Here is a 72089-nt window from a genome sequence, read left to right on the forward strand (position 1 = left end):
TGCAAAGCATCGCTTCATTGCCAGAAGACCTGTTTAATACGACGATGAAGTTGTTTGCATCACCTCATTGTGGAGGAAGCCTTTCTCTTCTTTAACCTTTATTTTATTTCCTTAAAGGTATGCTTGAAGCATTTATTGAATATTTGTAGTACGAGTGGAAGAGGCATCGTTACTTACTGAGAACAAGAGAGGTTGTTCCTTGTTTAAGCGATTTGAAATATAACTGGAGTTAACATGTGCATTTTGAAGTTTTCTCCTCTCCCGTTATTACTTCGTATATTCAAGATATCGAAACACCATTAAATACAAGGCTTTGTCGGAATGAAGATCCTAGTAAAAATATGGCTTTGTTAGGTCCCTATGATACTAGTGTATTCCCTTATTATTATTGTCATTGTAACCCTTACCGTTATTGTTGTGCCCATGTTGTCCCCATATTGTTATTATTGTGCCCCATAGAAGCCCACTATTGTTATTGTTGTGTTCAATATGTTTCCAAGCACCAACTTGGTCATTTGTGAGGCTCCAACATCTAGGGTACCAACCTTGTCTTCTCAAGGCACCAACCTTGTGTTTAGGAGCACCAACTCCAAGGACACCAATCTTTCCAATTCTGAGGCACCAACCCCAAGGGCTCCAACCTTCAGGGCACCAACCCTCTGGGCTCCAACCTAGTGCTATATTTTTTCTCGATATGTTTGATAGTAATTCTCTTCTCCCAACATCTTCTTCACTGAATTCTGTCTATCTACACCTTCACTGCTACATCAATGACAGCCTGTCCTCATATGAAGGAGTCTTCACAACTCTTCATATTGCCCTAACAGAGTCTGCAAAGTTACCTCATGATGATTTCAAATAGGCATGATGATCTCCAATAATGTTTCCAAAATTTGTTGAAGCTTTCCAACAAGATATTTGTGCAAAGCCTCAACCTATGCACAAAAGGAATTATGTATTTTCAAGCCGCTGTTCTTTACTGTTGCGGTAACTATTTCAAGCGTGACTGCTTCTCACTATTCTTGCTATCGCGATCTCTTACTTCCTAGAACAAGACTCACAAATGATTTAATGTCGGTGCTGGCTATTGCTCCCTTCAAACGATGTCAGGTGAAGCTTTATTTTTCCCCTTCACAGAATTGTTATTTAGGTTGCGTTATGTACTTGATTTATTAATCACAGGTCTGAGTCTTTCAAAGATTAACCTAATCAATAGAATTGCCTCGTCCTTCGGCTTCCTCCTGTCCTGCTGGACCTTCGGTTTCCTCCTGTCTTGCTGGACCTTTGGCTTCCTTCTGTCTTGCTGGACCTTCGCCTTCCTTCTAACCTACTGGACCTTCGGCTTCCTTCTGTCCTGCTGGACCTACACATTACTTCTGTCCTTCTGCTTACATCTCTCTCACTCGATCTTCGACTTCTTTTGTATCTTCATCGTCTGCGAGACGTTTGGCTTCTTGACGTTTCGACTTCTTCTTTAGTTCGCTTGACCTTCCGGATTCCTCCGTTCCTTCAAGTTCACGAGTTGTGAACTGTTACCTCATCTCTATGATAGATGCCCGAGATACGTTACCCATATGGAGGTCCCACATGCCACGTCATCACCTTTAATTGCGATCGCAACTTCATGAGAAAACAAAGTTATTCCTTTAATTCTGCAAGCGAACACTGGTCCGACGTGAATGCACACGACGAGACCCCAAATAAAATAAACTTGTGTCCATAAACTTCTCGAGTCTACTCAGTCCCAAGTCTTATTGGATTAATTCTCCACTATTGATCTCATCATTAATGTGACGGTTGTTGATCCACCCGATCAACAAACCCAATAGCCGATACTACATCGTTTGATCAAGGCACGCTGGATCCAATGGGTCACAACGATATCGGTCGGGGAACATTCACGATGCTTAACTGCCCTTACGGAGCTGATAAGGATTATAAATCCTTGATCTATAAAAGTTTGAGTCCGTTTTGAGATTAACGTCCGATCACTTTATGACCCGATATCCATTGGGTATATGAGGTCATCAAATCTATGGCCTGCGGGTCTTCAACTAGTACATGGTTTAAAAACAGGTCTAACCCTCGCTGTTGACTGTGATGTAAGAGTTTGAAAATGAGATCGACGAATAGGATTTAGCGTGGGCCTTCAGCCATGATCAAACATCCGTACACTCCTAACCTCCGCTCTTTCAATAGTTGTTGCTCCTGTGATCACTCTTCACTCTTCCGCTCTTTCGATAACTGTTGCTCCTATGGATTATCTCCTGTGACCTCCGATAACTCTGTTTATGCTCCTCCACTGTTTTCTTCATATCGGTTCTTCTCGGGCATATATTACATGTGATACTTTCGATATGGCTCCTCCGATGTTTTCTTATTTTCTCCTCTGATATCGTTGTTGCTCTTCGTTCTTCTGATAACACTTACCCTTGGGCATATGTGATAACTTGCTTCCTTGATGGCTTCTGATGAACTCTTCCTCTTATTCTTTGGCTTCTTGCCCCTCTTACTTTACTGGATCTACTGTGTCATTTGTTGTTTAATTGTTGTTCAATTGCTGTTCAATTGCTGTTCAATTGTTGTTCAATTACTATTCAATTGTTGTTCAACTGACCTTCTGCATCATTTGTTGTTCAATTGTTGTTCAATTGACCTCCTGTTGTTCAATCCACTTGGGTCCTCCATCTCATCATATTATCATATATCAAACTTTCATCACTGTGAGAATTATGACCAATGGGCATCAATGGGCAATCATGTATCAAAGAATTGGAATCACAAACACTACTATATTGACATCAATGACAACCTAGATTAACATGTTCATTTATGTAATGTAAGGGATGTTTCCCCCTCGAAGAGACTACTTTTGAAGTCATTGATCTATCTCTTTCTTCTATTTTTGTGAGCTTGTTGCATAACAATTGGTGTGAGAGCTTTTGATTTTAGGGTTTCGCTGCTTCAAACAGGTCATCGTGGAATTTTTGCTATACATTTTGTTTATAAAAAGGTTCAGAAGCTGAAATTAAAATCCATTTGAGCCAAAATCGTGACAAACCTCATGACCGAATTTCAGATCTTGTCTAGCTATAGTTTCAAAGATATGAACTGAGGAAGTTAGTTTGTTTAGAGGCTCGTAAATTCGATCTCAAACATGTCAACATGGGAAAATTGTCATAACTTTCTCTTTGACCATTAGATTCCAAGTTTGTAAGAAGTGACAGAAAGAGGACAGACTGCAGTTTTTTGGGTATCATTTTTAGAGACGAAGGTAGAAATCATGACATGTGGCACGTCGTACAAGTTCGCTCTATTGAGGTAGTCTATTATTCCTTTTTTCTATATCAAGATACATTTTCCATTAATTTTTCAAATTATTGGCGTGAACCATCCCTTCGTTTTGCCAGTTAATTAATAATTTTCAAGAGGCTTCTGCTTTGTTGGTTGATATTTTTGACATATTCCAGTGCTTCCATGGTAACATGACTCTATGGATATGGAAGCAATATTTATCCTTGATTGCATTATTCAGCCATGATAATGGGAACAAATTCCAGAAATAATAGTGTCTTACTTAGGGATTAAATTTAAATTTAGGTTATGGTGCCAAATTGTGTTCGAAAAAAATCCTTGTAAAAAGGTGCCCTCTATATATTTAGTTTCACAAATAGAGAATTATTTCATAAAATGCTTATTTGGTATGCTTTATTCATTCATGAATTACATAATTATTTGGAACAATCATTTCTAAAGAAACTATGTTAACGAAATCTATGTAAATATTATTCATGTAGATTTGTACAACTGATTCCACCATATTTGAAGCTATGGAATTGTGATGAATGTGAAAGGACTAGACGTTAGCCTTTAGATATCTCCACGTGGTTCATTGTTTTAGACGTTAGCCTTTATATATCTCCATGTGGTTCATTGTTTTGATATTTGTATGCGATTTTGTTTTAAAGTTGTTCTTTTCAGGAGGGGTATATGCGTTGAAGATATTTCCACCAATGTGATGTTTCATTTTGATCCACAGTCTATAAGGTAGTTATCCTTTAATTCTCATTTTATTGGTGAAAAACTGTTTTTTCATAAAATATTTGTTTCTTACAATGGTCCTATGCAAAATTTTCTCATGGTTTCTCCACCATTTTACGATTTTCAATCCAAAACTCATGCAAAGTCCTATTAACTCTTGTACCAAAATCAAATTGCATGCAAACTGGTTTACTTTTTCGGTAAGGCATGTTTTGAGGAGAATTTAAGCCTTAAAGAGGAAAGAAATTTCAGCAGATAGAGGCAAGACGTAGATCATATCCAGGCAAAGGAGAGGAGGAAGTGAGTACGACAAGGAGCCCAAGTTAACTTCAGGCCCCTAGTCACTTAGCTAAGTAATTATTTGGAACAATGGTTTATGAAGAAACTCTGCTAAGGATATCCATTAAGGTAGATTTGTACAACTCATTCCAACATATTTGAAGCTCTCGAATTGTAAAGAATGTGAAAGGACTAGATTTTAGACTATATATATCTCCGCACGATTCATTTTTTTGATATTTGTATCAGATTTTGTTTTAAATTTGTTCTTTTCAGGAGGGGGTATATGGTTTAAAGATATTTCTACCCACTTTGATGTTGCATTTTGATCCACATTCTATAAGGTTGTTATCCTTTGAAGTTGAAATCCCATCATATTTCCACTAAAAAAATGACAATAAAAGCAACACAAATGCACACAATGAGTGTCATTTCCTTCACTTCTTTCTCTAAAATCAAGTTGTGCTTCTCTCTTTTCTCTACATCCAAATTATATGATTCTTTGTGTCTCTTTCTTTCTTCACACCTCGAGGCAATGCCAAGAGCCTATAATTCTACCTAGAATGGAGTTATCTATCTCATATATGGATGGGTGTGTAAAGCTACCATCAATGTGAATAAAATGAGTGCTTCTCAATAACATTTCACTCCACCCTGAAAAAGGTAGGTTAGTTTTGTCATGCAGATTAAGTCTTGGATTGAGGCTCATCACTATGAAACTCATGGAATTCTAGTGGTATAGGCCTTAACAAAATGAAATCTATTTTAATTTAACGAGCAATGTGAAACAAACCATAGTCATTGGGGGCTTTAGAGTGCGTGATTCTATGAAAAATTATCAAGTATGGTTTTAATCATAAACTAGAATCAAGTTATGTGAAATTGAATGTCCTTACTAAGGTTTTCTATTGCCTTTAGGCAATTTGACTTAATATAGGTTGTGCACTCCTTTGTTTTTGGGTATGATAGGTAGTCATAGTCCACCACGATGATGTTTGTCTTTTGATTTGGAAAAAATGCTTAGTGCTAAGGTTCTGGGATGAACTCTAGGTGGTAAACCACAAATTTCATCAAGGCAAGTTACAAGAGGGATTACTTGGCACCAAGTGAGACGAGTTTTCTCCTCAATTTTATTTATTTTTATATATTTTTTTTGAGACTAAGGCAAATGCAAAAAAAAATATGTAAAATATTAGATTACTATCATATGGTATTTTTAAAGGCTTGTGAAATTCTATTCTCTGGCAAGAAAAACAATATGTGAAAGGAATAAGAATTAAAAAAATACACAGAAATATGCAGTTTTATATATGTGGTTTAAGTCATAAAATCTGCAAGGAATAGTTGTATAAGTCCTTGTGTTATATTCTAGCTATTTTTTTTATGGTTCATGGATTAACATGTTATGTTTATTATTTTCATCAATGCTATTAGTTTCTCTTTTGTCTAGATAATTAGGGCCTTCCTATCTGAAGTTTTCCAATGAAAGTTAGAGCTGAAGGAAAATGTGAAAATGAGCCTCCCCAAAGAGTGGAGATGACAATGTTTGATTACTTTGTGAATAGAAAACAAACTCCTTTAGTTTATTCAGGTGATGTTTTGTGCTTAGATGTAAGTAGGAAAAAACAACCCAATTATCTTCCAGTAGAGGTGAGTATGATACTATTCTATGTATTATGCAATGGTCGTTTAAAACAAACACAATTACACTAAAATATTTAGGTGCTGACATATGCCTAGTGAAGGCTTGAAATTGTGAAATTTCTAGGTGCCCATATATACCATTTCCATGGAAAAAGGTAGTTAAATTATATGGTTGACCTTTATAGAAGGAGTGGATTAAAAAACACCAAGTCACTAGCCATTCTACACTGGAATAGGTGCTTTAAAAGGACACAGGAATGAGATTTAATCTAATTTTCTATGCAAGCATTACAAACCAATTTTTATCTAGTCTCTCTAGGTGCTAAAACATGTTGAATAACTACATCAAAGCTAAGCTAGAATTGAACCTTGCCTAACTATGAAGAACTTGTTGCTTCCCACTATAGAATCTGTTAGCTCTTGAAATTTCACCTCAGGCTGAGAAAGGTAAACCTCAAGGCTACATCAAACCATTCAGCCTCGTAGCTAGCCCTACGGGGCAGGAGAAGGCTCTCTCTGGTCAATCTCGGTAGATCTTCAATGAGAATGAGATGACCAACAAGGTAACACTGATATTAGGCTAGTAAACTGATTAAAAAGGTTGATTTGGGGTTTTTTGGTGGCAAATTGAGGAGCTGCAATTTAGGGTGCGGGGATTTGACACAGTTTCTGCAGGGGGGTCTTTGGGGCGAGGTAGGAGCCTGTATTGATGCCTTTAGTTGAAGTGGATGATTAGAGAAGAAAGAGGAGGAGCTAAAGAGAGCAAACAATGACTTTGAATTCTCTTTAGACAGCAGAAAACATAGAAATTAAACAAATTTAAAAGCAGAGCATGGCAGGCATGAATTCATACTTTATCACTTCATTTGTTTAATATGCAGAAGTAAAGAAAGGAGATGCAGCACATAAACACACTTACAAGTACATTAAGATACACATCATCAACACATGAGTCCACAAGAATCCCAAAGATGACTGCAAAACCCTGGTCTTCCTTAGCCAAAAATTGCAGAGATACAAGTGAAATAATACAATGATAGCTTCTCCCTCAAGAGTCCAACCATGAAAAATCAGCAAGAAAGTACATAATATAGATGATCTAACCTCTTTCCCTACCTCCATGGGTCTAGCTCACTATCCTAGGAGTTGTTTGAACCACTTCTAAACTAAGCACTACAAAATAGGCAGTCAAAACAACTTGCCTCTATAAACTTGGAAACCAGTTCATACATTCAATTTTTACCCTTTACATGAAAGAATCTTCTAGAAGAGTTAAACAAGAGTAAAAGTATCCAAAAAGTGTCACAATTACATCCAAGAGGATCACCATCAACCTCAAAAAGTCAAACTGGAGCCAAACTGCGTTTTCTAGGCTGAACTGGTCAAATCTGGCACAATTTCCTCAACGGGTCGCGCACATTTTCTCAACGGGTCGCGCACATTGGAAGCTCTTTTTGGAGGCCTTCCCGGTATCAGAATTGAGTGCAGGATAGCTCGTTGGAAAGGTCTTTGAGTCTACTTTCCAACCCAACTAGAATTTTTGAATTTGGAGTTCATTTTTTCTAGTCAAAACTCAATTCTCCCAAGACTGCTTTCTACAACTCAAAAAAGGGGCAGGAAGTCAAATTTTGCATGTATTTTGACCTTCTGGAGGCCCAAAACCCCATAAAAACTCAAGTCCATCCATGGGCATATGTAACTTTGCATAACAAATCAGGAAATGCTGAGTTTTTGTGAAAAGGAGTTGCCATGACAAAGGGTCTCACCGGGGGTGAGACCCGTTGAGGAGCCAAAACCTGTAAATTTCCAAAAAATGCCAAAACTACCCAAAATTCTCAAAAAATTTTGGGATTTGAGCTGTGGCTAGGCTATTGAGTGCCATGATCTTTGAGTGAAGCCTCAGCCAAGATACGGAGTGGATTGGTCTTCTTCCTCCGCCTAAGAGACTCGGACAACCTCCTTTGGAACATTTTCATCTTGGCTTTGCATACATGCATCCTTGCCCAATAGTGATTCTTCATGTTTCTCAACAGTTTTTCTCTTGGTTGGCCTTAGCCAACAGCCTCTCCAAGTGTGCATTGACCCGGATGAGCATGGACTCTCGGTCAGCAGGAAATAGGTCACCGGGCCTCCTTCTGTTTAGGCAATAAGAAACTGCCATAGGACAAGCTTGTAGACCTACCAAAGAAGTAGGTTCCTCTCTCCTATGATGGCCACCTTTTCCACCCCTATGTGGCCTCCTCTGTACCTCAACCTCAGACACTGATGCTTGGTCATCACTCTGCTCATATGTTTCGGTTTCTGACATGTTTGAGGAGCAGAGTGGACAAAATGTACTGTTGTTTCTGCTTGTAAAAGTGTTGAACTCTATGCTGTTTCAAGGGAACAATGACATGAGGGAAATGTTAGGGGAGGGACCTCTTGCACAAGGAATTGGGAATATATGAATAACAGGGAATTTAAGGAAACATTGCAAACAATTTTTGCATATAGGAATATATTTTTTTATAATCAGGAATATTGGGAAATCATTTGCAAAGATCACTGCATATGGGAATACAAGTATAACAAGGGAAAATATGGGAATATGAATACATCTATTAACAGGGGAAGATAGGGAAATATATTTACAGAACTCTTTACATTTTCACCAACCAATTGCTGTGTTTAGTCATGCATATGGTACATCAATATTAGGGTTTGAGTGTTTTTGATGCTTTGGGAGGGGGTAGGGTTTTTATTTTTGGTGATTAGGGAGAGGGGAGGGTTTGCAATTATTTACAACATAGCATGGGGAAAATAGATATGAATGCGAATATGAGTACAAAGGGAAAGAGGGAAACAGTTTGCCAAGGGAAAGAACCTTGAAACAACACAAACCCTAGCACATTTAACCATTAACATTACAGTCATATGGAGTCTCTTTTCTTGCACAATTTGATCTTCAAAAAAAATTCATGATGTCTTATAAACATGACCAGCAACCATTTCCAAGTTGGGAGACCCTACTTCAAGTGATTTGATGATTTGGAGGGTGATTGAGCAAGTTTAAAATTGATTTGCAGGGAGACAGCTCAACGGGTCACGCACCACTCCCAACGGGTCGCGCCCCTCCCAACGGGTCGCGCACGTTGAAAAAATACACTGCAGGCAGCCTCCTGACGGGTCGCGCCCCTCCCAACGGGTCGCGCACCAGGCTCAACGGGTCGCGTTTTGCAGGAGGCGTTTGGAGGCCTTCCTGGTGTCGGAATTGGGCGTAGGATAGCTGGTTGGAAAGGTATTTGAGTATACTTTCCAACCCAACTGGAATTTTTAAATTTGGAGTTGATTTGACCTATAAAAAATCAAATATCCCAAGACTGGTCAAAAAGTGCCAAATGAGGCTGCCTCAAGGAAGAGTGTTGTTGAAGTCAACTTTTGAATGCCTTCCTCAACCCCAAATTGATCTCATGATAGCTCATTGGAAAGCTCCTTGTTTCTAGTTATCATTTTACCCATCAAGAAAATCATTTGGCCAACCAAGCTAGAATAAAACTTGATTTTCCCAAGGTCACTCCAGAGGTGTCTTTGATTCTCCTGAGGAAACGGTATTATTGACATTTCTCTCAAAAAATGACACCTGTGAAAAATGTGAAGGAGGTTTTTCTTCTTTGGCATGTTCTGGACAAAAGCCTCTCTCAGTTTCCAAAAATTCATCTTTTATTGCTCTGAAACATCATTTGAGTGAAACTTGTCCCGATGTGTGAAACACGGAATTTTGTCGAAATGAAGCGAAATGAAGGGGATAGGGGGATTCTAAATTCTTGGGGAAATTTTTGGGAGTGGGGAGGGATGTTAGGAAGCAAGGGAAAGTGGACTATCAGAGATTGAGTGAGGGGAAGGGGTCCAAAAGGGCAAGACACAGGCCCAACCTAGAAAATTGCCAGGTTGTAGCTAGAAACTAGGGTTTGTGCAAAAATGAGGAATTTGGCGGATCTCAATGATGGAAAGCATTTGGTAAGGTATTTTAAGGATAGGGGAAGGTGTATGAACATCAGGATACAAGTTCTGCTGATGATTTGACCGTCCAAGAGAAATTGGCTTCAAAACCCTAGGAGAGGAAAATGACCTTACCTAAGCACAACTGAAGCATGAATAAGGTGTAAAATGACTCATTCGACACTGACATGATAATGACAACCCTCTAAATGATGATAGGCTCAGCTGAATAGTGACATAGATTGGCATTTGGACAACTTTAGAAGGAGTTAAAGCAAACCCTAGACCTAATGCCTAGTGACCAAATTTTGCTTGAAGACTCACTGAAATGACAAAATTTGACCTTGACAGTCTGATACCACTTTGTAAGAGCATATTTGATCACTGGAGTAAGGCTGGAAAGACTGACACTAACAAAATCCAACCCCTTTAAACATTAAATTGACAAAGATATAATGTAATTTATTAAACTTATACATGAATGTCGTAAGACCATTTAATGTAACCTCAATAAATGAAATCACACATAAAATATAAATATAAATCATAACTTTTTTATTAAAATAGATATTACAACATAAAATAATATTGAACTAGTAATCAATCACAAGGATTTGGGTGCCCTGAACCAAGATCCTTATTATGTTCGAAAAAAGATATACATGAATAATATGATAAAGATAATAAAAATTAATCTTCGAGGGAAAAGAACTACTTAGACATGGAGATGTGCTTTAATACACTTATCTATACACAGGCCACATGACAAGTCCACATGTTGGATAGATACATCAAAAGTAACAATTCATGAAAATTGAACCTTGCATTACAATTTAAACTCCAAGTTAAACTCTTTGCTTCCAGCTATCAATTTCCACTGAAAACAAAGATTAACCCTAGGTAAAATCACACATTAAATATAAATATAAATCGTACAAAAACCAGTGCATGCAAACCGGTTTACTTTTTCGGTAAGGCATGTTTTGAGGAGAATTTAAGCCTTAAAGAGGAAAGAAATTTCAGTAGATAGAGGCAATACGTAGATCATATCCAGGCAAAGGAGAGGAGGAAGTGAGTACGACAAGGAGCCCAAGTTAACTTCAGGCCCCTAGTAACTTAGCTAAGTAATTATTTGGAACAATGGTTTATGAAGAAACTCTGCTAAGGATATCCATTAAGGTAGATTTGTACAACTCATTCCAACATATTTGAAGCTCTCGAATTGTAAAGAATGTGAAAGGACTAGATTTTAGACAATATATATCTCCGCACGATTCATTTTTTTGATATTTGTATCTGATTTTGTTTTAAATTTGTTCTTTTCAGGAGGGGGTATATGGTTTAAAGATATTTCTACCCACTTTGATGTTGCATTTTGATCCACATTCTATAAGGTTGTTATCCTTTGAAGTTGAAATCCCATCATATTTCCACTAAAAAAATGACAATAAAAGCAACACAAATGCACACAATGAGTGTCATTTCCTTCACTTCTTTCTCTAAAATCAAGTTGTGCTTCTGTCTTTTCTCTACATCCAAATTATATGATTCTCTGTGTCTCTTTATTTCTTCACACCTCGAGGCAATGCCAAGAGCCTATAATTCTACCTAGAATGGAGTTATCTATCTCATATATGGATGGGTGTGTAAAGCTACCATCAATGTGAATAAAATGAGTGCTTCTCAATAACATTTCACTCCACCCTGAAAAAGGTTGGTTAGTTTTGTCATGCAGATTAAGTCTTGGATTGAGGCTCATCACTATGAAACTCATGGAATTCTAGTGGTATAGGCCTCAACAAAATGAAATCTATTTTAATTTAACGAGCAATGTGAAACAAACCATAGTCATTGGGGGCTTTAGAGTGTGTGATTCTATGAAAAATTATCAAGTATGGTTTTAATCATAAACTAGAATCAAGTTATGTGAAATTGAATGTCCTTACTAAGGTTTTCTATTGCCTTTAGGCAATTTCACTTAATATAGGTTGTGCACTCCTTTGTTTTTGGGTATGATAGGTAGTCATAGTCCACCACGATGATGTTTGTCTTTTGATTTGGAAACAATTCTTAGTGCTAAGGTTCTGGGATGAACTCTAGGGTGTAAACCACAAATTTCATCAAGGCAAGTTACAAGAGGGATTACTTGGCACCAAGTGAGACGAGTTTTCTCCTCAATTTTATTTATTTTTATATATTTTTTTGAGACTAAGGCAAATGCAACAAAAAATATGTAAAATATTAGATTACTATCATATGGTATTTTTAAAGGCTTATGAAATTCTATTCTCTGGCAAGAAAAACAATATGTGAAAGGAATAAGAATTAAAAAAATACACAGAAATATGCAGTTTTATATCTCTGGTTTAAGTCATAAAATCTGCAAGGAATAGTTGTATAAGTCCTTGTGTTCTATTCTAGCTATTTTTTTTATGGTTTATGGATTAACATGTTATATTTATTATTTTCATCAATGTTATTAGTTTCTCTTTTGTCTAGATAATTTAGGGCCTTCCTATCTGAAGTTTTCCAATGAAAGTTAGAGCTGAAGGAAAATGTGAAAATGAGCCTCCCCAAAGAGTGGAGATGACAATGTTTGATTACTTTGTGAATAGAAAACAAACTCCTTTAGTTTATTCAGGTGATGTTTTGTGCTTAGATGTAAGTAGGAAAAAACAGCCCAATTATCTTCCAGTAGAGGTGAGTATGATACTATTCTATGTATTATGCAATGGTCGTTTAAAACAAACACAATTACACTAAAATATTTAGGTGCTGATATATGCCTAGTGAAGGCTTGAAATTGTGAAATTTCTAGGTGCCCATATATACCATTTCCATGGAAAAAGGTAGTTAAATTATATGGTTGACCTTTATAGAAGGAGTGGATTAAAAAACACCAAGTCACTAGCCATTCTACACTGGAATAGTTGCTTTAAAAGGACACAGGAATGAGATTTAATCCAATTTTCTATGCAAGCATTACAAACCAATTTTTATCTAGTCTCTCTAGGTGCTAAAACATTTTGAATAACTACATCAAAGCTAAGCCAGAATTGAACCTTGCCTAACTATGAAGAACTTGTTGCTTCCCACTATAGAATCCAACCCCTTTAAACATTAAATTGACAAAGATATAATGTAATTTATTAAACTTATACATGAATGTCATAAGACCATTTAATGTAACCTCAATAAATGAAATCACACATAAAATATAAATATAAATCATAACTTTTTTATTAAAATAGATATTACAACATACAATAATATTGAACTAGTAATCAATCACAAGGATTTGGGTGCCCTGAACCAAGATCCTTATTATGTTCGAAAAAAGATATACATGAATAATATGATAGAGATAATAAAAATTAATCTTCGAGGGAAAAGAACTACTTAGACATGGAGATGTGCTTTAATACACTTATCTATACACATGCCACATGACAAGTCCACATGTTGGATAGATACATCAAAAGTAACACTTCATGAAAATTGAACCTTGCATTACAATTTAAACTCCAAGTTAAACTCTTTGCTTCCAGCTATCAATTTCCATTGAAAACAAAGATTAACCCTAGGTAAAATCACACATTAAATATAAATATAAATCGTACAAAAACCAGTGCATGCAAACTAGTTTCCTTTTTCGGTAAGGCATGTTTTGAGGAAAATTTAAGCCTTAAAGAGGAAAGAAATTTCAGTAGATAGAGGCAATACGTAGATCATATCCAGGCAAAGGAGAGGAGGAAGTGAGTACGACAAGGAGCCCAAGTTAACTTCAGGCCCCTAGTCACTTAGCTAAGTAATTATTTGGAACAATGGTTTATGAAGAAACTCTGCTAAGGATATCTATTAAGGTAGATTTGTACAACTCATTCCAACATATTTGAAGCTTTGGAATTGTAAAGAATGTGAAAGGACTAGATGTTAGACTATATATATCTCCACACGATTCATTGTTTTGATATTTGTATGAGATTTTGTTTTAAATTTGTTCTTTTCAGGAGGGGGTATATGCTTTAAAGATATTTCTACCGACTGTGATGTTGCATTTTGATCCACATTCTATAAGGTAGTTATCCTTTGAAGTTGAAATCCCATCATATTTCCACTAAAAAATGACAATTGTGCTTCTCTCTTTTCTCTACATCCAAATTATATGATTCTCTGTGTCTATTTCTTTCTTCACACCTCGAGGCAATGCCAAGAGCCTATAATTCTACCTAGAATGGAGTTATCTATCTCATATATGGATGGGTGTGTAAAGCTACCATCAATGTGAGTAAAATGAGTGCTTCTCAAGTGGTGGCATTCACTTTGGAGACATCCTTGCATGATTCCCAAAAAGATATCCCATAAGAGCTCCTCCCTACCTAATAACATTTCACTCCACCTTGAAAATGGTTGGTTAGTTTTCTCTTGCAGATTAAGTCTTGGATTTAGGCTCATCACTATGACACTCATGGAATTCAGATGGTACATGCCTTAACAAAATGAAATCTATTTTACTTTAACGAGCAATGTGAAACAAACCATATTCATTGGGGGTTTTAGAGTGTGTGATTCTATGAAAAATTATCAAGTATGGTTTTAACCATAAACTAGAATCAAGTTATGTGAAATTGAATGTCCTTACTAAGGTTTTCTATTGCCTTTAGGCAATTTCACTTAATATAGGTTGTGCACTCCTTTGTTTTTGGGTATGATAGGTAGTCATAGTCCACCATGATGATGTTTGTCTTTTGATTTGGAAACAATACTTAGTGCTAAGGTTCTGGGATGAACTCTGGGTGGTAAACCACAACTTTCATCAAGACAAGTTACAAGAGGGATTACTTGGCACCAAGTGAGATAAGTTTTCTCCTCAATTTTATTTATTTTTACATATTTTTTTGAGACTAAGGCAAATGCAACAAAAAATATGTAAAATCTTAGATTACTGTCATATGGTATTTTTAAAGGCTTGTGAAATTATATTCTCTGACAAGAAAAACAATATGTGAAAGGAATAAGAATTAAAAAAATACACAGAAATATGCAGTTTTAGATCTCTGTTTTAAGTGATAAAATTTGCAAGGAATAGTTGTATAATTCCTTGTGCTCTATTCTAGCTCTTTTTTTATTGTTTATGGATTAACATGTTATATTTATTATTTTCCTCAATGCTATTAGTTTCTCTTTTGGCTAGATAATTTAGGGCCTTCCTATCTGAAGTTTTCCAATGAAAGTTAGAGCTGAAGGAAAATGTGAAAATGAGCCTCCCCAAATAGTGGAGATGACAATGTTTGATTACTTTGTGAATAGAAAACAAACTCCTTTAGTTTATTCAGGTGGTGTTTTGTGCTTAGATGTAAGTAGGGAAAAACAACCCAATTATCTTCCACTAGAGGTGAGTATGATACTATTCTATGTATTATGCAATGGTCGTTTAAAAAAAACACAATTACACTAAAATCTTTAGGTGCCAATATATGCCTCTTGAAGGCTTAAAATTGTGAAATTTCTAGGTGCCCATATATACCATTTCCATGGAAAAAGGTAATTAAATTATATGGGTGACCTTTATAGAAGGAGTGGATTAAAAAAACACCAAGTCACTAGCCATTTTACACCGGAATAGTTGCTTTAAAAGGACACAGGAATGAGATTTAATCCAATTATCTATGCAAGCATTACAAACCAATTTTTATCTAGTCTCTCTAGGTGCTAAAACATGTTGAATAACTACATCAAAGCTAAGCTAGAATTGAACCTTGCCTAACTATGAAGGACTTGTTGCTTCGCACTATAGAATCCAACCCCTTCAATATTAAATTGACAAAGATATAATGTAATTTATTAAACTTATACATGAATGTCATAAGACCCTTTAATATAACCTCGATAAATGAAATCACACATAAAATATAAATATAAATCATAACTTTTTTATTAAAATAGATATTACAACATACAATAATATTGAACTAGTAATCAATCACAAGGATTTGGGTGCCCTGATCCAAGATCCTTATTATGTTCGAACAAAGATATACATGAATAATATGATAGAGATAATAAAAATTAATCTTCCAGGGAAAAGAACTACATAGACATGGAGATGTGCTTTAATCCACTTATCTATACACAGGCCACAAGACAAGTCCACATGTTGGATAGATTCATCAAAAGTAACACCTCATGAAAATTGAACCTTGCATTACAATTTAAACTCCAAGTTAAACTCTTTGCTTCTAGCTATGAATTTCCACTGAAAACAAAGATTAACCCTAGGTAAAATCACACATTAAATATAAATATAAATCGTCGCATTTTATTAAAATAAATAATCATCAAATATATTAATAAGAGACAATAATATTGGCTGTATAATCAATCTAAAGGATTTGGTTGCACAAACATCCAAGATCCTTATTTTTGCTGGAACCAACAGAGATATGGAAAAATATGAGAAAAATTAATCCGAGTCCAGCGGCTCTCTTGCACTACTTAATAATAAGTTGCAGTTGATTCTAATAATAATTGCTTCTTCATGCGCACCCTACTCGTGCATTAATCTGACTATCATCGGGCTGCAACAGTAGGAACACACCATTCCTCACTTTCTCCTCACTTTCAAACCATTGTTCGTTGGCATTAATAGAATTCCAATCGGAGTGACGTAAAAGAAGAGCTGCCTCAGCTTCAGAGATAACCAACAAAGTGGAAACGCTTTTGGTAGCATTATGTTGACGCTCACGGATGTCGTTCAGACTTAAAACCATATACTTCATACGTCTTTTATTGTCATCATGACGGCTGCATGCTATTTCCACCATGCTTTCATATCTCAATTCTTCATATTCATCAACCCGTTCATTTTCCCTTTCATTTCTTTTGCTGTCATATATCTCGTTATCAATGTACAACGCCATATTGGTGGAGGTCGAGTAGATCAAAGTCTGAGAATTTTTATTTTCGCAGCCTCGCGGAATCGACAGAAACAAAACGCTCTGTCCGCTTCGCTTTTTTGTACAAAATCTATCTTTTCTTAGCTGATATTTATAGTGATGTCCCTTAGTGTATATACCGAAAAATTTTGAAGAGCTGACTTTGGTCATTATCTGCCTGCTTTTAAATGTAATTTAAAATAATGCTATTCTGTTGTCATTATTACTTTCTCTTAGAAGAATCATTCCATTTTTTACCGATGGTATATGAGTTTCACACAAGACCATTGTTATTGTTGAAATGAGACTTCTGTGATCCAGAATAAGCATACGATAGAGGTTTATTTGTAAATGACATCGTCAATCATTTGTCAACCCCTATCATTTGTCCATAAATGGTTGATGATGTGATTTACGGAAACCCCTATCATATACCATTCTCATTATTTTCATTTCCATAAAAATAAAATAAAAAATTAGCCATTTTTTTTACTTTATGTGGAATTAATATGTAGTTTCTTTTGCTTTAAGTGGAATTAATTTCTTAGGTTTATCTTTATTTATGATTTTTTCAAGCGTTTCTTTATTTCCTTGATAACTTTTTTACCATGAAGTTATTGATTCTTAAATTTGAAAGATGGTTTGTTTTATATTTTAATAAAAATTAAATTTTTTATATTTATATATATTGTGTACAATAATTTACATTTAAAATATAAAGTGTACAACAAAGATATTAAACCTTGATTTTTAAATTTAGAAAATGTTTTTTTTTTTTTATTATTTAAATAAAATATTAATTTTTGTACATTTATTTATATTTCTTATAATAATTTACACTTCAAATAGAAATTGTAGAGCAAAGATATTAAGAATAGTATATAAATAATAGTGTTTTGCATTTTATCACACTCATAATATCATTATTTAGAAAAATATAGGCGACACCATGCCATGAACAACAATGTTATGGCTACCCTCTCACCCAACATAGAAAATAGCTATCGTAGCCATGGTCAGGATAGCAAATGTATTTATCCCAAAGCATAAAGTCAAGATATTAATTTTAAATGAAAAGTATAAAATTAATAGATAAGAAACAATAGAAAGTAATAACTTTCTAGTTGAATTATCAACATAAAGTGACATGTTTCCATACAATCATTATCTTCACTTTTTCAACAAATATAGATTGATGAGATCCATAGCAACTTCTTTTATTTGTAACTTATGTTGGGGGATACAGGCTTGCCTTGCCTTGTGGAGTTTTTGAGGTATTTGTGGAAGGGAGTGGTGCTGTGGCACTACACACTTTCTCTACTCATAAATTTTCAAAAGGGATACGACATTATTCCTACCTTTGCAACTATCAATTTGTACTTCTATCCCATTTAGGAAGTAGCCTCCAACCCTTCTAACTTTAGTCTAGGAAAACCTATTTTCTCCTCCTCAAAAATTAGCTAACCAAGATCATTCAATATGATGGTATGAACAAATAGTAACAAATAGTCACAAAAAATGGGTAGTCACAGATAGTCATGAAATCATATCTACCTTACATCACATGTATCATTCATTGTTAAAAGATCACCAATTACCAATTAGTAGACTCTGCAAGGGAATTCCTATTTTTTATGCCATGTAAGATTTCCCAAGTCAAAGCATATCAACGTGATTAAATGGCATTAGAATATTAGATGCTCCTAGAAGTTTTTCATGTTTTGATTCCCATGCTCGTGCTGCTTCCACTTTCCATCTCCTCAATTTTATAGATTCTCGTTCTCACACTGCTTTTACTTGCCATCTCCTCAATTTCATAGATAACCTGACCATCAAATAAAGAATAAGATTTGAGAAAGGAGCAGAATCAAAGTTAACCAAATCTGAAAACCAAAGGGAAAGCACATAAGGCAAGTATAAATGATCATCGAGGTGGAAGGCAGAGCAATTATGCAAATTTGTAGCAAATGGTTTAGGGAATTCTGGCAACACTCATTAACAATACCAAAAAAATGTCAATACCAAGTGTTTCTATTAGACTAAAAAATTAATGTTAAGCAAGTAATTGTAGAGGATGCTAGCAATTCTTCATTATGAAAGCCATTTCCTCACAAATATGCTTTTTAGTCCTAATTTTTGCGCATCTCGGCCTTAGGAAGAGGCCAAATAATATTTTAAAATTGTTCATTGCTACCAAAAAACATTCTCAAGATTTAACACACTCGAGGAGAAATATATTATAACATTTTCCTTCAAGGTTTAGGTTTGATTTTTAATTCCTGTGTCGCGATTAATACTACGCATTGTATTGATTACTATAGGTCCTACTACCTTATAGAAGGGACAAATAATACCAGTTAAGATTGTTCATTACACTGTAACCATGAATGACTACCCTATAGAAGATGGTGATATATTTATTGAACTATGAATGAGCTTGAATTACAGTACCCTTACAACTATATAGGCTGAACCATAGACTGTATAGGCTAAACGCAAGAGTAGAAAAAAAATTCAAGAAGGAGATAGATGAAATGGTGAATGCAGGAATCATCTTTCTAGCAGACGAAGCAGAATGGATCAGGGCAATATTCATCCAGAACAAAAAGGCCACTATGGAAATAAGGGTCTGTGTATAGTACAACAACCTTAGCAATGCTTATGTCCATGACCCATTCCCCACGCCTTTCAATGATGAGGTCTTGTATAATGTTGCGGAGAATGAAACCTAATCCTTCACAGATGGGTTCTCAGGGTACCATCAGGTTCGAATAACAGAGGACGACAAGTAGAAAACAATGTTCACCAAAGAATGGGGCTCATATGCATACCACATCATGCCTTTTGGCCTAAAGAATGCACCTTTTGTGTTCTCCCGACATAGGTTCTACCATACCTTTACCCTTATACCAACCCTTGCAAAGCAACATCTCAGACACATCAACAATGCAACCCGAATTCGAGACACACAATTGTATTGTGCTCTTTGCTTTCCAATGCAAGTTTGCCAAGTCTTCAATTGACATTGTTGTTGGTTTATTACTTGGATCTACCGCGATCACTGATCTTTATCCACTAGCAAATCCTCCATCTTGAGTTTCCACAACTCAAAACTTTAACCATTAAATTTCTTGGTCTCTATATTTACACTGCTCACCATCTTCTTTCACCATAAGAATCGATCCCACGGATCTCCCACTGAATAGGGTCTACCACATGCATGAGAAGAAAACCCCTCAGTAGGAAAAGGTGTCCCCGATCGAACTGTTTGAAGCCTCATTTCCAATAAATTTTCTCGTTGTTCCAGAGCCAATCATTATCCCTCCCACTCCTCAGTCTCTTGAAACCACACAGCCTGCAACTTCCCCCCAATGCCACTCAAAAAAATCTATTGCTAGCGGCCAACCTTTGCAACCCGAGAACCTTTAGCACTGGTCATTTTCATAGTTGTTTGAATTTTTCCAACATGTAACTCAAAGGGCTGAACAGATCCATAATGACCTGGTCACCGAGCACGAGCACCAGAAGCACCAGCTTGTGACTATCACGACAGCGCGAGATCAGCTTTGACATACCAACCAAAAACTGTAATCATAGGTTGAGCAGGTGAAATTAAAGCTACAAGCACTCTAGCCAACTATGGCTGATTTAGTTATTGAAGCGCTCGAGGAATTTTCGGCCTGCACATTGGTCGGCTGATGCGATTGTATTCACAGAACATGCACGGAACTTATGGCCACCAACAAGGAGCTGAAGAAGAGTTTAGATACGGTAAGAGTAGCGCTGACCAATCCAGCTACAAGCTACATCGCAGAGATCGAGCAGAAACTCCACACGGCCGTTGCGCTAATAGCTTCTCTAACTGATGCCCTGGCAGATGGTTATGTGCTAAGGGAGCGAGTCAATGATTGGTCAGGGAGCTTGGCCACGAAAAACTAGCCACTGTATCTAGTCCGCCAACAACTCCAACAACGCATCACTGATAACAGGACCTGCAGGGACAAAGGCCAGGTAAAGAAAATCGATGATGAGATCAACTACCTCGAGGCTAGGGTACAATAAATTGAGGAGGAACCAGATCAAAAAAGAAAGAAAATTTTTGATATTAGGCCACCGGTTGGTAAGCATGTGATTACTCTATGGGAGGTATGTGACGAGGTCGAAGAAAAATGGAGCACCCTGCAGAACACCCACCTCAAGCAACCGAATGGCATATCAATGCCTGAATTTCTCCAAAAGGCAGAAACCCTCACATGCGTCTAGGAAATGAAATTGGAAGATTATAATCGATTCCGTGAGGAAACGATTGTCACAGTACCTGAGTTGGGGCCTTCATTTGGAAAAGAAGGCAAAAGTGTAGCAGAAGTAGCCTTGCATGACTCAAGACCAACACAACCAGAGGCAGAATAAGCAGCATCGAAAGAAGAAGAACCAGCACAACAACAAGAAATGACAGTAGAGTCTTCGCCAGGAACAAAAACAGAGCCGACAGCACTTGAGATAGATGGTCAGGGCCTTTTGGGGCCTTCGTTTTGAATTTTGGAGTTTGGAGGGAAGAAAGGTCAAGAATAGGTGGCGGGGATAATGGTTCAGGTTGCGGAGATTATAACCAAAGGAAAGGGACACGAATAGGGAGTGAAAACGAAATTGTGGCAAGGTGGTGGAAGAATACAAAAGAAACCGAGCAAGGGAAATAGAAGCCATCTGAGCGTGGAGTCAGCCAAGCGGAACTGGCAGTGGGAATGTAGAGCAAAGGATAAAAGGAAAAGTATAGCACAAGGAAGAGGTTGGCAATGAAGTGGGTGAGAAATGGTAGGACTATCCTCTAATCTACTTATTTCCATTCTCGTGAGTTGCATTCTATGAAAATGTACTCTTTATGTATTTGATGAATAGGGTTCAAGCCTTTGATACTCTGTCATGTACTCTCTTATATTGTAGTTAATGAAAGAAGGAATTTTGGTTGCTTATTATATTGTTGTGTTCCTTATGGGTTATTTAATTTTTAAATGAATGATGAATAACTAGGTAGTTTCCTACGATGGTACGAGTAGAATGACAGTCTTAGATAGTACTGAGAATTGAGTGTGATGAGCTATTGTTGTACAATATTTGTATTTACTTGATACCCCACCCAAACCCATCTAAATTCGGTAGCGTGACACCTCGATTGAGATTCCTTGCCCTACGGGTAAGGTGAAAATGCCAGCATTGTCCTAGACTATAGCGGAGCCTTGTTGGCCCCTTGAGCCTGAACAACCTAGGGTCTCTTCCATGTTGTCATTTTTTTGCCAAGACACCTAAATAGGGCCACAACAAGTTTTCCCAAACATATATAAAAAATGTTATTAATAAGATGCATAGAAGTTGCTATAGAATTATGGTGGCCATAGAACATCACATGCCATTTAGAAATTTAGAAAATTGGTTTTAAATTTCCTCTTCTAATTATCACATGATTCCATGTGCACTTGATTCTGACGAGAGTTCAAGGTAGTCTTGCTGAAATATCTACCTAGACATCCACCTTAACCAATGCACTATTGTCCTCACCCCTGATCGAGTATGGATAAGACCTTTTCATTATAATATATAAATATGGACTTCCACTCCTGTTCTAGAGGATAGTTTGGAGATTTCCATGAAACTATAAGTTGCTATATCTGTCAAGAAAAATGCTATTGAAATACAAGACCATTATTGTGAGATTTTCCCATTATAACAAATGCTTATAACCACTAGCTACAATGTAAACATTGCCATTCTAACAGTCTACAACATCATCAAATGATAATTACATCAGGTCCTGAAATGATGACTTTGCAAATGAAAGTAGTCTATTGCAATTAATTTTCCCATGAACTCGAAACAATGTATTCATACCATAAATATAAATATGTTTAAAAACAATATACAATATAGGAATGTATGTAAGGCTTAGCATGAAAAAGATTTTGTAGCCCCAAATTTATGAACAAGTCTTTTTGGGAGACTCCAAATCAATGTTGTTGGCCATGTGTTAAGGCTCAAATTAACATATGGGGTGAATTGTCTATTTGCATTGAGTTGAGAGTAACATAGCCATCTACATAGGATTTGGATACTAGTAAATGGAAATCTCAACAAGAGGTGTTTTAGCCATTTCTGTAAGTATAGTTGTAACTGCATTTTTTTACTTTGTATACATTGGGCCTTCCTTTGTGAAGTTTTCCAATGAAAGTTAGAGCTGAAGGAAATTGTGAAAGTGGGCCTCCCCAAGTAGTGGAGGTGCTAGTGTTCAATTACTTTGTGAAGACAAAACAAACTCCTTTAGCTTATTCAAGTTATGTTTCGTGCTTAGATGTAAGTAGGAGAAAAAACCCAACTATCTTTGAGCAGAGGTGAGCATGATACTATTCTATGTATTATGCAATGGTTGTTTAAAAAAAACACAATTGCAATAAAATATTTAGGTGCCAATATATGCCTAGTCAAGGTTTGAACATGTGAAATTTCTAGGTGCCCATATATACCATTTCCATGGAAAAAGGTAATTAAATTATGTGGTTGACCTTTATAGAAGGAGTGGATTAACAAAACACCAAATCACTAGGCATTCTACACTAGAAGAGTTGTTTTAAAAGGACATTGGAATGAGATTTAATCCAATTATCTATGCAAGCATTACAAACCAATTTTTATCTAGTCTCTCTAGGTGCTAAAACATGTTGAATAACTACATCAAAGCTAATCTAGAATTGAACCTTGCCTAACTATGAAGAACTTGTTGCTTCCCACTATAGAATCCAACCCCTTTAAACATTAAATTGAAAAAGATATAATGTAATTTATTAAACTTATACATGCATGTCATAAGACCATTTAATATAACCTCCATAAATGAAATCACACATAAAATATAAATATAAATCACCACTTCTTATTAAAATAAATATTACAAACATATAATAATATTGAACTAGTAATCAATCACAAAGATTTGGGTGCCATAAACCAAGATCCTTATTATGTCCAAACAAAGATATACATAAGTAATATGATACTGAAAATAAAAATTAATCTTCGAAGTTACTTGCATCGAAAAGAACTGCTTAAACATGGAGATATGTTTTAATCCACTTATCTATACACAAGTCACACTCAACAAAAACAAGTCCACCTATAAACAATAGATACATCAAAAATAAATCTTCATGAAAATTGAACTTTCCACTTATCTATACACAAGTAACACCAAAACAAGTCCACATATAAACAATACATACGTCAAAAGCAAATCTTTGCTTCCCGTTATGAGATTCCACTTAAAACAAAGATCACATTTTATTAAAATAAATAATCATGAATAATCAATAATATTGACTGGATAATCAATCAAAAGGATTGGGTTGCCACAAACGTTCAAGATCCTTAATCTGCTGGAACCAACAAAGATACGACAAATATGAGAAAAAATCATCCGAGTCCGGCGGCCCACTTGCACTGCTTAATAATAAGGGACAGCTTCTTCATGCGCACCCTGCTGGTGCATTAATCCGACTGACTTCGGAGAGATTGTTTTCAAAAGCCTGAATTAGGTTTTCAAAATATTGGCCCGTCGATTTTGTGAGCTTTCCAAGCCTGATACAGAAGTGATCAAAACCGCGCAACGCCTTTTTCCCCGTCGAAGTATCAGCGTCAGCTTTAAGGGCGCTTTCTATATGGTCTTGCAACTCTTGTTCAACGCAATGATGAAGTCGTTCTAAACTACTTTCAGCTTCACCTTGCAGGAATTCGAAAAAGAATTTGTTTTATGCGAACAATATCAGCTTCCTGATCATGATCGCTGGATGCCGGGGTTAAATAATAGCCATATGCATATGTCCATTTAAGCATGTGCCTGCATTCTGCTATCTGCAACCATGCATCTACCACACATTTGAACTCTGTTAAACCAGATCGACTCATTCTCGTCTGTTTACACTCATTCAATCTTTTAATCTCTACCTCTCGCACAGCCTGCAGATCAGATAACGCCTTTTCCTCTGACTTTTCATTTGCCTTCCATCTTTCCATATAAAATACCAACCTATCTGATGAAGAAGATGTTTTAGCTGCAAACCTTTTCCTAGAATCGACTGAGGCCGAATTCCTGGATTGATTCCCTGCATCAATTCTTCCTGATGTTGTTGCAACCTGATCAGGACTATATTGATTGCAAGAATCATGTTTAAACCAAACACCAAGGCATAACCAACAGAATTGAAATTCACACTGGGACGTACAGGTCATGTGCATACACCCTTGATTTTTCTCTATTGGTCGATCACGCTTTGGACACGGCTTGGAATTACAAAATATCCAGTAAGCATTGAGTGAATCACCATTATTAATTTGATCAATCCATTTTTTTGACTGTGTCGCAGACTATTGGACGATGAGACTCCTCTAAACAATTCCGGCAAATTTATGTGAACAATTGCAGACAACCTCCTCATGAGCTACATTAGAATTAGCAGAGTCAACTTCTTGGAAATTTTTCTGGTAAAATTCCAAAAACAAACAAACTGAACACAGAGACAATGCTCTGTTTCTGCCACATGATAAGCTTTAAAAGAAATTTCTAAGAACAGAGTATTACACACCCATAAAAGGATTTGTATTCATTAAAATAGAATTCATGATACAAAATTCATCCTCTTTCACTCAAGGGATTCACCAAAAAAAAATATACACAGTGCAACTCTATTCATTCCTTTCCCATTACATTGTGTATACTAGGCTGCTGCGTATTACATTTCATGTTCAAAAACAACATTTCATTCACATGCGCTGCTGCGCTTCTACCCTCTCTCTCTCAACAGGCAACAACGCAAAAAAAATTAAATTACTTTTAAAATCTGAATGATTTAATGAACAAAAATGGAGTCCCATGCTGTGAACTGCTCGAGGTTGTCCTTCTTGTCCTTGGCTGAGCAGCACTTTAACTGCGGTAGCTGAGAATTCAATGTGCAAGAGTTGGATCGCAACCTACTTCTTCGCGTGCTGTACTTCTCCATGCTTGCTTTAACGAGTTCCGCTCCACTGAGAAATCCTGCCCGCTTTGCCATTTTTTTTTAATATCAAAGGTCCACACATATATATCTTTTCTATCGAGTCCGCCTTTTTGAAAATACACGCAAAAACGCTGAAAATTTATCAGAAATTTTTTATAATTCTATCGGGTCCGTCCCATCGGGTCGGATGCATGTCATATGTATAGGCCCTGTCCCTTTGGCTATCCCGATAGCGAAATGCCGATGCGATATCCGCCGATGCGATATATTTTGACTTATGCCTAGAAAACATTAAAAACACGGGAAAAAGGCCGCTGGTGGAACTGAAACAATATGAAATAAAATGTTGAATACCCGTCGGGTCCGGCTCATCGGATCACAAATATATATATATATGTGTGTGTGTGTGTGTGTGTGTGTGTGTGTGTGTGTGTGTGTGCGAAAGGCCTTGCCCCCTTTGAGAGCGCCGATGTGACATGCCGATGCGATATCGACGATCGCTCATCGCAAGATATAAAAGCCCAGACCTCTTTGTAAGTCCTCCATTCCGACTCGCCGATGCGATATCGGTGATCGCTCATCGACGATGTCTTGTGCCCCGATCCTTGGTGATTTTCTGGAGCTGTTTTGGTAGGAATACATGCGCATGGTTATTGTCTTAATGCTGCTGCACGGCTCATCTGTTGTTCAGTTGAAATTACGTTTTCAACAACAGTACGCAGTGTCTGGCGCTGGACTTTTTTTCCGGGCCTTGCGGAATCCACAGAAACAAAACGCGGAATCCACAGGAACCAAAATGCTCTGAACGTGTTTAAGCAAGTTAAAGTTAAACCACAATGTTGTGAAGAAACTCTTTCTGCTACCTTTTTGTACTAAATCAATTTTTGCTTCACTGATATTTATACTCATGTCACTTGGCGCAGATACCAAAAACCATTCAAGAGCCGACATTGGTGATTATCGGCTTGATTTTAAATGTAATTTAAAATAATGCTTACAACCCAAAGTAAAGCGGTTTCCCCGCCATATATTTCTCCGAGGAACATTCAGTTGTCATTATTAATGAATCACAAATCCTAACATCCACTAAATATATCTCTGAAATTACAGTGAATTAAAATATTAAATTTTAACCAAATTCTTCATGATATTTCTCTTAAATATGCCTAAAATTTCACTACTTGAAGTATCCCAGAAAAAAATGTAATGAAAATGTAAAAGTGATTCATTCAAAGTATAAAAACCCTAGGATTATACACTCTCATACCAAATGTTATAACCCAAATACATAGAATTCAATAGTTCACACCATGTACAACAATGTGGGCATTAATGACAACACAAATATAGATAATAATAGCAGAAATGCCTCAAAATACCTCAAATAGATTCATACATCGAAATAACATCCATACCATCCATAAGGAATACATCATCACTATATACATCAATCCACACATTACACATGTAATCCCTTCATTATTAGGATGATCCTATTACATATACATTTACATATTCCATAATAAGGCTGAGAATGCAAAATATGTTCATTTTTAAGGCATCAAAATGACTCTTGATGTTTTTGACTTGAATTTTCCAAACTAGCACTGCTGGAAAAAATAGTCTTGTGCATTGATTCCTCCACTTTTTCTACTTTGAAAGCATCAATATGGATGAAAAAGAAGATACTCATCCAATCTAGATCATACACCCCCATTTTGGGAGGATTTTAGTCCCTAAAAGCATCTACTGAAGGAGGTGAGTATATTTTGATGAAAACTTGACTAAACTGAGAGGATGGGGGTGACTCAGTTTCGTACATTCATGGACATCAAAATTATTTTCTTGTAGCTGATTGTCTGAAAAATTAAATGAGCATATTAAGACATAATTACCAATAGATTTAATATGTGAACATCTAGTAATAAGTTAACCTAAACATCACTTATCTCCATTAAAGGAATAACCTCTTCTATTTTTTTCTTAGCTTGAAACACATCAACATAAGTCTAGTCACACCTCAAGTGTTTTGTTAGGGGAGAAAGATGACAAGTATACCAAGCTTTTGATAATATGGGTTAAACACATTCCCTCGTGTTACTCCGCTGTGAGCGAGCCTATTCAGTAACCCAACAGAGCCACCTCAAGGAGATGCAAGCATCGCTTCGTTTCCAGCAGACCTGTTTAATACCACGATGAAGTTGTTTGCATCACCTCGTTGTGGAGGAAGCCTTTCTCTTCTTCAACCTTTATTTTATTTCCTCAAAGGTATGCTTGAAGCATTTATTGAATATTTGTAGTACGGGTGGAAGAGGCATTGTGACTTATTGAGAACAAGAGAGTTTGCTCCTTGTTTAAGCGATTTGAAATATAACTGAAGTTAACATTTTGAAGTTTTCTCCTTTCCCTTTTTTACTTCGTATATTCAATATATCAAAACACCATTAAATACAAGGCTTTCTCGGAATGAAGATCCTAATAAAGATATGGGCTTTCTTAGGTCCCTATAATACTAGTGTATTCCCTTATTATTATTGTCATTGTAACCCTTATTGTTATTCTTGTGCCCATGTTGTCCCCATATTGTTATTATTGTGCTCCATAGAAGCCCACTATTGTTATTATTGTGCCCTTACATTATTATTGTTATGTTGCCCTAACAGAGTCTGCAAAGTTACCTCATGACGATTTCAAATCGGCATCATGATCTCCTATAATGTTTCCAAGATTTGTTGAAGCTTTCCAACAAGATATTTGTGCTAAGCCTCAATGTATGCACAAAAGCAATTCTCTATTTTCAAGTCTTTGTTCTTTAATGTTGTGGTAACTTTTTCAAGCGTGACTGCTTCTCACTATTCTTGCTATCACGATCTCTTACTTCCAAGAACTAGACTCACAAAGGATTCCATGTCGATGCTATCTACTGCTCCCTTCAAATGATGTCATATGAAGCTTTATTTTGCCCCTTCACAGAATTGTTCTTCAGGTTGCTTTATGTACTTGATTTATTAATCACAGGTCTGAGCCTTTCAAAGATTAACCCAATCAACAGAATTGCCTCGTCCTTCGGCTTCCTCCTGTCCTGTTGGACCTTTGGCTTCCTGTTGTCCTGCGGGACCTTCGGCTTCCTTCTATCTTGCTGGACCTTCGGCTTCCTTCTGTCCTACTGAACCTTCGGCTTCCTTCTGTCCTGTTGGACCTTCGGCTTCCTTCTGTCCTGTTGGACCTACAGCTTACTTCTGTCCTTTTTCTTACATCTCTCTCACTCGATCCTTAGCTTCTTTTGTATCTTCATCATCTGCCAGACCTTTGGCTTTTTGACCTTTCAACCTCTTCTTTTGTTCGCTTTACCTTCCAGATTCCTCCGTTCCTTCAATTTCACGAGTTGTGAACTGTTATCTCTTCTCTATGATAGATGCTCGTGATACATTAGCCATATGGAGGCCCCACATGCCATGTCATCACCTTTAATCGCGATTGAAACTTCATGAAAAAATGTAATTATTCCTTTAATCCCACAAACGAACGCTAGTCCCACATGAATGCACAAGCCCGGACCCCAAATAAAATAAACCTATGTCCATAAACTTCTCAGGTCCACTCAGTCCCAAGTCTTATCGTATTAATTCTCCACCGTTGATCTCATCATTAATCCGACGGTTGTTTATCCACCCGATCAACAAACACAATCGCCGATATTCCATCGTTTGATCAAGGCGCGCTGGATCTAATGGTTCACAACGATATCGGTCTGGGAACTTTCATGACACTTAACTGCCCTTACAGAGCCGATAAGGATTATAAATCCTTGATCTATAAAAGGTCGGGTCCGTTTTGAGATTAACATCCAATCACTTTATGACCCGATATCCATTGGATATATGAGGATATCAAATCTATGGCCTGCGGGTCTTCAACTAGCACATGGTTTAAAAACAGGCCTAACCCTCGCCGTTGATTGTGACGTAAGTGTTTGAAAATGAGATCGACAACTAGGATTTAGCGCGGGCCTTTAGCCACGATCAAAACATCTGTACACTCCTAACCTCCACTCTTCCGATAACTGTTGCTGCTGTGACCCCTTTTCACTCTTCCGCTCTTCCGATAGATGTTGCTCCTATGGCTTATCTTCCTGTGACCTCCGATAACTCTGTTTATGCTCCTCCATTTTTTTCTTCATATCGGTTCTTCTTGGGCATATATTACATGCGATACTTCTGATAGGGCTCCTGCGATGTTTTCTTCTTTTCTCCTTTGATATCATTGTTGCTCTTTGTTCTTCTGATAACACTTACCCTTGGGCATATGCGATAACCAGCTTCCTTGATGGCTTCTAATGAACTCTTCCTCTTATTCTTTGGCTTCTTCCTCCTGTTGCTTTACTAGATCTACTGCATCATTTACTATTCAATTGTTGTTCAATTGCTATTCAATTGCTATTTAATTGACCTCCTGCGTCATTTGTTGTTCAATTGACCTCATGCTATTGAATTGTTGTTCTATTGACCTCGCGTCATTTGTTGTTCAATTGTTGTTCAATTGACCTCCTGTTGTTCAATACACTTGGGTCCTCCATCTCATCATATCATCATATATCAAGCTTTCATCACTATGAGCATTATGATCGATGGGCATCAATGGACAATCATGTATCAAAGAATTTGCAATCACAAACAGTGCTATATTGACAGCAATGACAACCTAGATTAACATGTTCATTTTATGTAATGTAAAGGATGTTTCCCCCTGGAAGAGACTACTTTTGAAGTCGTTGTTATATCTCTTTCTTCTATTTTTGTGAGCTAGTTGCATAACAATTGGTATGAGAGCTTTGGATTCTAGGGTTTCGCTGCTTCAAATAGGTCATCGTGGAGTTTTCACTAAAAATTTTGTTTCTAAAATGCTCCAGAAGCTAAAATTAAAACCCATTTGAACCAAAATCGTGATAAACCTCGTGACTGAATTTCAGATCTTGTCTCGCTATAGTTTCAAAGATATGAACTAAGGAAGTTAGGGTGTTTGGAGGCTCCTAAATTCGATCTCAAACATGTCAGCTTGGGAAAATCGTCATAACTTTCTCTTTGACCATCAAATTCCAATTTTGTAAGATGTGGCAGAAAGAGGACAGGCTATAGTTTGTTGGGTATCATTTTCGGAGACGAAGGTAGAAATCATGACATGTGGCATGTCGTACAAGTTCTCTCTACTGAGGTAATCTATTATTCATTTTTTCTATATCAAGATACATTGTCCATTCATTTTTCAAATTATTGGCATGAACCATCCCTTTGTTTTGCTAGTTAATTAATAATTTTCAAGAGGGTTCTCCATTGTTGGTTGATATTTTTGCTATATTCCAGTGCTTCCATGGTAACATGACTCTATGGATATGGAAGCAATATTTATTCTTGATTGTATTATTCGGCCATGATAATGGGAACAAATTCTAGAAACAATAGTGTCTTGCTTAGGGGAGTAAATTTAAATTTAGGTTATGGTGCCAAATTGTGTTCGAAAAACATCATTGTAAAAAGATGCCCTCTATATATTTAGTTTCCCAAATAGATAATTATTTCATAAAAGGATTATTTGGTATTGTTTATTCATTCATGAATTACTTAATTATTTGGAACAATCATTTCTAAAGAAACTGTGTTAAGGAAATCTATGTAAATATTATTCATGTAGATTTTACAACTGATTCCACCATATTTGAAGCTGTGGAATTGTAATGAATGTGAAAGGACAAGACATTAGCCTTTATATATCTCCATGTGGTTCACTGTTTTAGACGTTAGCCTTTATATATCTCCATGTGGTTCATTGTTTTAGACGTTCGCCTTTATATATCTCCATGTGGTTCACTGTTTTGATATTTGTATGCAATATTGTTTTAAATTTGTTCTTTTGAGGAGGGGTATATGCGTTGAATATATTTCCACCAATGTGATGTTGCATTTTGATCCACAGTCTATAAGGTAGTTATCCTTTAATTTTCATTTTATTGGTGAAAAACTGGTTTTTCATAAAAGATTTTTTTCTTACAATGGTCGTATGCAAAATTCTCTTCATGGTTTCTCCTCCATTTCATGGTTTGCAATCCAAAACTCATGCAAAGTCCTGTTAACTCTTGTACCAAAATCAAACTACATGCAAAACCCACTGGATGTAAACTAGTTTCCTTTTTCGGTAAGGCATGTTTTGAAGAAAATTTAAGCCTTAAAGAGGAAAGAAATTTCAGAAGATTAGATTCAGTAGATAGAGGAAATACGTAGATCATATCCAGGCAAAGGAGAGGAGGAAGTGAGTACGACAAGGAGCCCAAGTTAACTTCAAGCCCCTAGTCACTTAGCTAAGTAATTATTTGGAACAACGGTTTCTGAAGAAACTCTATTAAGGATATCTATTAAGGTAGATTTGTACAACTCATTCCAACATATTTGAAGCTCTGGAATTGTAAAGAATGTGAGAGGACTGGATGTTAGACTATATATATCTGCACATGATTCATTGTTTTGATATTTGTATGAGATTTTGTTTTAAATTTTTTCTTTTTAGGAGGGGGTATATGCATTAAAGATATTTATCCCCACTGTGATGTTGCATTTTGATCCACATTCTATAAGGTAGTTATCCTTTGAAGTTGAAATCCCATCATATTTCCACTGAAAAATGACAATAAAAGCAACTCAAATGCACACAATTAGTGTCATTTCCTTCACTTCTTTCTCTAAAATCCAATTGCACTTCTCTCTTTTCTCTACATCCAAATTATATGATTCTCTGTGTCTCTTTCTTTCTTTACACCTCGAGGCAATGCCAAGAGCCTATAATTCTACCTAGAATGGAGTTATCAATCTCATATATGGATGGGTGTGTAAAGCTACCATCAATGTGAATAAAATGAGTGCTTCTCAAGTGGTGGCATTCACTTTGGAGACATCATTGCATGATTCCCAAAAGGATATCCCATAAGAGCTCCTCCCTACCTAATAATATCTCACTCCACCATGAAAAAGGTTGGTTAGTTTTCTCATGCAGATTAAGTCTTGGATTGAGGCTCATCACTATGAAACTCATGGAATTCAAGTGGTACAGGCCTTAACAAAATGAAATCTGTTTTAATTTAACGAGCAACGTGAAACAAACCATAGTCATTCGGGGCTTTAGAGTGTGTGATTCTATGAAAATTTATCAAGCATGTTTTTAATCATAAACTAGAATCGAGTTATGTGAAATTGAATGTCCTTACTAAGGTTTTCTATTGCCTTTAGGTAATTGGACTTAATATAGGTTGTGCACTCCTTTGTTTTTAGGTATGATAGGTAGTGATAGTCCACCATGATGATGTTTGTCTTTTGATTTGGAAACAATGGTTAGTGCTAAGGTTCTGGGTTGAACTCTGGGTGGTAAACCACAACTTTCATCAAGGAAAGTTACAAGATGGATTACTTGGCATCAAGTGAGACAAGTTTTCTCCTCAATTTTATTTATTTTTACATATTTTTTTGAGACTAAGGTGAATGCAACAAAAAATATGTAAAATCTTAGATTACTGTAATATGGTATTTTTAAAGGCTTGTGAAATTCTATTCTCTGGCAGGAAAAACAATATATGAAAGGAATAAGAATAAAAAAATACACAAAAATATGTAGTTTTAGATCTCTAGTTTAAGTGATAAAATTTGCAAAGAATAGTTGTATAATTCCTTGTTCTCTATTCTAGCTATTTTTTTTATTGTTTATGGATTAACATGTTATATTTGTTATTTTCATCAATGCTATTAATTTCTCTTTTGGCTAGATAACTTAGGGCCTTCCTATCTAAAGTTTTCCGATGAAAGTTAGAGCTGAAGGAAATTGTGAAAATGAGTGTCCCCAAATAGTGGAGATGATAGTGTTCGATTACTTTGTGAATACAAAAAAAAATCCTTTAGTTTATTCAGGTGAGGTTTTGTGCTTAGATGTAAGTAGGAAAAAACAACCCAACTATCTTCCAGTAGAGGTGAGTATGATACTATTCTATGTATTATGCAGTGGTCGTTTAAAAAAAACACAATTGCACTAAAATCTTTAGGTGCCAATATATGCCTAGTGAAGGCTTGAAATTGTGAAATTTCTAGGTGCCCATATATACCATTTCCATGGAAAACGGTAATTAAATTATATGGTTGACCTTTATAGAAGGAGTGGATTAAAAAAACACCAAGTCACTAGCCATTCTACACTGGAAGAGTTGCTTTAAAAGGACACGGGAATGCGATTTAACCCAATTATCTATGCAAGCATTACAAACCAATTTTTATCTAGTCTCTCTAGGTGCTAAAACATGTTGAATAACTACATCAAAGCTAAGCCAGAATTGAACCTTGCCTAACTATGAAGAACTTGTTGCTTCCCACTATAGAATCCAACCCCTTTAAAGATTAAATTGACAAAAATATAATGTAATTTATTAAAATTATAAATGAATGTCATAATACCATTTAATATAACCTGGATAAATGAAATCACACATAAAATAGAAATATAAATCATCACTTTTTTATTGAAATAAATATTACAAACATACAATAATATTGAACTAGTGATCAATCACAAGGATTTGGTTGCCATGAACCAAGATCCTTATTATGTTCAAACAGAGATATACATGAGTAATATGATAGAGATAATAAAAATTAATCTTCCAGGGAAAAGAACTACTTAGACATGGAGATGTGCTTTAATCCAGTTATCTATACACAGGTCACAAGACAAGTCCACATGTTGGATAGATACATCAAAAGTAAGACTTCATGAAAATTGAACCTTGCATTACAATTTAAACTCCAAGTTAAACTCTTTGCTTCCATCTATGAAGTTCCACTGAAAACAAAGATTAACCCTAGGTAAAATCACACATTAAATATAAGTATAAATCGTCACATTTTATTAAAATAAATAATCATCAAATATTAATAAGAGACAATAATATTGACTGGATAATCAATCTAAAGGATTTGGTTGCCAAATACATAAAATTCAATAGTTCAGACCATGTACAACAATGTGAGCATTAATGACAATCCAAATATAGATAATAATAACAAAAAGCCTCAAAATACCTCAAATAGATTCATGCATCGAAATAACATCCATACCATCCATAATGAATACATCATCACTCTATACACCAATCCACACATTACACATGCAATCCATTCATTATTAGGATGATCCTATTACATATACATTTACATATTCCATAGTAAGGCCGAGAATGCAAAATATGTTCATTTAAGGCCTCAAAATGACTGTTGATGTTTTTGACTTGAAATTTTCCAAACTAGCACTGCTGGAAAAAATAGTCTTGTACATTGATTCCTCCACTTTTTCTACTTTGAAAGCATCAAGATGGATGAAAAGGAAGATGCTCATCCAATCCAGATCATACACCCCCATTTTGGGAGGATTCTGGTCCTCAAAAGCATCTACTGAATGAGGTGAGTATATTTTGATGAAAACTTGACTAAACTGAGAGGGCCTATTCAGCTATGAGCGAGCCTATTCAGTAACCCAACAGAGTCACCTCAAGGAGATGCAAGCATCACTTCATTGCCAACAGACTTATTTAATACCACGATGAAGTTGTTTGCATCACCTCATTGTGGAGGAAGCCTTTTTCTTCTTCAACCTTTATTTTATTTCCTTAAAGGTATGGTTGAAGCATTTAATGAATATTTGTAGTACGGGTGGAAGAGGCATCGCGACTTATTGAGAACAAGAGAGGTTGTTCCTTGTTTAAGCGATTTGAAATATAACTGAAGTTAACATGTGCATTTTGAAGTTTTCTCCTCTCCCTTTTTTACTTCGTATATTCAAGATATCGAAACACCATTAAATACAAGGCTTTGTCAGAATGAAGATCCTAATAAAGAAATGGGCTTTGTTAGGTCCCTATAATACTAGTGTATTCCCTTCTTATTATTGTCATTGTAACCCTTATTGTTATTGTTGTGCCCATGTTGTCCCCATATTATTATTATTGTGCCCCATAGAAGCCCACTATTATTATTGTTGTTCCCTTACATTATTTTTATGTTGGCTCTCATTATATTGTGACCCCTTAGACTCCTATATATTTGTTATTTTTACTAGTTAAATAATTTATATTTAGAACGCAAAATGAACAATAGGAATAAATGCTTTTATTAATATAATCTTTATAATAAATCTGGTACAATATATATAAGGCTCCAATATGTTTCCAAGCACCAACTTGGTCTTTTGTGAGGCTCCAACCTCTAGGGTAGCAACCCTATCTTCTCAAGGCACAAACCTTGTGTTTAGGAGCACCAACTCCAAGGACACCAATCCTTCCAATTCTGAGGCACCAACCCCAAGGGCTCCAACCCTATCTTGTCAAGGAACCAACCTTGTTTGTTTGAGGCTCCAACCTTCAGGGCACCAACCCTCTGGTGCTTCAATGTCGGTGCTAGCTATTGCTCTGAAACAAAACGCTTTGAACGTGTTTAAGCAAGTTAAAGTTAAACTGAAATGTTGTCAAGAAACTCTGTCTCCTTTCCTTTTTGTACTAAATCAATCTTTGCTTAGCTGATATTTATACTCATGTCACTTGGCGCAGATACCAAAAACCATTCATGAGCCGACATTAGTGATTATCTGGTTGATTTTAAATGTAATTTAAAATAATGCTTACAACCCAAAGTAAAGCGGTTTCCCCGCCATCTATTTCTCCCACCAGGAGAAGCATTCTGTTGTCATTATTACTCTTTTTTTTTAGGAGAAACATTCCGTCATCATTATTAATGAATCAAAAACCCTAACATCCACCAAATAAATCTTCTCAAGCCACCAACCTTGTGTTTAGGAGCACCAACTCCAAGGACACCAATCCTTCCAATTCTGAGGCACCGACCCCAAGGGCTCCAACCTTATCTTGTCAAGGCACCAACCTTGCTTGTTTGAGGCTGCAACCTTTAGGGCACCAACCCTTTGGGCTCCAACACATTGCTATATTTTGTCTAGATATGTTTGATAGTAATTCTCTGCTCCCAACATCTTCTTCACTGAATTCTGTCTATCTACACCTTCACTGCTACATCAATGACAACCTGTCTTCATATGAAGGAGTCTTCACAACTCTTCATATTGCCCTAACAGAGTCTGCAAAGTTACGTCATGATGATTTCAAATAGGCATGATGTTCTCCAATAATGTTTCCAAGATTTGTTGAAGCTTTCCAACAAGATATTTGTGCTAAGCCTCAACGTATGCACAAAAGGAATTCTGTATTTTCAAGCCTCTGTTCTTTACTGTTGTGGTAATTGTTTCAAGCATGACTGCTTCTCACTATTCTTGCTATCACGATCTCTCACTTCCTAGAACCAGACTCACAAATGCTTTAATGTCGGTGCTGGCTACTGCTCCCTTCAAACGATGTCAGATGAAGCTTTATTTTTACCCTTCACAGAATTGTTCTTCAGGTTGCATTATGTACTTGATTTATTAATCACACGTCTGAGCCTTTCAAAGATTAACCCAATCAATAGAATTTCCTCGTCCTTTGGCTTCCTCCTGTCCTGCTGGACCTTCGGCTTCCTCCTGTCCTGCTGGACCTTCGGCTTCCTTCTGTCTTGCTGGACCTTCGGCTTCCTTCTGGCCTGCTGGACCTTTGGCTTCCTTTTGTCCTGCTAGACCTATAGATTACTTCTGTCCTTCTGCTTACATCTCTCTCACTCGATCTTCGACTTCTTTTGTATCTTCATCGTGTGCCAGACCTTTGGCTTCTTGACCTTTCGACTTCTTCTTTCGTTCGCTTGACCTTCCGGATTCCTCTGTTCCTTCAAGTTCACGAGTTGTGAATTGTTGCCTCTTTTCTATGATAGATGCCTGAGATACGTTACCCATATGGAGGTCCCACATGCCACGTCATCACCTTTAATTGTGATCGCAAATTCATGAAAAAACGGAGTTATTCCTTTAATCCTGCAAACGAACAATGGTCCCATGTGAATGCACATGACCGAACCTCAAATAAAATAAACTTATGTCCATAAACTTCTCGGGTCCACACAGTCCCAAGTCTTATTGGATTAATTCTCCACCGTTGATCTCATTATTAATCGACGGTTGTTGATCCACCCAATCAACAAACCCAATAGTCGATACTACATCGTTTGATCAAGGCACGCTGGATCCAATGGTTCACAATGATATCGGTCGGGGAACATTCACGACGCTTAACTGCCCTTACGGAGCCGATAAGGATTATAAATCCTTGATCTATAAAAGTTTGAGTTCGTTTTGAGATTAATGTCTGATCACTTTATGACCGAATATCCATTGGGTATATGAGGTCATCAAATCTACGGCCTGCGGGTCTTCAACTTGTACATGGTTAAAAAAATAGGCCTAACCGCCACCGTTGACTGTGATGTAAGTGTTTGAAAATGAGATCGACGACTAGGATTTAGCGTGGGCCTTCAGGCACGATCAAACATCCGTACACTCCTAACCTCCGCTCTTTCGATAGTTGTTGCTCTTGTGACCCCTCTTCGCTCTTCCGCTCTTCCGATAGCTGTTGCTCCTATGGTTTATCTCCCTGTGACCTCCGATAACTCTGTTTATGCTCCTCCACTGTTTTCTTCATATCGGTTCTTCTTGGGCATATATTACATGTGATACTTCCGATATGGCTCCTCCGATGTTTTCTTCTTTTCTCCTCTGATATCGTTGTTGCTCTTCGTTCTTCTGATAACACTTACCCTTGGGCATATGTGATAACCTGCTTCCTTGATGGCTTCTGATGAACTCTTCCTCTTATTCTTTGGCTTCTTGCTCCTATTGCTTTACTGGATCTACTACGTCATTTGCTATTCAATTGTTGTTCAATTGACCTCCTGCGTCATTTGTTGTTCAATTGACCTCCTGCTGTTGAATTGTTGTTCAATTGACCTCGCGTCATTTGTTGTTCAATTGTTGTTCAATTGACCTCCTGCTGTTCAATCCACTTGGGTCCTCCATCTCATCATATCATCGTATATCAAACTTTCATCACTATGAGAATTATGACCAATGGGCATCAATGGGCAATGATGTATCAAAGAATTTGTAATCACAAACACTACTATATTGACATCAATGACAACCTAGATTAACATGTTCATTTTATGTAATGTAAAGGATGTTTCCCCCTTGAAGAGACTACTTTTCAAGTCATTGGTCTATCTCTTTTTGCTATTTTTGTGAGCTTGTTGCATAACAATTGGTATGAGAGCTTTGGATTCTAGGGTTTCTCTACTTCAAACAGGTCATCGTGGAATTTTTGCTATACATTTTGTTTCTAAAAAGCTTCAGAAACTGAAAATAAAACCCATTTGAACCAAAATCGTGACAAACCTCGTGACCGAATTTCAGATCTTGTCTCGCTATAGTTTCAAAGATATGAACTGAGGAAGTTAGTATGTTTAGAGGCTCCTAAATTCGATCTCTAACATGTCAGTGTGGGAAAATCGTCATAACTTTCTCTTTGACCATCAGATTCCAATTTTGTAAGAGGTGACAGAAAGAGGACAGGCTGTAGTTTGTTGGGTATCATTTTCGGAGACGAAGGTAGAAATCGTGACATGTGGCACGTCGTACAAGTTCGCTCTATTGGGGTAGTATATTATTCATTTTTTCTATATCAAGATACATTGTCCATTCATTTTTCAAATTATTGGCATGAACCATCCCTTTGTTTTGCCAGTTAATTAATAATTTTCAAGAGGGTTCTCCATTGTTGGTTGATATTTTTGCCATATTCTAGTGCTTCCATGGTAACATGACTCTACGGATATGGAAGCAATATTTATTCTTGATTGTATTATTCGGCCATGATATTGGGAATAAATTCCAGAAATAATAGTGTCTTACTTAGGGTAGTAAATTTAAACTTAGGTTATGGTGCCAAATTGTGTTCGAAAAACATCCTTGTAAAAAGGTGCCCTCTATATATTTAGTTTCCCAAATAAAGAATTATTTCATAAAATGCTTATTTGGTATTCTTTATTCATTCATGAATTACCTAATTATTTGGAACAACCTTTTCTAAAGAAACTGTGTTAAGGAAATCTATGTAAATATTATTCATGTACATTTGTACAACTGATTCCACCATATTTGAAGCTATGGAATTGTAATGAATGTGAAAGGACTAGACGTTAGCCTTTATATATCTCCATGTGGTTCATTGTTTTAGAAATTAGCCTTTATATATCTCCACGTGGTTCATTTTTTTAGACGTTAGCCTTTATACATCTCCATGTGGTTCATTGTTTTAGACGTTAGCGTTTATATATCTCCATGTGGTTCATTGTTTTGATATTTGTATGCAATTTTGTTTTAAAGTTGTTCTTTTCAGGAGGGGTATATGCGTTGAACAACTCCACCAACAACTCCACCAACGCATCACTGACAACAAGACCTGTAGGGACAAAGGCCAGGTAAAGAAAATCGATGACGAGATCAACTCCCTCGAGGCTAGGGTACAACAAATTGAGGAGGAATCAGACAAGACAAAAAAGAAAATTCCTGATATTAAGCCACCAGTCGATAAGCATTTGATTACTCTGCGGGAGGTATGTGACGAGGTCGAAGAATAGTGGAGCACCCTGCAGAACACTGACCTCGATCAACTGAACTTCATATCAATGCCTGAATTTCTCCAAAAGGTAGAAACTCTCACACGCATCTGGGAGATGACATTGGAAGATTATAACCGCTTCTGCGAGGAATCGATTGTCGTAGTACCTGAGTTGGCACCCTCATTTGGAAAAGAAGGCAAAAGTGTAGCAAAATTTGTCCCACATGACTCAAGACCAACACAAACAAAGGCAGAATCAGCAGCACCAAAAGAAGAAGAACCAGCACACCAACAAGAAATAACAGCAGAGTCTCCGCTAGGAACAAAAACAGAGTTGACAACACTTGAGATAGATGGTCGGGGAATCTTGGGGCCTTCGTTTTGAATTTTGGAGTTTAGAGGGAAGAAATGTCAGGAATAGGTGGCGGGATAATGGTTCAGGTTGCGGAGCTGATAACCAAAGGAAAGGGACAGGAACTAGGAGTGAATCCGCAATTGCGGCAAGGTGGTGGAAGAATACAAAAGAAACCGATCAAGGGAAATAGAAGCCATCTGAGTGTGGAGTCAACCAAGCAGAATTGGCAGTGGGAATGTAGAGCAAAGGACAAAGGGAAAAATATAGCACAAGGAAGAGGTCGGCAATGAAGAGGGTGAGAAAGGGTAGGACTACCCTCTTATTTGCTTATTTCCATTCTCGTGAGTTGCATTCTATGAAACAATAAGTTGGAGATTTCCAAGAAACTATAAGTTGCTATATGTGTCAAGAAAAATTCTATTGAAATACAAGACACTCCAATGAGATTTAATCCAATTATCTATGCAAGCATCACAAACCAATTTTTATCTAGTCTCTCTAGGTGCTAAAACATGTTGAATAACTACATCAAAGCTAAGCCAGAATTGAACCTTGCCCAACTATGAAGAACTTGTTGCTTCCCACTATAGAATACAACCCCTTTAAACATTAAATTGAAAAAGATATAATGTAATTTATGAAACTTATACGTGCATGTCCTAAGACCATTTAATATAACCTCCATAAATGAATTCACACATAAAATATAAATATAAATCACCACTTCTTATTAAAATAAATATTACAAACATATAATAATATTGAACTAGTAATCAATCACAAGGATTTAGGTGCCATAAACCAAGATCCTTCTTATGTCCAAACAAAGATATACATGAGTAATATGATAGAGAAAATAAAAATTAATCTTCGAGGTTACTTGCACCTAAAAAAGTTGCTTAAACATGGCGATATACTTTAATCCACTTATCTATACACAAGTTACACTTAACAAGACAAGTCTAAATATAAAGAATAGATACATCACAAGTAAATCTTTGCTTCCCGTTATGAGGTTCCACTAAAAACAAAGATAACACTTTATTAGAATAAATATTCATGAAATATTAATAACAGACAATAATATTGACTGGATAATCAATCAAAAGGATTGGGTTGCCACAAACGTCCAAGATCGTTAATAGGCTGGAACCAATAAAGATACGACAAAATGTGAGAAAAATTCATCCAAGTCCAGCGGCCCACTTGCACTACTTAATATTAAGTGACTGCTGGTTCTAGTAATAATTTCTTCTTCGTGCGCACCCTGCTAGTGCATTAATTCGACTAACTTCGGAGAGATTGTTTTCAAAAGCGTGAATTAGGTTTTCAAAATATTGGCCCGTCGATTTTGTGAGCTTTTCAAGCTTGATACAGATGTCATCAAAATCGCGCAACGCCTTTTTCCCAGTCGAAGTATCAGCGTCAGCTTTAAGGGCGATTTCTATATGGTCTTGCAACTCTTCTTCAACGCAATGATGAAGTCGTTCTAAACTACTTTCAGCTTCACCTTGCAAGAATTCGAAAAGAATTTGTTTTTTGCGAACAATATCAGCTTCCTGATCATGATCGCTGGATGCTGGGGTTAAATAATAGCCATATGCATATGTCCATTTAAGCATGTGCCTACATTCTGCTATCTGCAACCATGCATCTACCACACATTTGATATTTTTAAAACCAGATCGACTCATTCTCGTCTGTTTACACTCATTCAATCTTTTAATCTCTACCTCTCGCACAGCCTGCAGATCAGAATTGAAATTCACACGGGGACGTACATGTTGTTGGAATTTCTGATAATTCTAAACAAAACTGAAAAAACAGAACAATACTCTGTTTTAACACAGCGGAAATAAAAATCGTTTGCGGAATACGGTGTTTCAGCAACGCAGTTTCGTCAGTTGCTGTTTGCAGTGTATCAGCAACGGTGTTTTAGCAATGCTGAAACTTGTGTATTAGCAACCCTCTATTTTGACGTCAAGACTATTTTCTGGTTACGGTGTAACAACAACGCGCAAATAAAACTTCTTTTTATAAACAGTAAACCAACTGATACAAATTCGTCTTCCTCACATAGAGGGATTTTCACAAAATATTATGCTAAAGAGCATCTTGCTCTTGACAGAGGGATTACAACAGGAATGCTTCAGTTCCACAAACTGATTTTTAACTATCTAAAAATTACAGTTTCAGCACTATTGTGCGTTACAAAAGGAACTCTCTATCATTCTTCTAACCTAAAACAGAATTGTTGTTCATTACATTTATATGTTAAAACATATTTGGCTTTAAATAATAAGATAATAAAAATATATTCTAAAGCTTATCTGCGTATTGAATGCAACAAGCGGTGATGCCTTTTGAAGAAATGAAGTTGGTTGTTGCAGGGGAATTTAATGCTGAAAATTTAATGCACATTAATGTGGAAAATATCAAGCACGACTTTGAGGCATCCAACAGTCTGGAATATCTACAACAAATCAGATTTCTATCTAGCTGTTTATGTTGCAGTTGGAATTAAATTCCAACACTCCCCCTTAATTTCAATTGCTGGGTTTTTTCTTCATACCCAGGAATTTCCTGAAATGATCAAAACTTTTCTTTCCGAAAGGTTTTGTCAAGATGTCAGCGAACTGATCCTCTGTTCTGCAGTGCTACAAAACAATCTCACTGTTGTTAACCAATTCATGTATGAAGTGAAATTTGGTGTCTATGTGCTTTGTCCTTTTATGAAAAACAGAGTTTTTAGACAATGCTATTGCTGAGCTATTGTCACAGTAAATGGTTGTGCCCTTTTCTTGTTCATGACATAAATATCTGAGAACTCTTCTCAGCCACACTACTTGGCATGCTACTGCTGTTGCTGCCACATACTCTACCTCTGCTGTTGACAAAGACACAATTGGTTGCTTCTTGGAAGCCCATGAGATGGCTCCTGATCCCATATGAAACACATATCTCGATGTGCTTTTTCTATCATCAGCACTTCCAGCCCAATAACTGTCAGTGTAACCTGTCAACATGAAACTTTCAGAAGAGGAGTATAAAATACCAAACCCCTTCATTCCATTTACATACCTTAGAATCCTCTTGGTTGGCTGCCAATGAGTCTCTTTTGGTCTTTCCATAAATCTGGAGATTAAACTGACAACGTGCATAATGTCTGGCCTAGTTGCAGTCAAGTACATAAGGCTGCCAACTATGCTCTTGTACAGTTTTGGATCAAAATCCTTGTTGTTGTCTTCTTTGGTCAATTTCAACCCCATTACAGTTGGAGTCACAGCTGCCTTGCTGTTCTGCATGTTAAATCTCTTCAACACTGCTTCTACATATTTAACTTGAGAAATGAAAACACCATTTTCACTTTGGTCTACTTCAATTCCAAGAAAATATCTTAAGAAGCCCAAGTCAGTGATTTCAAATTCACTTTTCATGACTGATTTAAAATCAACAATGAGAGAAGCATCATTGCTAGTAAAAATCAAATCATCTACATATAAAACAATAATAAGAATCTTGCCGTCATTCTCCTTTATGTAGAGTGTGGGTTCACCATCACACTTATCAAACCCATTCTCAATTAGATAAGCATCTATTCTGTTGTACCATGCTCTTGGAGCTTGCTTCAGCCCATAAAGAGCCTTCTTCAATTTGCAGACTTTATGTTCTTGGCCTTCAACTTCATATCCTAGAGGTTGTTCAACATAAACCTCTTCTTTTAACACTCCATTCAGGAATGCAGATTTAACATCCATCTGATAAATATTCCATTTGTGTTGTGCTGCAATAGCTAACACTGTTCTGACTATTTCCATCCTTGCTACTGGTGCAAAGGTTTCATCATAGTCTTTGCCATGTTGCTGCTTGTAGCCTTTCACAACAAGTCTTGCTTTGTGCCTGTCAATCTTGCCTTCAGCATTCCTTTTGGTCTTATAGACCCACTTAACTCCAATGGCATCTTTTCCTTCAGGGAGGTCCACTAACTCCCATGTTTTACTCTTCTCAATTGCACCAATTTCTTCATTCATTTCTTCAATCCATTTATCTTCATTTACAACATCTTCAAAATGAACTGGGTCATCAACATGACAATACAAAGTGAATAATGAATTCAGATTGGTATTGTTACTTACCTCTCCTTGTCCATAAATCTCATTCAGATTTCTGAATCTTGGTCTTCTTGGTGTGCTTGGAGTTCCATCTGAACTTGAGGGTATTTCTGATCCCTGTGGTATGCTTGGAGAAGCACTTCCTTGACTTCTCAAGGTTGTTCGAATTCCAGCTTGTGGTGTGGTTTATTGTACTTGCTGTGGTGGAGGAGGTGCCACCAAGGAAGGATTATTTGCTGCTGTCCCTTCCTCTTCTTCTTCGTGAGACACAATTGTCTTCACATTCACTGTCTTCTCTAAGCTTCCATCCCAAGCTTCATCTTCAATGAACTGCACATCTCTTCTTACTATTAATTTCTTGGTGGATGGATTATAGAGTTTGTATGCTTTTGACTCATCACTATAGCCAATAAAGACACACTTCTCCCCCTTACTGTCAAGATTTTTCCTTAGTTGATCCGGTGCATGTGCATATGCTACACAACCGAATACTCTCATGTGAGTGACAGTTTTATTTTGACCACTCCATGCTTCTTCTGGTATTTTGTTCATGACAGCTTTAGTTGGGCATCTATTCAAGATGTAAACTGCGCAAATGACAGCTTCTGCCCAATACTCATGCGGTAAGTGTTTTTCCTTCAGCATACTTCTGACCATGTCAAGAATGGTCCTATTCTTCCTTTCGGCAATATTGTTTTGCTGAGGTGTATACCTCGTGGTGAACTCCTTTTGTATGCCATTCTCTCTGCAAAAATGCAGAAAGTCTTTGGAGATGTACTCTCCTCCTCTATCTATTCTAAGCACTTTGATATAATGCCCACACTGCTTCTCAACAAGAGTTTTGAAGTGGCGGAATTTCTCAAACACTTCACTCTTCTGTTTCAGCATATACATCCATGTCTTTCTGGTGTAATCATCAATGAAAGTTAAAACATATTTATTTCCAACAAATGATGGTATTTGCATCGGTCCACACACATCATAGTGAACAATTTCAAAGGGTGCTTTTGCCCTTATACTCTTTCCTGCTGGAAAGCTTTCTTTGTGTTGCTTGCCCAAGATGCAGCCTTCACAAAGGTTGTCCAGTTTCTCGATCAATGGCAATCCCTTTACCATTCCCTTTCTGTGTAACAAATTCAAGCCTCTGAAATTGAGATGTCCAAATCTCAAGTGCCACAACCAATTCTCATCTTTCACTTGTTCCTGAAATACTTCTTGTGTAACAGCTGCAATAGTTCTTCCTTCCTTCAAATCTGCCCTGAGTTTGAGAGGAAACATTCTATTGCTGGTCATCTGCACCTGTGCAATGATCTTCTTACTTGGAGGTATGTCTCTGATTGTACACATATCATCTTTGAATAACACATGGTAACATTTGTTAATGAGCTGTCCAATGCTCAAAATATTACATTTCAGACCAGGTACATAGTATACCTCTCGCACAATCGTCTGTTCTCCATTTCTTGCTTGGATACTGACTCTGCCCTTACCCTTGACAGATATCTTACTATCGGTTCCTGTTGTTACCTCAGATTTCACATTTTCATCCAGATTGGCAAACATTTCAATATTTCCAATCATGTGATTACTACAACCTGAGTCTAAGAACCAAAAATCTTCTTGTTTGTCTTGTGCAATGTTACATGCTAACAACACAATCTTTGGATTCTTATCTTCTTCATTTGCAAAATTAGCATTCTGCCTACTATTCATGTCATTTTGTTTTTTTCTACATTCATTGGCATAGTGCCCATATTTCTTATAATAATGACATTGGACTTGGGATTTGTCATACCTTTGTCCATGAGCTTGCTGTTTGCTTGAACCTTCATTTTGGTTCTGATTGTAGCTCCTTCTGCTTGTGCTTGCAGGATTATTTCTGCCTCTGTTTTGGATTCTTCCACGACCTCTGTTATTTGCTCTGCCTCGACCTTTTCCTTGGCCAAAAGACATTTGAGTCTTGAATGCTTGCTCAAAAGAGGAATCTGTTCCTCTACTCAGTCTGTGTTCATGAGACATAAGAGAAGCACTCAGTTCATCTACTGTGAACTGTGAGAGATCCTTTGTTTCTTCTACTGCTACCACAATAGATTCAAACCTTGAGGGTAAAATTCTCAAGAACTTCTCTACAATCCTTCTTTCTTCAAGAATCTCACCATGAGATCTTATCTGGGTTATCAACCCAATAACTTGAGTGAAGAATGAATCTATTGTATCAGATTCCTTCATGCTGAGTGTTTCAAAGTCTCTCCTCAACATCTGCAACTTTGTAGTCTTCACCTTCTCCATGCCTTGATAGGCAGTTTTGAGAATATCCCATGCCTCCTTGGATTTTGTTGCTGTTGCGATCCATGGAAAAACACTTTCATGTACTGATTGGAAGAGAAAAAATAGAGCTTTGGCATCCTTCTTCCTGTCGCTCTTCAACTGGTCTCTTTCTGCTACTGTCAAAGTAGCCAACGTTGTTGCATCTACAGGTTCAGCATAGCTAGTTTCAACCAGCTCCCATATTCCTTGAGAAGCAAACAATGCTTTCATTGTTATGGACCAATAACTGTGATTTTTCCCATTAAACTGTGGTAGTTGGGAATTTGTCAAACCAGTTCTAGCATTTGCCATCTTAACCTGTATAAATAAAGAAGAGATACTGACTATATAAATAAAAACAAGAAAAAAATTTCTCTGCTGGAGAAAATCTGCTCAATAAGCTTCTTACAGCTCCTACAGTGAAAAAACAAACTCTGTTTTTTGACTCACTGAGTGCCTAGACTAGCTCCGATACCATGTTGGAATTTCTGATAATTCTAAACAAAACTGAAAAAATAGAACAATACTCTGTTTTAACACAGCGGAAATAAAAATCGTTTGAGGAATACGGTGTTTCAGCAACGCAATTTCGTCAGTTGCTGTTTGCAGTGTATCAGCAACGATGTTTCAACAATGCTCAAACTCGTGTATCAGCAACACTCTATTTTGATGTCAAGACTATTTTCTGGTTACGGTGTAACAGCAACGCGCAAATAAAACTTCTATTTATAAATAGTAAACCAACTGATACAAATTCGTCTTCCTCACATAGAGGGATTTTCACAGAAGATTATGCTGAAGAGCATCTTCCTCTTGACAGAAGGATTACAGCAGGAACGCTTCAGTTCCACAAACCGATTTTTCACTATCTGAAAATTACAGTTTCAGCACTGTTGTGCGTTACAAAAGGAACTCTCTATCATTCTTCTAACCTAAAACAGAACTGTTGTTCATTACATTTATATGTTAAAACATATTTGGCTTTAAACAATAAGATAATAAAAATATCTTCTAAAGCTTATCTGCGTATTGAATGCAGCAAGCGGTGATGCCTTTTGAAGAAATGAAGTCGGCTGTTGCAGGGGAATTTAATGCTGAAAATTTAATGCACATTAATGTGGAAAATATCAAGCATGACTTTGAGGCATCCAACAGTCTGGAATATCTACAACAAATCAGATTTCTGTCCAACTACTTATGTTGCAGTTAGAATTAAATTCCAACACATGTCATGTGCATACACTCTTGATTTTTCTCTATTGGTCGATCACACTTTGGACATGGCTTGGAATTACAAAATATCCAGTACGCATTGAGTGAATCACCATTATTAATTTGATCAATCCATTTTTTGACTGTGTCCCAGCCTATTGGACGATGAGACTCTAAACAATTCCAATAAAATTTATGTGAACAATTGCAGAGAACCTCCTCATGAGTTACATTAGAATTAGCAGAGTCAACCTCCACACCGTACGCACAGTCTGGCGCTGGACACCAATTAACCATACTGTTTTGTTCAACATATGACCTCACAAGATAGGTTCTATATTTGTTCGTATCTTCCTCAGATAACCCCAGAGAAAAAACCATGTCTTCACTCACAATGGCACAGCATCGTGGACCTTGATGTGGACATCGTAGGTTGAGGCATCCTGCGCCATCATGATTTATTGATGTGTGAATAAAAGTTCGCTAACAATCATGGCAAAATAAATGGTTGCATACTTGAGTGACTTCATGTCTCTGATCTTGAAATCATAGAAACATATCGGATAGGTAGTTAACTCCTCCATTTTTTCTTCTTTGGTCTCATGTTTATCGTCTGGCTGCAACAATAGGCCCACAACATTTCTCACTTTCTCCTCATCTGCAAACCATTGATCGTTGGCATTAATAGAATTCCAATCGAAGTGACGCAAGAGAATAGCTGCCTCGGCTTCCGAGAGAGCCAGCACAGTGGAAACGCTTTTGGTAGCATTGTGCAGACGCTCACCAATGTCGTTCAGACTTAAAACCGTATATTTCATATGTCCTTTATTGTCATCATGACGACTGCGTGCTATTTCCACCATGCTTTCATATCTCAATTCTTCATCTTCGTTTTCGCTTTAGTTGATTTCCCTTTCATCGCTTTTGCTGTCATATATCTCATTATCGAACATTTCATCGTATAAAGCCATACTAGTTGAGTTCGAGTAGATCAGAGTCTGAGACTTTTTTTCCGAGCCTTGCGGAATCCACAAAAACCAAACTCTCTCACCGTGTTCAAGCATGTTAAAGTTAAACCGCAATGTTGTCAAGAAACTGTGTCTCCTTACCTTTTTGTACTAAATCAATCTTTGCTTAGCTGATATTTATACTCATGTAAGTTGGCGTAGATACCAAAAACCATTCATGAGCCGACATGGGTGATTATCCGATTGATTTTAAATGTAATTTAAAATAATGCTTACAACCCAAAGTAAACTGGTTTCCCCGCCATCTATTTCTCCCACTAGGAGAAGCATTCTGTTGTCATTATTACCCTTTTTTTTGAGGAGAAACATTCAGTTGTCATTATTAATGAATCACAAACCCTAACATCCACCAAATATATCTATGAAAGTATAGTGAATTAAAATATTAAATTTTAACCAAATTTTTCTTGATATTTCTTCTAAATATGCCAAAAATTTCACCATTTGAAGTATCACATAAAAAATGTAATGAAAATGTAAAAGTGATTCATTCAAAGTATAAAAACCCTAGGATTATATGCTCTCATACCAAATGTTATAAGCCAAATACATAAAATTCAATAGTTCACACAATGTACAACAATGTGAGCATTAATGACAACCCAAATATAGATAATAATAGCAGAAATGCCTCAAAATACCTCAAATAGATTCATACATTGAAATAACATCCATACCATCCATAATGAATACATCATCGCTATATACACCAATGCACACATTACACATGCAATCCCTTCATTATTAGGATGATCCTATTACATATACATTTACATATTCCATAGTAAGGCCGAGAATGCAAAATATGTTCATTTAAGGTCTCAAAATGACTCTTGATGTTTTTGACTTGAAATTTTCCAAACTAGCACTGCTGGAAAAAATAGTCTTGTGGATTGATTCCTCCACTTTTTCTACTTCAAAAGCATCAAGATGGATGAAAAAGAAGATACTCATCCAATCCAGATCATACACCCCCATTTTGGGAGGATTTTGGTCCCCAAAAGCATCCACAGAATGAGGTGAGTATATTTTGATGAAAACTTGACTAAACTGAGAGGGTGGGGGTGACTCAGTTTCATACAATCATAGACATCAAAATTATTTTCTTATAGCTGATTGTCTGAAAAATTAAATGAGCATATTAAAACATAATTACCAATAGATTTAATATGTGAACATCAAGTAACAAGTCAACCTAAACATCACTTATCTCGATTAAAGGAATAACATCTTCTATTTTTTTCTTAGCTTGAAACATATCAACATAAGTCTAGTCACACCTCAAGTGTTTTGTTAGGGGAGAAAGATGACAAGTATACCAAGCTTTCGATAATATGGGTTAAACACATTCCCTCGTGTTACTCCGCTGTGAGCGAGCCTATTGAGTAACCCAACAAAGTCACCTCAAGGAGATGCAAGCATCGCTTCATTGCCAGAAGACCTGTTTAATACGACGATGAAGTTGTTTGCATCACCTCATTGTGGAGGAAGCCTTTCTCTTCTTTAACCTCTATTTTATTTCCTTAAAGGTATGCTTGAAGCATTTATTGAATATTTGTAGTACGGGTGGAAGAGGCATCGTTACTTACTAAGAACAAGAGAGGTTGTTCCTTGTTTAAGCGATTTGAAATATAACTGAAGTTAACATGTGCATTTTGAAGTTTTCTCCTCTCCCTTTTTTACTTCGTATATTCAAGATATCGAAACACCATTAAATACAAGGCTTTGTTGGAATGAAGATCCTAATAAAGATAGGGGCTTTGTTAGGTCCCTATAATACTAGTGTATTCCCTTATTATTATTGTCATTGTAACCCTTACTGTTATTGTTGTGCCCATGTTGTCCCCATATTGTTATTATTGTGCCCCATAGAAGCCCACTATTGTTATGGTTGTGTTCAATATGTTTCCAAGCACCAACTTGGTCATTTGTGAGGCTCCAACATCTAGGGTACCAACCTTGTATTCTCAAGGCACCAACCTTGTGTTTAGGAGCACCAACTCCAAGGACACCAATCTTTCCAATTCTGAGGCACCAACCCCAAGGGCTCCAACCTTATCTTGTCAAGGCACCAACCTTGTTTGTTTGAGGCTCCAACCTTTAGGGAACCAACCCTCTGCGCTCCAACCCACTGCTATATTTTGTCTAAATATGTTTGATAGTAATTCTCTACTCCCAACATCTTCTTCACTGAATTCTGTCTATCTACACCTTCACTGCTACATCAATGACAACCTGTCTTCATATGAAGGAGTCTTCACAACTCTTCATATTTCCCTAACAGAGTCTGCAAAGTTACCTCATGATGATTTCAAATAGGCATGATGATCTCCAATAATGTTTCCAAGATTTGTTGAAGCTTTCCAACAAGATATTTGTGTTAAGCCTCAATGTATGCACAAAAGGAATTCTGTATTTTCAAGCCTCTGTTGTTTATTGTTGTGGTAACTGTTTCAAGCGTGACTGCTTCTCACTATTCTTGCTATCGCGATCTCTTACTTCTTAGAACCAGACTCACAAATGCTTTAATGTCGGTGCTGGCTACTGCTCCCTTCAAACAATGTCAGATGAAGCTTTATTTTTCCCCTTCACAGAATTGTTCTTCAGGTTGCGTTATGTACTTGATTTATTAATCATAGGTTTGAGCCTTTCAAAGATTAACCCAATCAACAGAATTGCCTCCTCCTTTGGCTTCCTTCTGTCCTGCTGGACCTTCGGTTTCCTCCTGTCTTGCTGGACCTTTGGCTTCCTTCTGTCTTGTTAGACCTTCGCCTTCCTTCTACCCTACTGGACCTTCGGCTTCCTTCTGTCCTGCTAGACCTTCTGCTTCCTTCTGTCCTGTTGGACCCTCACATTACTTCTGCCCTTCTGCTTACATCTCTCTCAGTCGATCTTCGGCTTCTTTTGTATCTTCATCATGTGCCAGACCTTTGGCTTCTTGACCTTTCGACTTCTTCTTTCGTTCGCTTGACCTTCTGGATTCCTCTATTCCTTCTTGTTCACGAGTTGTGTACTGTTACCTCATCTCTATGATAGATGCCCGAGATACGTTACCCATATGGAGGTCCCACATGCCACGTCATCACCTTTAATTGCGATCTCAACTTCATGAAAAAATAAAGTTATTCCTTTAATCTTGCAAACGAACGCTGGTCCGACGTGAATGCACACGACGAGACCCCAAATAAAATAAACTTGTGTCCATAAAATTCTCGAGTCTACTCAGTCCCAAGTCTTATTGGATTAATTCTCAACCGTTGATCTCATCATCAATCCAACGGTTGTTGATCCACCCGATCAACAAACCCAATAGCCGATACTACATCGTTTGATCAAGGCACGCTGGATCCAGTGGGTCACAACGATATCGGTGGGGAACATTCACGATGCTTAACTGCCCTTACGGAGCTAATAAGGATTATAAATCCTTGATCTATAAAAGTTCGAGTCCATTTTGAGATTAACTTTCGTTCACTTTATGACCCGATATCCATTGGGTATATGAGGTCATCAAATCTACGTCCTGCAGGTCTTCGACTAGTACATGGTTTAAAAACAGGTCTAACCCTCACCATTGACTGTGACGTAAGTGTTTGAAAATGAGATCGATGACTAGGATTTACCGTGGGCCTTCAGCCATGATCAAACATCCGTACACTCCTAACCTCTGTTCTTTCGATAACTGTTGCTCCTGTGATCACTCTTCACTCATCCGCTCTTCCGATAGCTGTTGCTCCTATGGCTTATCTCCTGTGACATCCGATAACTCTGTTTATGCTCCTCCACTGTTTTCTTCATATCGGTTCTTCTTGGGCATATATTACATGTGATACTTTCAATATGGCTCCTCCGATGTTTTCTTCTTTTCTCCTCTAATATCGTTGTTGCTCTTCGTTCTTATGATAACACTTACCCTTGGGCATATGTGATAACTTGCTTCCTTGATGGCTTCTGATGAACTCTTCCTCTTATTCTTTGGCTTCTTGCCCCTATTGCTTTACTGGGTCTACTGTGTCATTTGTTGTTCAATTGCTGTTCAATTGTTGTTTAATTGACCTCCTGCGTCATTTGTTGTTCAATTGACCTCCTGCTATTGAATTTCTGTTCAATTTACCTCGCGTCATTTGTTGTTCAATTGCTATTCAATTGACATCCTGCTGTTCAATCCACTTGGGTCCTCCATCTCATCATATTATCATATATCAAACTTTCATCGCTATGAGAATTATGACCAATGGGCATCAATGGGCAATCATGTATCAAAGAATTTGTAATCACAAACACTGCTATATTGACATCAACGACAACCTAGATTAACATGTTCATTTTATGTAATGTAAAGGATGTTTCCCCCTCGAAGAGACTACTTTTCAAGTCGTTGATCTATCTCTTTATTCTATTTTTGTGAGCTTGTTGCATAACAATTGGTGTGAGAGCTTTGGATTCTAGGGTTTCGCTGCTTCAAACAGGTCATTGTGGAATTTTTGTTATACATTTCGTTTATAAAAAAGTTTAGAAGCTAAAATTAAAACCCATCTGAGCCAAAATCGTGACAAACCTCATGACCGAATTTCAGATCTTGTGTCACTATAGTTTCAAAGATATGAACTGAGGAAGTTATTCTGTTTAGAGGCTCCTAAATTCGATCTCAAACATGTCAACATGGGAAAATTGTCATAACTTTCTCTTTGACCATCAGATTCCAATTTTGTAAGAAGTGACAGAAAGAGGACAGACTGTAGTTTTTTGGGTATCATTTTCGGAGACGAAGATAGAAATCATGACATGTGGCACGTCGTACAAGTTCGCTCTATTGAGGTAGTCTATTATTCATTTTTTCTATATCAAGATACATTGTCCACTCGTTTTTCAAATTATTGGCATGAACCATCCCTTCGTTTTGCCAGTTAATTAATAATTTTCAAGAGGCTTCTGCATTGTTGGTTGATATTTTTGCCATATTCTAGTGCTTCGATGGTAACATGACTCTATGGATATGGAAGCAATATTTATTCTTGATTGTTTTATTTGGCCATGATTATGGGAACAAATTCCATAAATGATAGTGTCTTACTTAGGGGAGTAAATTTGAATTTAGGTTATGGTGCCAAATTGTGTTCGAAAAACATCCTTGTAAAAAGGTGCCCTCTATATATTTAGTTTCCCAAATAGAGAATTATTTCATAAAATGCTTATTTGGTATTCTTTATTCATTCATGAATTACCTAATTATTTGGAACAATCGTTTCTAAAGAAACTGTGTTAAGGAAATCTATGTAAATATTATTCATGTAGATTTGTACAACTGATTCCACCATATTTGAAGCTATGGAATTGCGATGAATGTGAAAGGACTAGACATTAGCCTTTATATATCTCCATGTGGTTCATTGTTTTAGACGTTAGCCTTTATATATCTCCATGTGGTTCATTGTTTTGATATTTGTATGCGATTTTGTTTTAAAGTTGTTCTTTTCAGGAGGTGTATATGCATTGAAGATATTTCCACCAATGTGATGTTGCATTTTGATCCACAATCTATAAGGTAGTTATCCTTTAATTCTCATTTTATTGGTGAAAAACTGGTTTTTCATAAAAGATTTGTTTCTTACAATGGTCCTATGCAAAATTTTCTTCATGGTTTCTCCACCATTTTACGATTTTCAATCCAAAACTCATGCAAAGTCCTATTAACTCTTGTACCAAAATCAAATTGCATGCAAAAGCCAGTGCATGCAAACTAGTTTCCTTTTTCGGTAAGGCATGTTTTGAGGAAAGTTTAAGCCTTAAAGAGGAAAGAAATTTCAGTAGATAGAGGCAAGGCGTAGATCATATCTAGGCAAAGAAGAGGAGGAAGTGAGTATGACAAGGAGCCAAAGTTAACTTCAGGTCCCTAGTCACTTAGCTAAGTAATTATTTGGAACAATGGTTTATGAAGAAACTCTGCTAAGGATATCTATTAAGGTAGATTTGTACAACTCATTCCAACATATTTGAAGCTCTGGAATTGTAAAGAATGTGAAAGGACTAGATGTTAGACTATATATCTCCACACGATTCATTGTTTTGATATTTGTATGAGATTTTGTTTTAAATTTGTTATTTCTAGGAGGGGGTATATGCTTTAAAGATATTTCTACCCACTGTGATGTTGCATTTTGATCCACATTCTATAAGGTAGTTATCCTTTGAAGTTGAAATCCCATCATATTTCCACTAAAAAAATAAAAATAAAAGCAACACAAATGCACACAATGAATGTCATTTCCTTCACTTCTTTCTCTAAAATCAAATTGTGATACTCTCTTTTCTCTACATCCAAATTATATGATTCTCTATTTCTCTTTCTTTCTTCACACCTCGAGGCAATGCCCAGAGCCTATAATTCTACCTAGAATGGAGTTATCTATCTCATATATGGATCGGTGTGTAAAGCTACCATCAATGTGAATAAAATGAGTGCTTCTCAAGTGGTGGCATTCACTTTGGAGACATCCTTGCATGATTCCCAAAAGATATCCCATAAGAGCTCCTCCCTACCTAATAACATTTCACTCCACCTTGAAAAAGGTTGGTTAGTTTTCTCATGCAGATTAATTCTTGGATTGAGGCTCATCACTATGACACTCATGGAATTCAGGTGGTACAGGCCTTAACAAAATGAAATCTATTTTAATTTAACGAGCAATGTGAAACAAACCATAGTCATTGGGGGCTTTAGAGTGTGTGATTCTATGAAAAATTATCAAGTATGGTTTTAATCATAAACTAGAATCAAGTTATGTGAAATTGAATGTCCTTACTAAGGTTTTCTATTGCCTTTAGGCAATTTGACTTAATATAGGTTGTGCACTCCTTTGTTTTTGGGTATGATAGGTAGTCATAGTCCACCATGATTATGTTTGTCTTTTGATTTGGAAACAATGCTTAGTGCTAAGGTTCTGGGATGAACTATGGGTGGTAAACCACAACTTTCATCAAGGCAAGTTACAAGAGGGATTATTTGGCACCAAGTGAGACGAGTTTTCTCCTGAATTTTATTTATTTTTACATATTTTTTTGAGACTAAGGCAAATGCAACAAAAAATATGTAAAATCTTAGATTACTGTCATATGGTATTTTTAAAGGCTTGTGAAATTCTATTCTCTGACAAGAAAAACAATATGTGAAAGGAATAAGAATTAAAAAATACATAGAAATATGCAGTTTTAGATCTCTGGTTTAAGTCATAAAATCTGCAAGGAATAGTTGTATAATTCCTTGTGCTCTATTCTAGCTCTTTTTTTTATTGTTTATGGATTAACATGTTATATTTATTACTTTCTTCAATGCTATTAGTTTCTCTTTTGGCTAGATAATTTAGGGCCTTCCTATCTGAAGTTTTCCAATGAAAGTTAGAGCTGAAGGAAAATGTGAAAGTGAGCCTCCCCAAATAGTGGAGATGACAATGTTTGATTACTTTGTGAATAGAAAACAAACTCCTTTAGTTTATTCAGGTTATGTTTTGTGCTTAGATGTAAGTAGGAAAAAACAACCCAATTATCTTCTAGTAGAGGTGAGTATGATACTATTCTATGTATTATGCAATGGTCGTTTAAGAAAAACACAATTACACTAAAATCTTTAGGTGCCAATATATGCCTAGTGAAGGCTTGAAATTGTGAAATTTCTAGGTGCCCATATATATCATTTCCATGGAAAAAGGTAATTAAATTATATGGGTGACCTTTATAGAAGGAGTGGATTAAAAAAACACCAAGTCACTAGCCATTCTACACTTGAATAGTTGCTTTAAAAGGACACAGGAATGAGATTTAATCCAATTATCTATGCAAGCATTACAAACCAATTTTTATCTAGTCTCTCTAGGTGCTAAAACATGTTGAATAACTACATCAAAGCTAAGCCAGAATTGAACCTTGCCTAACTATGAAGGACTTGTTTCCTCCCACTATAGAATCCAACCCCATTAAACATTAAATTGACAAAGATATGATGTAGTTTATTAAACTTATAGATGAATGTCATAAGACCATTTAATATAACCTCGATAAATGAAATCACACATAAAATATAAATATAAATCATAACTTTTTTATTAAAATAGATATTACAACATACAATAATATTGACCTAGTAATCAATCACAAGGATTTGAGTGCCCTGGGCCAAGATCCTTATTATGTTCGAACAAAGATATACATGAATGATATGATAGAGATAATAAAATTTAATCTTCCAGGGAAAAGAACTACTTAGACATGGAGATGTGCTTTAATCCACCTATCTATACACAGGCCACAAGACAAGTCCACATGTTGGATAGATTCATCAAAAGTAACACTTCATGAAAATTGAACCTTGCATTACAATTTAAACTCCAAGTTAAACTCTTTGCATCCAGCTATGAATTTCCATTGAAAACAAAGATTAACCCTAGGTAAAATCACACATTAAATATAAATATAAATCGTCGCATTTTACTAAAATAAATAATCATCAAATATATTAGTAAGAGACAATAATATTGACTATATAATGAATCTAAAGGATTTGGTTGCCACAAACGTCCAAGATCCTTATTTTTGTTGGAACCAACAGAGATATGGAAAAATATGAGAAAAATTAATTTGAGTCCAGCGACTCCCTTGCACTACTTAATAATAAGTTGCAGTTGATTCTAATAATAATTGCTTCTTCATGCGCACCCTGCTCGTGCATTAATCCGACTATCATCGGGCTGCAACAGTAGGACCACACAATTCCTCACCTTCTCACTTTCAAACCATTGTTCGTTGGCATTAATAGAATTCCAATCGAAGTGACGTAAAAGAATAGCTGCCTCGGCTACAGAGATAACCAACAAAGTGGAAATGCTTTTGGTAGCATTATGTTGACGCTCACGGATGTCGTTCAGACTTAAAACCATATATTCCATACGTCTTTTATTGTCATCATGACGGCTGTGTGCTATTTCCACCATGCTTTCATATCTCAATTCTTCATATTCATCAACCCCTTCATTTTCCCTTTCATTGCTTTTGCTGTCATATATCTCGTTATCATCGTACAACGCCATATTGGTGGAGGTCGAGTAGATCAGAGTCTGAGAATTTTTATTTTTGCAGCCTCGCGGAATCGACAGAAACAAAATGCTCTGTCCGCTTCGTTTTTTTGTACAAAATCAATCTTTGCTTAGCTGATATTTATAATGATGTCCCTTAGCGTATATACCAAAAAATATTGAAGAGCCGACTATGGTCATTATTTGCCTGCTTTTAAATGTAATTTAAAATAATGCTATTCTGTTGTCATTATTACTTTCTCTTAGAAGAAGCATTCCAGTTTTTACCGATGGTATATGAGTTTCACACAAGACCATTGTTATTGTTGAGTTGAGACTTCTGTGATCCAGAATAAGCATACGATAGAGGTTTATGTGTAAATGACATTATCAATCATTTGTCAACCCCTATCATTTGTCCATAAATGGTTGATGATGTGATTTATGGAAACCGCTATCATATACCATTCTCATTATTTTCATTTCCATAAAAATAAAATAAAAAATTAGCGATTTTTTTTTGCTTTATGTGGAATTAATATGTAGTTTCTTTTGCTTTAAGTGGAAATAATTTCTTAGGTTTATCTTTATTTACGATTTTTTCAAGCGTTTCTTTATTTCCTCAATAAATTTTTTACCATGAAGTTATTGATTCTTAAATTTAAAAGATGGTTTGTTTTATATTTTAATAAAAATTTAAATTTTTTATATTTATATATATTGTGTATAATAATTTACATTTCAAATATAAAGTGTACAACAAAGATATTAAACCTTGATTCTTAAATTTAGAAAATGGGTTGTTTTATATTTAAATAAAATATCAATTTTGTACATTTATTTATATTTCTTATAATAATTTACACTTCAAATAGAAATTGTAGAACAAAGATATTAAGCATAGTATATAAATAATAGTGTTTTGCATTTTATCACACTCATAATATCATTATTTAGAAAAATATAGGCGACACCATGCCATGAACAACAATGTTATGGCTACCCTCTCACCCAACATAGAAAATAGCTATGGTAGCCATGGTTAGGATAGCAAATGTATTTATCCCAAAGCATAAAGTCAAGATATTAATTTTAAATGAAAAGTATAAAATTAATAGATAAGAAACAATAGAAAGTAATAACTTTCTAGTTGAAATATCAACATAAAGTGACATGTTTCCATACAATCATTATCTTCACTTTTTCAACAAATAGAGATTGATGAGATCCATAACAACTTATTTTATTTGTAACTTATGTTGGGGGATACAGGCTTGCCTTGCCTTGTGGAGTTTTTGAGGTATTTGTGGAAGGGAGTGGTGTTGTGGCACTACACACTTTCTCTACTCATAAAATTTCAAAAGGGATACGACATTATTCCTACCTTTGCAACTATCAATTTGTACTTCTATCCCATTTAGGAAGTAGCCTCCAACCCTTCTAGCTTTAGTCTAGGAAAACCTATTTTCTCCTCCTCAAAAATTAGCTAACCAAGTTCATTCAATATGATGGTATGAACAAATAGTAAAAAATAGTCACAAAAAATGGGTAGTCACAGATAGTCATGAAATCATATCTACCTTACTTCACATGTATCATTCATTGTTAAAAGATCACCAATTACCAATTAGTAGACTCTGCAAGTGAATTCCTATTTTTTATGCCATGTAAGATTTCCCAAGTAAAAGCATATCAACACGATTAAATGACATTAGAATATTAGATGCTACTAGAAGTTTTGCATGTTTTAATTCCCATGCTTGTGCTGCTTCCACTTTCCATCTCCTCAATTTTATATATTCTCGTTCTCACATTGCTTTTACTTGTCATCTCCTCAATTTCATAGATAACCTGACCATCAAATAAAGAATAAGATTTGAGAAAGGAGCAGAATCAAAGTTAACCAAATCTGAAAATCAAAGGGAAAGCACATAAGGCAAGCATAAATGATCATCAAGGTGGAAGGCAGACCAATTATGCAATTTTGTAGCAAATGGTTTAGGGAATTGTGGCAACACTCATTAACAATACCAAAAAAATGTCAATACCAAGTGTTTCTATTAGACTAAAAAATTAATGTTAAGCAAGTAATTGTAGAGGATGCTAGCAATTCTTCATTATGAAAGCCATTTCCTCACAAATATGCTTTTTAGTCCTAATTTTTTCGCATCTCGGCCTCAGGAAGAGGCCAAATAATATTTTAAAATTGTTCATTGCTACCAAAAAACATTCCCAGGATTTAACACACTCGAGGAGAAATATATTATAACATTTTCCTTCAAGGTTTAGGTTTGATTTTTAATTCGCGTGTTGCGATTAATACTATGCATTGTATTGATTACTATAGGTCCTACTACCTTATAGAAGGGACAAATAATACCAGTTAAGATTTTTCATTACACTGTAACCATGAATGACTACCCTATAGAAGATGGTGATATATTTATTGAACTATGAATGAGCTTGAATTATAGTACCCTTACAACTATGTAGGCTGAACCATAGACTGTATAGGTTGAACCCAAGAGTAAAAAAAGATTTCAAGAAGGAGATAGATGAAATGGTGGATGCAGGAATCATCTTTCCAACAGACAAAGCAGAATGGATCAGGGCAATATTCATCCAAAACAAAAAGGCCGCTATGGAAATAAGGGTCTGTGTAATGAAACCTAATCCTTCACAGATGGGTTCTTAGGGTACCATCAGGTTCGAATAACAGAGTACGACAAGTAGAAAACAATGTTCACCACATAATGGGGTTCGTATGCATACCACATCATGCCTTTTGGCCTAAAGAATGCGCCTTTTGTGTTCTCCCAAATTATTATCACCATTTTCAGAGACTACATTCACCGGTTCTTGGAGGTATGCATGGACGGTTGGATAGTTTATAATCTGTTGAAGAAGCATTGTAGCTTACTTAGAGTAATGTTCGATCGGTGCAGACAACTACAAATCTCCCTAAACATGAAGTGTATCTTTGCAGTTATGTTTGGCACGTGGTTGGGACACATCATTTGCAAAGACAATGTTTGTGTGGACCGTGTAAATACCATGTTTTTGTGGACCAATTCTCCTTCGCATATACACAATTTTTGCAGAAATCAAAATCCAGAGAGCTGTTAGACATATTTTCTACCATACCTTTACCACAAATTATTTGAAGGCCCTTCCCTCCAATATTTCCAAGCCTTTGATGCCATAGCATGGTATTTTCTCCAGAGACCACTAGATCTTCTTCTCCAGTTTCAGGAACCACAGAACTATTGCACCGATTGATAACAGTGCGACCTTGAATCTTGTATAGAGTTCTAGTCCAAACTCCCTGCATCAATACCAGTGCTCCACGAAGCATCTTGTAGGTATATTTCTCGAACACTCTTCTTAGACCTACAACATCCATCTTGCTTACATAAATAGATTTCTGACCAATGCACGAATATGCAGAGCACTCGGAAGTGTTCTAATCCTTATACCTTGCAACTTCAACTTGACTTTTCTGCGACCAACGATTCTTTCCTTCCTATCATCCCCTAAGAAGACATCATCACCATCATATTTCTCATACTTGCATAACCACTCTCTACGGGGATTGAAGTGAAAGGATGCACGTGAGTCAATGAACCATGACTCATGATCTACATGTGTACTTGAAGAAGAATCCAAGTACACATCGCCACCTTCATCTGAGGTGGTTTTTTCGCATCTGCAAAAGGAGCATCATTAGATCCCTTTCCTTTCTCAGGTACTTTAGATTTACAGTCCCTTTTGAAGTTCCCTTCCTGGAGATTTAGATCTCCTTCTAGATTTAAATCTCCCACTCGATGACTTATTTTTGTTTATGTTTTGGGACCGTCCTCGTACATACAAGGCATCACCATTCTGGCCCTCCATATTTTTCCATCTCATCTCCTTTGACAACAAGGATGAGACTATTTCATCAAATCGCAATGCAGTTGCATTGATACATATTGCGACAACCAAACTACCCACGAATCTGGTAGAGAACACAACAAACGAATGCACCTATCTTCATCTGAAATTTTAATATCAACAGATAGTAACTGACCTACCACAATATTAAAGGAATTCATATGCTTTGTCAACAACTCTCCATCTTTCATCCTCAGGTTATACAACATTTTTTGTAGGAACAGTTTATTCCCCAGAGACTTAGATTGGAACAATGTCCCTAACTTGTCCCACAAAGCCTTCGCTGAAGCTTCCTGTGATAAATTCAACAATACCGAATCCAAGACACACAATTGTACTGTGCTCTTTGCTTTCCGATCCAACTTCGCCAAGTCTTCAACTGACATTGTTGGTGGTTTAGTACCTGGATGTACTGCAATCACAGATCTTTATCCACTATTAGATCCTCTATCTTGGTTTCCACAACTCAAAACTTTAACCATTAAATTTCTCGATCTCTATCTTTACAATGCTCACCATCTTCTTTCACCATAAGAATTAATCGTGCAGATCTCCTACTCAATAGGGTCTACCACATGCACGAGAAGAAAACCCCTCAACAAGAAAAGGTGTCCCCAATTGAACTGTTTGAAGCCTCATTTCCAATAAATTTGGTCGTTGTTCCAGAGCTATTCATTATCCCTCCCGCTCCTCGGTTTATTGAAACCGCGCAGCCTGCAACTTCCCCCCAAGGCCACTCAGAAAAATCTATTGCTAGCAACCAACCCTTGCAAAGAAACATCTCAAACACATCAAAAATGCAACCCGAGAACCTTTAGCACTAGTCATTTTCAGAGTTGTTCGAATTTATCCAACGTGCAACTCATAGGGTTAAAAAGATCCATAATGACCTGGTCACCGAGCATGAGCACCAGAAGCACTAGCTTGTGACTATCACGAAAGAGCGATATCAACCCTGACATACCAATCAAAAAATGTAATCACAGGTCGAGCATGTGACATGAAAGCTATAAGCACTATAGCCAACTGTGGCTGATTTAGTTATTGAAGCACCTGAGGAATATTCGGCTTGCACATTGGCCGGCTGATGCGATCGTATTTAGACAACTTAAATGGAACTTGTGGTCACCAACAAGGAGCTGAAGAAGAGTTTACATACTGTAAGACTAGCGCTGCCCAATCCAGCCACAAGCTACATCGCAGAGATCGAGCAGAAACTCCACACGGTCGCTGTGCTAAAAGCTTCACTAACTGTTGCCCTGGCGAATGGTTATGTGCTAAGGGAGCAAGTCAACGATTGGTAAGGTAGCTTGGCCATGAAAAACTAGCAATTGTATCCACTCCACCAACAACTCCACCAACGCATCACTGACAACAAGACCCATAGGGACAAAGGCCAGGTAAAGAAAATCGAAGACGAGATCAACTCCCTCGAGGGTAGGGTACAAAATATTGAAGAGGAATCAGACAAGACAAAAAATAAAATTCTTGATATTAGGCCACCAGTCGATAAGCATTTGATTACTCTACAGGAGGTATGTGACGAGGTCGAAGAATAGTGGAGCACCCTGCAGAACACCCACCCCGATCAACTGAACTACATATCAACGCCTGAATTTCTCCAAAAGGCAGAAACTCTCACACGAATCTAGGAGGTGACATTGGAAGATTATAACCGCTTCCGCAAGGAAATGATTGTCGCAGTACCTGAGTTGGAACCTTCATTTGGAAAAGAAGGCAAAAGTGTAGCAAAAGTTGTCCCGCATGACTCAAGACCAACACAACCAGAGGTAGAATTAACAGCACCGAAAGAAGAAGAACCAACACATCAACAAGAAATAACAGCAGAGTCTTCGCTAGGAACAAAAATAGAGCTGACAACACTTGAGATAGATGGTCGGGGCCTCTTGGGGCCTTCATTTTGAATTTTGGAGCTTGGAGGGAAGAAATGTTAGGAATAGGTGGCGAGGATAATGGTTCAGGTTTCGGAGCTGATAACCAAAGGAAAGGGATAGGAACCGGGAGTGAATGGGCAATTGCGGCAAGGTGGTGGAAGAATACAAAAGAAACCGAGCAAGGGAAATAGAAGCCATCTGAGCGTGGAGTCAACCAAGCGGAATTGGCAGTGGGAATGTAGAGCAAAGGACAAAGGGAAAAATATAGCACAAGGAGGAGGTCGGCAATGAAGAGGGTGAGAGAGGGTAGGACTATCATCTTATTTGCTTATTTCCATTCTCGTGAGTTGCATTCTATGAAACTATAAGTTGGAGATTTCCAAGAAAATATAAGTTGCTATATGTGTCAAGAAAAATTCTATTGAAATACAAGACACTGGAATGATATTTAATCCAATTATCTATGCAAGCATCACAAACCAATTTTTATCTAGTCTCTCTAGGTGCTAAAACATTGAATAACTACATCAAAGCTAAGCCAGAATTGAACCTTGCCTAACTATGAAGAACTTGTTGCTTCCCACTATAGAATACAACCCATTTAAACATTAAATTGAAAAAGATATAATGTAATTTATTAAACTTATACGTGCATGTCCTAAGACCATTTAATATAACTTCCATAAATGAAATCACACATAAAATATAAATATAAATCACCACTTCTTATTAAAATAAATATTACAAACATATAATAATATTGAATTAGTAATCAATCACAAAGATTTGGCTGCCATAAACCAAGATCCTTATTATGTCCAAACAAAGATATACATGAGTAATATGATAGAGAAAATAAAAATTAATCTTCGAGGTTACTTGCACCTAAAAAAATTGCTTAAACATGGAGATATACTTTAATCCACTTATCTATACACAAGTTACACTTAACAAGACAAGTCTAAATATAAAGAATAGATACATCACAAGTAAATCTTTGCTTCCCATAATGAGATTCCACTAAAAACAAACATGACATTTTATTAAAATAAATAATCATGAAATATTAATAACAGAGAATAATATTGACTGGATAATCAATCAAAAGGATTGGGTTGCCACAAACGTCCAAGATCGTTAATAGGCTGGAACCAATAAAGATACGACAAAATGTGAGAAAGATTCATCAAGTCCAGCGGCCCACTTGCACTGCTTAATAATAAGTGACTGTTGGTTCTAGTAATAATTGCTTCTTCGTGCACACCCTACTGGTGCATTAATCCGACTAACTTCAAAGAGATTGTCTTCAAAAGCCTGAATTAGGTTTTCAAAATATTGGCCCGTGGATTTTGTGAGCTTTTCAAGCCTGATACAGAAGTCATCGAAATCGCGCAACGCATTTTTCCCAGTCGAAGTATCAGCGTCAGCTTTAAGGGTGATTTCTATATGGTCTTGCAACTCTTGCTCAATGCAATGATGAAGTCGTTCTAAACTACTTTTAGCTTCCCCTTGCAGGAATTCGAAAAAAAATTGTTTTTTGCAAACAATATCAGCTTCCTGATCATGATCCCTAGATGCTGGGGTTAAAAAATAACCATATGCATATGTCCATTTAAGCATGTGCCTGCATTTTGCTATCTGCAACCATGCATCTACAACAAATTTGAACTTTTTAAAACCAGATTGACTCATTCTTGTCTGTTTACACTCATTCGATCTTTTAATCTCTACCTCTCGCACAGCCTGAAGATTAGATAACGCCTTTTGCTATGACTTTTCATTTGCCTTCCATCTTTCCATATAAAATACCAACCTATCCGAAGAAGATGTTATAGCTGCAAACCTTTTCCTAGAATCGACGGAGGCAGAATTCTTGGATTTATTCCCTGCATCAATTCTTCCTCATGTTGTTGCAACCTGATCAGGACTATATTGATTGCAAGAATTATGTTTAAAACAATCACCAAGGCATAACCAACAAAATTGAAATTCACACGGGGACGTACATGTCATGTGCATATACCCTTGATTTTTCTCTATTGGTCGATCACACTTTGGACACAGCTTGGAATTACATAATATCCAGTACGCATTGAGTGAATCACCATTATTAATTTGATCAATACATTTTTTGACTGTGCCGCAGCCTATTGGACAATGAGACTCCTCTAAACAATTCCAACAAAATTTATGTGAACAATTGCAGACTGTTGTACAAATAACAGAATACTGAAGGAAAACAAAGAAACTTCAATAGAATAACCAAGACAAGAAACTGAATAAGAAACTGAATTGGATTGGAATTTGTTATTCAACAATGAATCTCCGCTCATTACATTTCATGGGCATTTGATAGTTTTATATCATCGACTATCGTTACATAGCTAATATTTCAGTATAAAACTGTCTAGTTACATTTACCCAAAGTTACTAATTCGTTGTCAAACTAACAAGCTCCACCTTGAAAACAATTTTCCTAATCTCTTGCCCATGCCCATTCATCATCTTTTCTGCAAGCCAAGAGAAGCTAAACTCCACCACAGCTTCTCTATTGTAACTGGCTTTGTGAACATGTTTGCACAATTCTCTCACATATGGACCTTTTGAAGAGCTACTTTTCCGCCATCGATCACATGTCTCAGAAAATGATACCTTACATCAATGTGCTTGGTTTTGCTGTGATAAGCAGGATTTGTAGCCAAGTGAATAGTGCTTTGACTATCACAAAGTACATTCACTTTCTCTTGCATCCTTCCAATCTCATCGAGCAGACCCTTTAACCAGATTGCTTCTTTACTGGCATCTGAAGCAGCTATATATTCAGCTTCGGTAGTGGACAACGCAACTGTTTCTTGAAGCTTTGACATCCAACTAATTTCTCCACCTGCAAGAGTAAAGATATAACCTGTAGTAGATCTTCTTTTTTCCAAATCACCTGCATAGTCAGCATCTACATATACGTAGACTGATCCTTCACTACCATTAAAAATGATGTAATGGTCACTTGTGCCTCTTAGATATCGAAGCTTGCCAATGTTCTTTACCTGGATTTGCCATGAATCTGCTGACAAATCCAACTGCATGTGAAATTTCAGGTCTTGTAGATACCATCGCATACATTAAGTTGCCTACAGCGTTTGCATATGGTACATGAGACATATACTGCTTTTCTTCATCAGCTCTAGGACTCAAAACTGAAAAAAGCTTAAAATGGGAAGCTAGAGGAACATTAACAGGTTTCACATTATTCATAGAGAACTTTTCAAGTACCTTCTCCACATACTTCTATTGTGATAACCAAAGCTTACCATTTTTCCTGTCTCTGTGTATCTCCATGCCCAAGATATGTTTTGCTGCTCCAAGATCCTTCATATCAAACATCCTAGAGAGTTGAACCTTTAACCTGTTGATCTCTTCCATGCTTTTGCTTGCAATAAGCATATTGTCAACATACAAAGCTAAGATAATGAATATGCCATTGAAACTTTTGAATTACACACAATGATCATACTCACTTCTTATAAAGTTCTGGCTCACCATTAAGGAATCAAACTTCTTGTACCATTGTCTGGGAGACTGCCTCAGACCATACAATGATTTCCTGAGCTTGCAAACTAATCTTCTGCTGCGACCTCGTACAAAACCTTCTGGTTGTTCCATATATATCTCTTCATTCAAATCACCATGTAGAAAAGTTTTTTTAACATCTAACTTCAACCTGAGAATACCCTTTTGCTACCAGTCGCGCCTTATACCTTTCGATACTTCCATCAACTTTCCGTTTCAGCTTGAAGACCCATTTACATCCAACAACACTTCTCCCTTCAGGAAGCTCTACAAGATCCCAGGTATTGTTCTTGGCTAAGGAGTCCATTTCTTCTTCCATAGCCATTTTCCATTTCTCGCTATCTGTATCATCTATTGCTTCCTGATAACAAGAAGTTTCCCCATCTTCAGTAATCAAAGCAAAGATGAAGCAGAATCTTCATACCTTTTGGGAGTTTTTCTTTCCCTTGTAGACCTTCTCAAAGCGACTGGTTGCTGAACTGATTCAGAAAATTGCACTGGTTCAGAAGCTTCAACGGCTTCCTTTGTGTCTTCAACACCTTTTTCTCCAGAAGTCTCTCCTTCCTTTCGACTGTCATCGAAAGGTCTAGCCTCCAACTGAACTCGTTTATTCGGCGATACCTGTTCTTGTTCAATTCTTTCAACATTTGATTTTAACAAAGAGGATTCATCAAATGTTACATCTCTACTAATGACTATATTTCGCAATGTATGATCCCACAACCTATATCCTTTCACTGCATAGTCATACCCAACAAAGACATAACATTTCCACTTTGGATCTAATTTTGAACGTTGATTTTTCGGAATAAGAGAATAAGCATCACAGCCAAATATCCTCAAATGTGAATAGTCACAAGACTGACCTATCCAAACTTCTTCAAGAATTTTACAATCAATTGCTACTGAAGGTGATCTGTTAACTAAATAACAAGCAGTAGATACTGCTTCAACCCACAACTCCTTTTGCAAGTTAGCATTGCTGATCATGCTTCTGGCTCTTTCCATAAGAGTCTGATTCATACGCTCAGCAACACCATTTTGCTGAGGAGTATAAACAACAGTTTTGTGTCTAACAATGCCCTCATCCTTACAGTATTGTTCAAATTCAACAGAAGGAAACTCACCACCATTGTCTGTTCTTAGACATTTAATATGTTTGCTTGTTCTTTTCTCTACCATTAATTTAAATTGTTTAAAAACATTTAATACATCATCTTTTCTTTTTAGCATATAGACCTAAACTTTACGGGAGTAATCATCAATGAACGTTAAAAAATACAATGCACCTCCATATGACACAATAGGGGAAGGCCCCCACAGATCAGAATGAATGTAGTCTAAAACATATTTACTATTATGATTTCCAACTTTAAATCTCTGTTTACACTATTTTCCATACACACAATGTTTACAGAAATCTAAATTCAAGGATTTCAGACTGGGAAGAGATTTACGTTTCATCAGTATATGAAGACCTTTCTCGCTCATATGACCCAATCATTGATGCCACAGACAAGTACTTGCTTCTTCCTTTTCTGACGCAACCGCTGCTTCATTGACTTGAGTACTTCCTTTTAACCTGTAAAGATTTCCAACCTTTTCTGCCTTCATAACCACAAGGGCTCCTTTAAAGACTTTCAAGACGCCATCCTGACCTGTAAACTTATAACCATCTGAATCCAACACTCCCAAAGAGATTAAATTTTTCTTCAAATTAGGTACATGTATAACACTAGTTAATGTCCTAACTCTGTTATCATGCATCTTAATCCAGATATCTCCCATCCCAACAGTCTGACATGACACATTGTTACCCATAAACACAGAACTACCGTTTACATTTTTATATGAAGTAAACCAATTTCTATGTGGGCACATGTGATGCGAAGCACCAGAGTCTAACAGCCAGCTATCAAAACCCTGAGAGACATTACATTCAGGTGAAGTTTCATCTATCATATATAATTCTTCAGCAGATAAAACTTCGTCTATCATACCTGAATCGACCTGATTCGCTTCGTTCTTCGGGTTTTCGGATTCCTTTCGTTTCCAACAGTCCTTCTTCAAGTGTCCAACTTTACCGCAGTTCCAAAATTTTGCTTTACACTTCTTTCCCTTCGATTTTGATCTGGAAGACCCCCTTGGTTTTTCTCCTCTTTCCTTTGAGCGTCCTCTAGCGATCATGGCTTCTGATGTAGCTGTCTCAGTGCTAGATTTCCTTCGTACTTCTTCAGACCGGAGAGCTCCCATGACTGATTCAAACTTCAAAGAATCAGCAAAGCTGAAGCTGATTGAAGTTACGAAGTGATCCCACGATTCAGGCAGAGAACACAACAAGGTTATGGCTTTATCTTCTTCCTGTATTTTGACTTCCATATCTGTTAATTGACATATTAGTGTATTAAAAACATTCAAATGTTCTGCAACGTTTGAACCTTCTTTCATTCGAAGACTGTATAACTGTCTTTTCAGATAAATTATGTTGGTTAATGACTTTGTCATATAGAGATTTTCAAGTTTTTCCCACAATCCTGACGCCGTAGTCTCTTCAACAATGTTGAAGAGAACTTCATCCGCTAGGCATAACCGGATGGTACTGAGAGCTCGGGCATCCAAGTCCTCCCAGTCTGAAGTAGTCATGGTTGCAGGTTTCTTAGTTGCCCCATCCAATGCCTTGTGCAACCCTTGTTGCACAAGCAAATCCCTAACCTTTAGTTTCCAAAGAGCAAAATTGCTCTTACTGGTGAATTTCTCCACCTCGAATTTCACATTCGATATCTTGGCCATTTTATTCTTCTCCTAGGGTGTAGTCTTCTATCTATCCTTTTTAGTATATGTCTCATGTACCATATGCAAATGCTGTAGGCAACTTAATGTATGCGATGGCATCTACAAGACCTGACATTTCACATGCAGTTGGAGTTGTCAGCAGATTCATGGCAAATCCAGGTAAAGAACATTGGCAAGAAGTGAAATGGGTGCTTCGATATCTATGAGGCACAAGTGACCATTGCATCGTCTTTAATGGTAGTGAAGGATCAGTCTGCGGATATGTAGATGCTGACTATGTAGGTGATTTGGACAAAATAAGATCTACTACAGGTTATGTCTTTACACTTGCAGGTGGAGCAATTAGTTGGATGTCAAAGCTTCAAGAAATAGTTGTGTTGTCCACTACCGAAGCTGAATATATAGCTCTCCTAGGGTTTCAGTCTTCCAACTATCCTTTTCTTAAAAAAAACTTTGTTTCCCTTTTTTCTTAAAGAAAAAACTTTGTTTCCCTTTCTTAAAAAAACTGAGCCCTCTTTTTTAAAGAAACAAATTTTACAAATTTCTTTCTTGCAAATCCCTTTGTTATTTTTTCTTTTAACAAAGAAAGAAAAAAAACCCTTCCTTTTTTTTTCTCCAAAAAAACCACAACTTGACTTGATTTCAATCTTCAGTGTTTGTTTAAAAAAAATTATGCTGAAAATAAACAATTCTGGAAACTTTGATCAATACCCAGATTTATTTTGCTGATCGAAATCCTCTTTTCTGGTTTTCTTCAAGCAACCAGCGCTGACAGCACGCAGAAAACAGTTTTGCTGGTTCTTCAAGATAGCTTCATCAACCACGCAGAGAACAACTTCATGCTCCAAACCACCCAGCGAATTTGTTCAATGCTTTTCCACACTTCCACGCTCAGCCACGAGCACAACAATTAGCGAATGTCTGGCAAATACGCAGGTAGGGGTTTTCGTTGCACGCAGAGCAGTCAGCATATTTCGGTTGCACGCAAAGCAGTCACACCTTCCGAGCAACAAATTTCTGAAAATACGCAGGCAGGGTTTTCTTCATCCCAGCAACGAATTTCTGGCAACGCAGGCAGGGTTTTCTTCTTCCCAGCAGCGAATTTCTGGCAATACGCAAGCAGGGTTTTCTTTGGTCCTCACACAGCCACCTTTCACACACAGTCGTCGGTTCTGGATTCACGCAGGCTGGATTTTCTTCAGGTCCTCACACAACTGCCTTTCTTTCATGCCCAGGCTCACTGCCCTCGGAGCTCTGATACCACTTGTTGTACAAATAACA

General features: G+C 36.7%; 1 protein-coding gene across 1 annotated transcript; it reads right to left on the bottom strand.

The window, feature by feature from the left end:
* Positions 1 to 24635: 24635 nt before the first annotated feature.
* On the bottom strand, positions 24636 to 49390 carry LOC149170370 (uncharacterized). The gene is made up of 4 exons (XM_089425542.1): positions 49175 to 49390; positions 42630 to 42701; positions 42189 to 42536; positions 24636 to 25052 (listed from the first exon to the last, which is right to left on the bottom strand). Exons 1-4 carry the CDS (start codon positions 49388 to 49390, stop codon positions 24636 to 24638), a joined length of 1053 nt encoding a protein of 350 aa, XP_089281668.1.
* Positions 49391 to 72089: the final 22699 nt, after the last annotated feature.

Source organism: Pinus tabuliformis, chromosome 4_2, assembly GCF_031772625.1.
Source record: "Pinus tabuliformis cultivar Carrire ecotype Pingquan chromosome 4_2, CPIR1, whole genome shotgun sequence".
NCBI lineage: Eukaryota > Viridiplantae > Streptophyta > Pinopsida > Pinales > Pinaceae > Pinus > Pinus tabuliformis.

Excerpts from the sequence above, each read along its gene's own strand:
- LOC149170370 (XM_089425542.1), bottom strand. The coding sequence starts at position 49,390 with ATGGTGGAAATAGCACGCAGTCGTCATGATGACAATAAAGGACATATG. Across the intron at positions 42,702-49,174 it reads GGTTTGCAGATGAGGAGAAA|AATTATCAGAAATTCCAACA; the intron begins GTGAGAAATGTT and ends AGTTTTGTTTAG. Across the intron at positions 42,537-42,629 it reads ATCTGCAGGCTGTGCGAGAG|ATAGCAGAATGTAGGCACAT; the intron begins GTAGAGATTAAA and ends GCATGGTTGCAG.